Genomic DNA, 69,325 nt, shown 5'->3' on the forward strand with positions numbered 1-69,325 from the left:
CTTTAATAGCCTGGGATCAAAACCTGTGTGACCAGAGGATGGAGGGAAGGGTAGGGGGGCAGGGGGTGTTGCAGCTGTATTGAAAGAAGTGCAGTTGAACAGGTCCTGTCTAGATGTGGCTGAGGAGTACACAGACAAAGTTTGTTTGCACAAGGGCATTTTGTTGCAAGTCACTGAGTACTTCAGGGGCTAAAATCCAATTCAGGAAGTAGAAGCCTTTCCCCAGGAAATCTGTATTTCTAGTTCTTTGCAGGTAGCTCCTCCAGAAACCTCCAAGCACAGAGCATTAAGTAATCATCTGTTAAAATTACCTCCCTCCCGTCCATTACCTGCCAGCAATGCTTCATGGCTATCTCTTTGTATCCTGAAATTCAGAAGTCCAAGAATTGCCTGCAGTAACCAAGTGTAAATCTTGTGGCAACCCCTTCCCTATGTCAGGGAGCAGGTGAATACACTCCAGACTGGTGCCTTGAGCCATAAGGACACCATTCCCCCATAAAAGGAAGGGATTGAGACGAGGTCTTTGTCAAATGCCTCAGCAGCCAAGCAATTGCTGATCTTAGAGCGGTGCCTGCTGGCCAGTCATATCAGAAGCACTTGGAAATATTTCCACAGTGGACAAAGCTGCAGTCAAGTTCAGGAAAACATTTCTAGGGAAGAGGTGCATGTCCTGCTCTGCTGTGCTTCTGCCAGAATCTGCCACCCAAGTTCGCACCTGCTGCAAACAAGCTGTCCTAATTTTGTGAATCAGTCTGGTATTTGCTTCTATCAGATCTCCAGCCCCACAGTGTTTCTTGTCTTTACTAATTAAGGTTTTATGATTTTCAAGCCAATCACAACATAATTGATGACTTTATTATTTTTGTATAACTGATGTTATCTTGATAATGCAATTCCCTGTAAAAGTTCAGCTTCTCAACAGTGTCACCTCAACAAGATCCTTAACCTGTTTGCTGTTGGGTGCTGAGAACATAAGGCACTTCACATCACTTAGACCTTTTGAAAATTCTGACATTTTACATACCTTTGCCCTACAGAAACATGCTCAAAACAGCAACAATGCCACTTGCTGTGTGAAACAGCTGCCAAAGCCACTGTTCTTTTACTGTCCTTATGACATGCTGGTCAAAGAAATTATATTGTGGGTGAAACAGCTCTGACCACAAAGGTAGTGTCTTGCATGCTTACAAATAGAAAAATACAAAAAAGCTGAAATTAGAAAGTAATTATGTCCAGAGATATAATGTAGCACTCTTATGCCACTGTCACATATGTATAACAAGGTATTAAACTGGAATTCATCCTCAGCCTGAGGATCTGGAGACAATTTAGATATGAGCAAAAGAAAACAGGTAGTGTATCCTGTGATTCCTGAACTTATATTATGAGGGAAAATAGAGTTCCATCAGAAGATTGGAATTATGTCCCCCCAAGCCCACAGCTCTTCCAGGTAATGGCACACACCTCTCCATACGCACAGAGCTCTACTCCTAAGGCGGGAGTTTAAAATGGCTAAGATTGGTAATGGCAGAGGGTTGCATCCACCTTCATGGGTTTTCCAGGGGCAGAGACAGTACAGCAAACTCTCTCTTGGACCATGTTTTCCCACTGATGGCAGGTGGGGCAGCCTCAGATAGAGATTTCTCATTACTCACATTTGTTTGCTGTTTTGCTGCACTTGAACTGTCAGTGTGACATTTTACATCCTCAACATGAGCAGGGCAGATATAGGTGGGAGGTGGGCAGGCAGACAAAAACAACAAGAAGGCTGCTAAATGCCTTTCTGGAGAACTGGATGTATACCTATATCTGTTTGAGCTCCCCCATGCTGTACATAAACCAAAACATTCAGCTGAATATGTATTTAAGGTAAACACTGGCCAAATGTCTGTGTTGAACTGGCAACTACACAAATTTGAGCTGTCCTACTGTCTCAGAAGATGACAGGACCCTTTCCCCACATTCACTCCAGCTTGGTAAATGGTCAGATGCGATGATGTGAACATTATAACTCAAAAACATTTGAGAGAAAGTGAATTACTTAAAAGTACATCTCCAAAAGCCTGTGGGTTACACAAAGTTAATGCAAAAAATCAAAATAAATGTTGAAGCAGATAATTTTTCTACCCACAACAGGAATCTGCTGAAAATAAAAGTCTATTTTCAGAACTGGGGGAGTAAGGGAAGACTGCAGAAAATACTGAATTCAGCAATCTTTAGTCTTTCTGTGTTTGACTTTGCTGCTGCAATGAACTTCTGTCCTAATTTATTTGGCTTCAGAAACACAGAACTGAAAAACAACCAGATGATAAATAATTATTAATGTGGAGCACATTACTAATGATTACAGTGCTCCAAATCAACATATGCATGTTACCACTGTGACACTGTAGTGATTAGAAAAAGCATATTATGGGTTCTGGTTAATATACTCCAGAGTTGACCAGAGGACCTTCATCTGTAGTCAGTGCTGTTCAGCAAAACTCATGGTTCAGAGCCATGATGGAGCTTGAGAACTGCAGTCTGACTGCATTCCATGGAGTTATTTACTTGGAGATCATCTAATAGTGTCCCAAATTAAGTATTGTTTCCCATGACCTTCTTGCCTGCTAGGTTGGCCACAGGAACCAACCAGGTCCACACCTCTGGAAACCAGTGCAGCTTTTACCAGGACCCTGGCACACTTCAGAGTAGATGTAAAGGGAGATGTGATCTGCAGCATCCCTGAGTCACAACATCTTTTCACAGGGAGCAAGTCCCCCATCCCTGTGGGCTGGCTCTCAGCCTCAAAGTCCCACAGGCAGTTCCTCATAGTTTTCTTATTAAATCCAAGCTTCGGCTCATCCTACCTGCTGGCTTTGCATTACCCTGAGTCCTGATGACATTGGTGAGATCAATTCCCCAAGGGTACAGGCTCCTCTTTCAGATGTCCTAAAGATAATTTAAAATATTGAATGTCTTCACCAATTTCTAATTTCTCTAGGAAAAAAACCAACTCTATTGGCCCTTGAAAACATCTACAACCAACCATCCTACATGGCAAATCACCCTCACACTCCCCAAATGCCCATTGAGTAAGTGGGCAGCAACCTGCCTCCTGCAGCTCTTAATGCAGAACACCTAATCCATAGGTGATTAATCTCAAGGAGCCTTTTTCTCTCCCTCTGAATCAATGGTCTTCCTTGGGAAGCTTCACACTCCACACAGCAGAGGGAAGCTGGGAATAATTTCCTGCACTGCTGTGTCTAAGTTCTGCCCCAGCAGAGCAGTGTCACCCAGACACACAGAGCTTCAGGCTGCCATTGGGGAACTTAAAGCTTCCTGCCTCTTTTTCAAGTGTTGTCTCTCTGAGACAATCCGCTGGCTTAAATGAGAGACACCACCACCAACATCAAGGAGATTGGTATAGTTAAATTAGTTTAGTTTAGCTTAATATTTACTTAAAACTGACAATTTGCAACAGGAAGTAAAACATCTGAAAACGTAATCCTCAACCAGACCTAGAGGAAAACACTGATATCAATGGAAAATGCCAATAACTGTTGTCAGGACTGCAAGACAGCTTATTGCAGTTTAAAGTCAGCATTAAAAAAGATTATTCTGGAATTAATTTATCTTTGTAGCCCTAAAATTGTCTGGTTTGCAGTACTTTGCATAGAATTTCTGCATCTTCTTTGCACTTACCCCCACCAATCACTGATTGTTCTGTTCACTTCCATTCCATCTTCCTGCTCCAACTCCACTCTCTTCTTCCCTCTCTTCCCCAGGAAGCAAAAGAGGATCTAAACTGCTTACTTGAAGTTCACTGATACTCCCCAGTGAAAAGCAATGGTAAACAAATATAACTGGGTATGATAGAAGAGGAAAACATGTTCTAAATTGGAAAAAAACTTGCAACTTATAAAGCTAGGAAATTTTTTTTTTCTAGGTAGAGAGGCACAGCTGATGGAAAAAATTGGTAAGCTTTGTGACCCACAAGCATCTCTTCAGACATCCAACAGGGATAAAGAAGCAGCTGCATTTTTCATATAAAACTTCATAGATTAGAAATTTAAATGTGCCCTTGAGCACACTGATTTCTCCCATGACTGCACTTGTTAAGCCACACTGGCCAACACGATGCCCCACAATTAACCCTATTCTCCACCTTTTAAGGAGGGAAATTCCCTTGAGGTCATGCCTAAGGCAAAGTTCCTCAGAATTTTGCTACATGCTCCTTAGGGTTCCTAGAAATGTTTCATGCCCTTGTACCTGCCCCACAGTTCAAACTGCACCCAGAGATGGTCAAGCACACACGCTCACCTCGCCCTTTTGCTTTGGGTGTCCCTAACTACACTGATGCTGCTTGAAGAGGATTGCAAACCTGTGTTCCAGCAGCAGGATGCCACACACGGTGTGTGCCACCTCCTTGCGGTCTGGCAGGCATAATCAGTCCCTGGTTTTAAGGCACAGATACAAGTCAGCTCACAGGCCAACCACACTACCTGCTGGTGCTCCTGCTGCCCCGAGCTTTAGCTGCAGTCCTGCTGCTGGAAGCCAATCCTCCCATCTCTGCTTGTGCAGCTCCATATGAAGCTATCTCTTAGGCACTGATGAAGGCTGTCTCAACTCACAGGACTGCTTTCACACTGCAATCTGTAAGAGATTGTTCCCAACAGTTGTGCAGCCAATGCTAATGTATGGAAGATGCAACTTTTCAACCAGCACAGAGAGATCCAGCACAGTGTGTTTGCAAACTGAAAGCTGGGCGTGTCAGCACAACACAAAGCTGCCTGCCCAACTATGGGTTTTGTGACCAAAATTCACACTTTCAGCTCTGCAGCAGATTTTGAGCTCTGATCTCATTTATTCTGGGATTAATTAGGAGCAACATCTCCTGTAGGCACTGCTTTCATAGGCTAAAGCTAGTATAAAGCAAGGAGAGTCAGGACCAAGGAATCAATCAGACTGTGAGTACAACTACTTAGCAGCAGCTTCTACTCACTGTGAGTTTGCTTATTAACAGAAACAGGTCTTACCATCTTACCACCAGCATCAGGGATGTCAGAGGGCAGGCTCACTTCCTGGAATACAACCAGCATTTCCTGGGTTCAAGTTGCTCACAGGCCAAAAAAAGCTGCATTTTGAGTGACCTTCTACTCTCTGCTATTGAAAACTGTCTGGTTTTCCATTCACTGCAAAGTAAGATCGGACACAAGCTTTTCACAAAAAACAAAGTTTATTCTTCTTTAGTTATTGAGGGAACATTTGAAGAGAAGGACACAGGGAATGGCACTGTAAATACTGTCACCAAAACCAGCAGGAAGTGAGGTGAATTTATTCTCCCAAATGTCTGACTTCACATCCTTATAGGAAAAAAAAAACCCAAAATCTACCCCTCATAAAATCCAAAGAAACAACAATACCAATTAAAAAAAAAAAAAAAAAGCTTCACCGTTGCTTTGAAAACTGTGGTGTGCAGTTCTACTGGAAGTTCCTCATGCACAGAAGAACCTGTGCAAGGTAAAAGGGTGACAGCTGGCAGTGAGAGACTGTCAAGCTTGTAGTTCTTGCTTTTATGTCAGCCTCCCATGTAAATGGGTTTTTCTACTTCTGATCAACCTCCAAAATTCCACAAACTATTCTGAAGACTTCCAGCAACTGAGGTTAATTAACCACAGCTGCTTACTATTTTTGAAGGCTGTTGCCTCTTGCTTTGGAAACAATGTCAGTTATATCAGGAGTCAAAGAATTTTCAAAACCACACAATATGAGACCTTTCTGTGTTGTTTAGTATGAAATTGCACGGGATTAATGGAGACCATGACACAAAGTGGTATAGTTTCTGGGAGTAGTTTCAGCCAGTTTCACTAATAATTTTTTACTATTATTTCTCACATTAATAACAGAAAAGACTTTGCCTAAGCAGGAAAACAAGCTACAGGTTTACTTTTAACATGATAACCACAACAAAGGATATCTTTGTGTGGAGACTTGTTAAAAAATTATTAACAAGCAGACAGCATTATCCTGATAAATTTATTGAAAGTGGAACAGAGAAGGACACTTGGGTCAGGAATACTGACCCCCCCAAAGCACAGCACCAAACAAACAAATAAAAAACCTGGATAAAATACATCACTTTGGTTAAGATTATTTTGGGGATCAGTTAGTAACTTCTAAGGTTAAATAAAAAATGTATGTACATTTACAAAAAGACATGACAAAGTTTTTTACATCTTGAATATTTTTTTAAATAAATTACAAATATTTACAGAGAGAAGTAGATGAAAAGGTTCTACCAAAAGTGACTTTTGAATGTTTGCACAGTGTACAGTATACAAGCTGTACACTCATGCAGCTGCAAATGGAAGAAAAAATTGTGGGAGTGGAAAGGGCAAAAGTCAAAACAAGGGGAAAGCTGAATGTTACCAGTGTCTTCTGATCTTTGGTTACCAGTGTCAAACCTTCATGATTCTTCACACATGCCATGTTCAAAATGAACTGAACTGGCTTTCAACTTTCATAAACAGTCAGCATGTAAACATAATGAAAAGCACTCCATAGCTTGATGTTCTGAAAGCATTAATGCATGGTGGTTTTCTTTTTGATTCTTTTTAAATTTCATTATATACACTACCTCAGTTTTCAAGTTTTTGTTCTAGTCTCAGGCAACTTAAAAAAATACTATTATTTCCTAGGAATGAGTAGAAATGAGATGACATTCTTCAAAAAATATGAAGAGCAAAGGCTTAAAAAGTCCTAAAAGTTCAAAAAATATAAAAAGCTTTAGAAAAAGACCAAACCTGCTGTTAATAACAGCTTTGTTACAGTGCAAAAACAAGCTGAAATGTGGTTTTATCCCAGAATGAACCACTGTCAGGAGATGATCCATTTGCCAGGCATCTGGCAAATCTAGGACATAGCTTTGTCTAGAACCAAGACTAGAAAATGCAGACTTCCACCATGTGGGCCTGCTGAAGGATGAAGTTTTTTTTCTGACTGTAAAAAGGTACTGATAAAAAAGTGAAAGCTGATCAGTTTTTTATTTGTTCACATTCATGCACATATATAAAACTTTGTAAATCTCTAAATATTAATGACAAAGAGGCTTTAGTGTGTTAGTAAAAAAAAACCCCATATACAAAAAAACCATATACAAAACAATTAAAAAGATTTTGTACATGATTTGGCCTATTTGTCTTCACATAGTAACACTAGAAAAGGAGGCTGTTTTTCCTGAGGAAAGAAAAATAGGCACTGGAAACAGTTCAGCCTGTCTTCAAGGGGCTTCTTGATGAAGGTCTGACAACTTCATTGCTTGTGGAAGGGAAAAGGTAGCACCTCCTTCATCACTGAATTCTACTGCTTCTCTTCCATGTTTGTTTGGGCAACAAAGCAATTATTTCCTTATGCTTTAAGATCTGAAACAAAAGAATAACAAAAGCATACAGGTAAATTACTATGTCTTTTCTTCTAGAAATTGAACTCGGTACATTAGAATACTGCAGGCTTTAGATACTAATGAGGGTTGTGAAGATGCACCAAGACACTGTCCCATGACTTGTTAACAATCCAGTCAGGGCAGGTACATGACCAATGGTAGCTGATAGCCTCTAAACATTTTACCCAAATTTTCTGTTTATGATTAAGCACATTCCTCTGCAACTGGATCACATTTAGAACATTTATTACTTACTGCCAGCCACCAGCTAAGCAGCTGGTAACCTGTGAAGTTGTTCTGACTTCGTGACTTTGGATCACATAATCAGGCAATTAAGACACCACTTCTATTCAAATGTTTTATGTCCATGATCTCAATATCAGCTGTGCATCACACATGCTTGTGTTGCTGCTGCTATTTCTTCCACACAATAATGCCAGGTGCTTTTGGAGTTTCCTCTCTTGAGGATTGAAAATACAGCTCTTATTTGACAAGGAGACTGAAGGCCAAGGGAAATTACAGCGCAGGAAATTCAAAACTACATGCCCAGCCTAACTCACCACATGAAACATGCATCAGCCTCTAACCAGGCTGGTTTCCAAAAAAGTACCCACCAGCCCACTTACATCACTGTTTCCACCTTGTTACACACATAGCAACTCTGGGGAGCCACCTGGATGTGCCAGGACACATCCTTTGGTCTTTGCTCCCATTTTGACAGCACTACCTGTCCCTTCCACTAATCTCCAGCTCAGCATCACTCCAGGATAAGATGTCAGGAGACAGTGTAGGAGGACAGAGGATGTTGACATATGGTACACAACTCTGTAGATGATGACAAAAAGAAAGCTGTCCCTAGTCTGGTTCTCACAAGGTCCCTGGATAGACTTGAAGTATTTTCATGATTTGTGTGTTTAAAATCCAAGCAGATTTACTGCTTTACCTTAGTGATGATACTGAAGAACACAACCAAAAAGCCAGTTGTGTGTGTGTGTGCGCTATTTCCTTGTGCAGTGAGAGTCTGAATATGAAATAGGGTTCTGTCACTTTACAACTTCAAGGATAAGCATCAGGTTTCATACGCGCTCCCTACCCTCAGAACACACAAAATGCTCTGTTCTCACGTGGTTTGCAAACAGAACCGAAGCAAGCACAGCTGCATCTGGTGCCTCAGCATGACATAACAGAGCAGTTCCAGATGCTAAACCTTTAAGGGTGACTCAGGAGCACAGTTGTTTAGCCCAGCAAAGCAGCATGTCACATGGACCAGGAATAATATACTGAGATGCTTCATTTGGCTTTCAGTATTACTCACTGTCAACTAACAGGATCTTAGTTATTACAACACACCACACCTTCCTCTGCAGCTATGCAGACTGCTCCAAGTCCATTTCCTGGTTTCATGACAAGTTCATCAGCAGTTTTGTCTGCATCACAGAGTCAGGTTTTTCACACTCAGTCCTAACTCTCTCCCAGCCTCCCATTCATCCATGTTTTCTTACATTCAGAGATTTTTTCACCCCTCTTTTCAACATTGTCTTCAGCAAATATCAGAATTTATAGATGTGATCGCTTGGCTGGCAATTCAACAGAAGTATCTAACTTGGGAGAACAAAAAACCCTGCAGCAGTAAGGTGCCACTTGCATTCACACTGCTGTGCATTTTGAGAATGTTTAAATGGATTACCTGCACCAGCAGACTCCAAAGTGGATGTGCACAGGGCAATCCATTGTGGTGCAGGAAAAAAGCATTTTTGCACCAGTAATAAAATTTTAAAAATATAAGTACTATTTATTTCATCATTATAATTCTTAAACTTTTATTTTGTGCATGTTTTATAATGTATGTCATACTTTAGTATGGTAATAATTGTATATAACTTATAAATACACATAAATTGGGTGTGCATGTTCAAAAAATTTTACTGATTTGGTAGACAACCACAAAAGGATTGGTGACCACTCACCTACAATACAAAAATCAGAAATTAGTATAAGAGGGCCACGGTTACACCACTCAAGTAAGCACTGTACAACAGACAAAATGACATTTTTCTTTTTTTTTTCAAGAAAGGAAAATTATTCTCAGTGTCAGTCAGCATACTCTCCCAAGACAGAGAGCTTCAACCCCACATACCTCCTTTAGTGCAGCTGGAGGAGTTGTCTGGGTGCCCCCCATTTTCACCTTCTGCATCCTGGGGTACTTCTGCAAGGACAAAGGCAATACTCAGACAATCCTGGACCTCACAGCACTCTGCCTATCTGCCCCAGTTGGAACAAGAACAATATGATTTGGATTTGGACCATTTGTTTGGCAACAATAGTAACCCTGACCAACATGCCTTACTCCCATGGGATCACCATCCAATACCTTCCTTCTCTCCTCCGTTCCTGCCTCTACACTGGCTTCACAATCCCTCACCCACCCTGTAAAGGCCAAGCACAGGAAATGCTCAGTGCCTGTGGTGCCACCTATTAGGTGGCATGAGGCAAAAGTCACACTGAACAAAGACTGCTCCATAGTCCAGGCACTACCTCCTTCATTCATATCATGGCCATCTGCCCGGTTACTGTGTGCATACACAATATAAAAAGGCTCCTGGAGAGGGCCATGAGGATGGTGAAGGGTCTGGAGAGGAAGTCTTATGAGGAGTGGCTGAGGTCACTTGGTCTGTTCAGCCTGGAGCAGACTGAAGAGAAACCTCACCACAGTCTATAACTTCCTCATGTGGGGAAGAGGAGAGACAGGTACAATCTCCTCACTTTCATGACCAGTGGCAGGACTCAAGGAAACAGCATGAAGCTGAGTCAGGGGAAGTTTAGGCCAGATATCAAGAAAGGGTTTCTCAACCAGAGGGTGGCTGGGAACTGGAACAGGCTCCCCAGGGAAGTGGTCACAGCACCCAGCCTGACAGAGTTCAAGAAGTGTTTGAAAAACACTCTCAGGAATATGGTGTGATTTTTGGAGTGTCATTGGCAGGGCAGGAGCTGGAGTCAATCCTGATGTGTCCCTTCCAAGTCACCAGATTCTAGGATTCTATGAAGGGATCACGGCCAGTTCGACTGCTGGGCCAGTAGTACTCACTGCTCCACAGAACAGGCACTTACCTTCCTGATTTACACCATTCTCAACTATCAGCTTGTCTTTCAGGCCCTCCTCATTCCCATCCAATGCTCTGTCTGAAGAGATCAGAGAACAAAAAGAGGTCAGGGAACTGCAGCCCCTCAGGAGCACAGGCCATGGCTTCTGGCCCTCCCCAGCACAGGCCTCACCTTCCCTCTGCACCTTCAGTACTGCTGTGCTATCAGCAAAAGCCCTGCTTGAAATTGCTTTGTTCAGAGGACATCATAGCCTTGCCTGCTATTTCCCACCCCTGGAGCAGTGACTGCCTGTTCCCCAGGTGATGCTGGCTGCACTGCACAGAGGTGCTCTGACTCCCCTGCCTGATGTTCCCATTCTATCCACAACAAAATAAAGCATTTTATTTTCTGCATCTCGTGTCCAAATGGACAACGTTTATCTATGGACCTGATTTCTCTTGCCTGAACTGTGTGTTTCTCTCCTTTCTACTGTAACTCAGGTGTAAAATAAACCTCCTTTTCCTATACCCATGTATATGGAAACAGTTACACCAGTGATAACACAATCCTGCAGTGCACCATAACCACCATCAACTACACAACCCCTGTTTCTTCAGATGAAAGAAAGCTGTTCCATACCCACTACAATATATGCAGGAAGAATAAACAGCAAACTCCAGGGACTTCTGAATTTTTTTGAGTTTCTTTTTCCTTATTGTCATTATTGGTGATTATTTTTCCTTTATAGGAAATACTTCTGCTTTCCCCAACCCCTTATTATCAGCCACTTGTGGAAATGGTGGAAGAGTTAATGAGTGAATGAATCACTAGTGCAAAAGATTGGGGAAAAAAATGACTTTTTTTCTCAAATTGAACAATAATGTTCAATTTCACTAGCCCTTTGGCATTAAAAGAACTTCTAGAAAAAATACAGGTCCCAGAACTTCCTTGAAATTTACAGTGATTGGATTAAGAAAACAAAACTGGGGCTTTGCTTAACTGCCTGATGAATGCAGTCAAAAGACTTTCCTAAAGCATAAAGCAAGAGGAAGATACAGTAGCAGGCTTTGTTCCTTAGAGAACCACATTTCTGGATGAAGTATCTCCCAAATATGAATTTTGCAAGCTGCTAAGCATCCCATCTCTAGATTGGCGTGCTGAGGCTCTTATCTTTCCTCCATGCTTACTTCTTCTCCCCACAGATGGCAAAAGCAGCATCATTCTCATCATATCAAAAAGGAAGGTGAAGCCCCAACAAGGTGTTTGCTCTGTGCTGTTTACCAAACCCAGCCTCCAGGTCTTTCTTGTTTCTCCTCCACTGATCTACCCATCAACATTTACTGTTCCTAAGGCAACAGGTTCTTCTAGGCCAACAGGGGAATGGAAAACTCTGCCACAATAGTCTGCAAAATATGCAACTCAGCCCTAAAGTGACAACTTCACTATAACACCTTTTAAAGATATTCCTGAGAACCACTATGTTATGCCACTTTAAGGACTCACAATTAATTTCAAATGCAGCTTCCCTCCAGCAACCACTTAAGGTCCCCAGACTATGAACAACATTGTTTATATTTGTGCCTACAACTTTACAAAAGTCTTGCCCATGTAGATTTATTGGTAAAGCTGCACAGATCTGCCAAAAAGAGCCAGAGACAGCTGAGAATCAGCATCTATTTTTTTTTGCTTCATCTGTGCTGCACTAACACTGTAACTTTAAACCCTTGCTCGTTGCAGACCTTAAAGAATCTTTAATAGAAACATTATAAAGCAAATTTAAGTGCAGTACCATAATGAGGGTTTCTGGGGGGTTTACTGGAGTTTTTTTCCTACCCATCCTCCTCATTTTCTCACTTTCGGATTCATACATAATCTCGACTTCAGCGGGCTCTGAACCATGGGCTAGAACCACAGCTTTAACAAATGTAAGGTACCAGACTGGACACCCACATGAAGGCACTGTGAGCTCAACACCAGAACAGTCCAAGAGGCCACTGAACCTGCACCTGATGGCAGGAGCTCTGGCCATTCCCCACTGAAACATTGTTTGGGCTGGGAACAGAATATTTCTTAAGAATCTTCCCCTGGTTTCCCTCATCTGCTTGACTGTCTTGGGGGTTAATTTTGTTTGGTTCCTATAACAGACCACAGTCCTTTCAACAAGCTAGAATATGATAGCCAAATTCACTCCTAAGTAAGGGGCACAGACTAAAGGAGTTGTCTCCTTCCCTAGCTGCTCACTGTATAAAGTGATTTCCACACCCCAACACACAAGAAGCCAGAAAACAGCACGATCTTGCTGCAAATTAAGGAAGTAGAAAAAAAACAAAACACTTCAATAAACCACTAAGAAAAAAACAAAACAAAAATTCACAACCAACCAAACAAAAATCCTCCAAATAAAAAAAACCCAAACAACTCAATGCAGATTAGAATTGACAACAGAAGCCCAGGCAAAGATCTGGACAGGAAGAGAGGAATGACAGATTGCTCTACAGTGTGCACTTTTCCAGCCCTCAACCTGAGGCCAGCCCCAGTTCTCTATTGTTAGAAAGGTAATTCACCTCCAAAGACAGCTGCTGACCAGGAAAATCTCAGGCCATTCACTGTCAGTACCTTTGCCAGCCCCACTAACACATTCACTAGGTGCAGGTCCCTATAATCATCCAATATTGGATCTCAAGTGAGATTTTGACTCTGCATGCGCCCACTTTGAAAACCAATTCAAAAGCTCAGACCCTGCAAAAAAGGAAATAGCAAATCAGAATCCCTGCTCCAACCAAGAGCAGCTGTTTAGAAACATTAATACCCCAAGACAGGTTTCTTACCTCTCTCTGAGTTAGATTGTTGTTGACTGTTACAAGGGTTAAGTTGCTCATGCTTTCCTATAAAGAAATTTATTTGTTTTAGAAAGTATGTATTAATGACCTGGAAACAAAATAACTACACTCAAAAAAAACTTACTCCTTTACCTCTCTAATGAAAGACTACAATGACACAACAAAAACTGACAAGCCCAGACCAAGCATCAGTCTGATTTCCACACATTTGTGACACTATCTTACCTGAGCCATTCACTGGACTATTATTCTGAGCAGTCCTTCTTCCAGGTTTAATTATACCTGCACACAAATAGAATATTTGGAGAAATTACAAAGTTTTGCTTCTTTGGAAGCTTGCTGACAGCCTCCATCCATTCCATCCCCCTCTCCAACCCCCGAACCAAAAAATAATACATTTCACTGAAAACATGAAACTGAATACTTGACTTGGAGGAAGAACAAAAAATGAAATAGTGTTTTGAGGGAAAGACAGTCAGTGAGAGATCAACAGAATGGGTCTCCTGCCACAGCAAGTCAGAACACATCTAATCAAATCTAAGGTGGAGCTTAACAATTTCTGATTATATATCTTGTACTTATTCTGCTGTTTGATTATACCTTGTATAAGCAATGCTTATCCTACCAAGGTGTAACAGGTTTATTTTCTTACATGTTCAAGCCCTTATTGTTTCAAGGGAATTAACTGAGTTGTTTTGATTCTAACTGATGATCAGTTTTAAGTGACATTCTTTGTGTGTTAACACCAAGACCAGTTTGTTTAACACCACCAACATGAATAAGGACACAGAAGGCACTTTCAGAAAGCTTGCAGATGACATCAAACCGGGGAGAGCAGGGGACATGCTGGAAAGCAGGCTTGCCACTCAAACTGACTTCAACAACCTGGAGAAACGTGCTGGCAGAAAAGGTGTGCTATTCAAAGGCAAACAAAGACCGAATCTCTTAAGTCAGCCCATGGACCTGCCTGGCTAGGAAACAGCTCTGCAGGAAAAGACCTGACAGCATGAACAAGCTCGACATTACACAGAAAAATGTGCCCTTGCAGTAGAAGGCTTCCAAATGCTGGGCTGTGTTAGCAGAAGCACAGTCAGCCCATCAACACAAATAATTCCTCCTCTCTATTCAATATTTGGGACACCACATGTGGAGTACTTTCTCTAGTTTTAGTCTCCCAATTAATGCAAAAACACCATGTTTCTAAGTTAGTCCAGCAAATGTCCACCAAGATGTCTAGGTTCAGGAGCTGTGCAAGGAGGTGCTGAGAGAACTGGGTTTGTTCAGCCTCAAGAACAAGGATAACAGCATGATGGCTCACTGCAGTCTACAACTAATGACAGAAAACAAAGGAAACCCCTCTCAGAAAAAAATAGGAGGCAATGGCTACCAGTTGCCAAAGGGCAATCCCTAACAGAAATAAGGACAATATCCTTCCCTACAAGAGTGATTCAGCACTTCAACACGTGCTGAAAGAGGCTGGGGAAATTCCCACCCTTGGAACTATTCAAAGTTTGACTGGACAAGGCCTTAAGCAACTTGATCTAGCTTTGAAGTTGATCATCCTTTGAGCAGGAAGTTGGATGAAACTTCCAGAGATATCTTTCCACCTAGTTTATTTTATGATTCTATGCCAACAGAAACTCAATGGACAATAAAGAGGAGAAGGTCCACATGCAATATATATCTATTTATGTCCTGATCAGAATATCATCAATTAGTCCTTCCCAGATGGGAGATGCCTCCAGTACTCTTCACCCTGCAGCTACCTCCAAGTGGTGGCCCCATCTGGAAGTCAACTTGAATCTTCCATGCAAAGCAGCATAGGATGAAGAAATATATTCCTGTTTGGGACTCTCTCCAATACAAGGAGAAAATATGGTGTGCCCCTCTTTTTCAAGTCAGAAGACAACACAGAAATCCAAAAATGTGGCAGAAAAAGATACAGAGTGATAGGCTGTAATTACTATTTCTGATTAAATGGTCAGATTTACAAAAAAGATACTTGAACTCCGTGTAGGGATGGATCAAAAAACAAATTCAGAACTCCATTATGATGGCAACACAAGCTGTCAGGAGGCACAGAAGGTCCCATTTATCAGTTGGCCACACTGAGTTGTCAGATTGGACTCAACATATGATATTCAGATCTGGTACAAGCCTGTCCCACCAGTAAATGGGATCTTGAAGGCAGCTTTATAATGCTCTTAAAAATCAGGCTGTGAAAACACACTCAGGTAAGAACAGGAGAGGCTACACATACTTGGTAAGTAGAAACACACTGTAAATTAAACACCCAGTCTGAAGGAGAACTATGCAAATACTAACTGCAGTGTTTCCTAGGACTCAGAGCCCAGTGTCAGAATGCAAGAAAGTCCAGTACATTATTTCCTTCAAATCTATTCATTTGTGCCTAAGTTGGATTTGTTTCTTCTACTGATTTTACAAAACACTTGCTGGTCAGAAATTTTCACACATTCTACAGAGCCTTAGATGAGTATAATCTGGAAGCACATAAAGCTCAGTTAGGAAGTGCTATACATACCTTTCCAACACAGGAATCCTAGGATTACAATTAGGGTAATAGGTACAATAACGAGGAAAATAAGACTATTTCCATGTTTAACACCTGTTTAAAAAGGAAATCATACTGGTTAGTTAGAAAGTAACTGAATGATACACTAGTTCAGTAGAGCTATAACCCCAAATATATTTTATAGCTATTTTTAAAGGGTAACCTCAATAAATTAATGCACCAGACTCAGTTATTAGCAAAACCCTGAGCCATCTCCAGGACAGTTACATGTTAAGCACCTCATTTCAGTGAAGGCACATTACCCCTTGAAAGGCAATGGCTACTCCTATGAAAGGCAGAGCCAGATTTCAAACAAATGAAATTTCAGCAAATATCTTGTATTGGGTTTCCACTGCAAGGTTTTGATGGTTTCTGTGAGAAGATGCCAGAAGCTGTCCCTATGTCAGATAGCGCTAATGCCAAGCTGGATATGTGCTGCTGGCCAAGGCAGAGCCTATCAGAGACTGTGGCAGTGTCTCTGGGATAACACTTCTAAGAAAAGGGAAAAACTGCTGGACAACAACAGCTAGGGGGAGAGGGGAGTGACAATATGTGAGGGAATCTGCCCAACAGACAGACAACCAAGGTCACTGCAGAAGGACGTGCAGGTGCTGGAGCAGGGATTCCCCTGCAGCCCATGGAGGTCCCCACATCAGAACAGGTGGTGCCCAAAGGAGGCTGTGACCCCTTGGGAAGCCCACACTGCAGCAGCAGGCTCCTGGCAGGACCTGTGACCCCTTGGGAACCCCACACTGAAGCAGGCTCCTGGCAGGACCTGTGACCCCTTGGGAAGCCCACACTGGAGCAGCCTCCTGGCAGGACCTGTGACCCCTTGGAGAGATTAGCCCACGCTGGAGCAGCTTTGCTGGCAGGGCTTGTGAGTCTGTAGGGAAGCCACACTGGAGCAGTTCATGAAGAACTGTGGGAAAGACTCATGTTGGAGAAGTTCATGGAGACTGTCTCCTGTGGGAGGGAGCCCACATTGGCTCATGGGGAGTGTGAGGAGGCCTGCCCCTGAGGAGGAAGGGCAATGTATAATGAGCTGACTCAAGCCCCATTCCCCATCCCCCTGTGCTGCTCAGGGAGACCTGCTCAGGTAATGATATTGGGAGCGAAGTTGAGGCTGGGAAGAAAGGAGAGGTTTCAGGGAGGTGTTTTAGATTTGCTCTTGTTTCTCATTATCCTGTTCTGATTTTGACTGGCAATAAATTAAACTCATTTTCCCAAAGTTGAGTCTGTTTTGCCTATGACAGTAATGGCCAAATGACCTCTCTCTGTCCTTGCCTCAATGAGGCTTTTATCATATTTTCTCCTTCCTGCCCCACAGAGGAGGGGGAGTGACAGATCAGCCTGAAAGGCACCTGGCAGCCAGCCAGGTCAACCTACCATATGCCTCACATCTGACAAGTTTATCCAGTAAAGGAAGAAGTCTGTACTAGTAAACCATGACAACTACTTTTGCACAGAAATGAGAACTTTTGTCATTAGGGATTGCCTTAGGCACCCTACAAACCAGATGGTTCCAAGCATATTCTCAGTCTGTGCCTAAAGAAACCCTAAAAATTCAAGCCTTAAGCTGAGGGCTGTCCCAAAGCAATAAGCAACAGGAGGAACATTCTCTTTTCTATCTTATACCTCTCCATGAAGGAGGAAGGAACTATGCTCATTGACTCACACACATGCTAGATGAGAAAATATTTTATCTTATTTTATTTATTATTTTATCTTATGGCTGCTAGATGACTCACTTGAAATGGCTGAATAGTTTCACTCCAATTCATGTACTGTACTCCAGAGCAGTACAAAGAGGACAAGTTCCTAGCATTAATTACATAAGACCAGAAGGTTCAGAAGAGATCTTCTAAGACCTTCTAATCTTTATTATTACTCAAATCAAGTCACAGCTAAAGGTTTTATTCTGTAGAGATCCCTGCAAAAAGTATCTTTCCAGGGGGATCAACCTGTCATCCTCATACTTTTCACAAATTTTATACACACTTTTAGCCAACAAATCACTTCTGGTGCATTTTACTCTTGAAATTCAACTTCCTGGGAAGTCAGGAGAAACCTTACAAAGGCCATGTTGTTTCCCAAACAAACCCCTCAGACCTATGTTTGCAACATGACACATTTATTACCTTTTTCTTCTGGAAGGCATTGAATCAAAGAGATTTCAGAGCTCCTTTCTGTTTGTGAATATTTAATGATACATGTAGCATTGGAGGTAATATCAACATTCTTCAAAGGGACAGAAAGCTCCTGGTTCCGATATCTGTGTGGATTGTTACTGAGCTCCCAAGTGTAATTCAGAGATGCCTGAAAATTTGCTGTACAGTTTAATACAAGTTCATCATCACTGGTGCTGCAATTTATTTCAGGTTTTGGAAGAGAATCTAGATAGAGAGAAAGCATTCTATATTACTTTAGTTTCTACATTTCTTTTACTAGTTTCTAAAACATTCTAATTACTTTAGTTATTACTTTATAAACTATATAGAATTTCAGCACAGGACAAGGGCTGGAGCAACAAAAGCAGCAGGAGAGTGCATAGACAAAAGTGTGGGGGTATGTGCACATATGCCTGAGAAATGTGTTTCTGAAAGTGACCTGTAAACCTCCTGTTTGTGGTTCTCCCATTCCTAGTCCAAGAGTCCTTGTGGTTCACCATCCACAGGGCTAACAGACACACTGGTCACACATATTTCCCCAAGACTACAAGTGAGGCTGAGTAGATCTGCACAGGATGATGCCACAGGTGTTCAGGCATGCGTAATATGCCTGCAGGAATAGCTTTAATAGATACATCATGCCTGGGATTACCTGGTCAGCTTGCTCAAAAAGTTTCATTGTCTACCTGAAAGTGCAGTGTGCCATCTACACACGTTCTAGAAGTCATGCCAAGGTGAGTAATGATGGGCACACAAATGAGATGCTACCTTTGAAAACTTGTTCAAAGTGGCTAAGCCATTTAAAAATAGAGACAAAGAACAGCCCCCTCTGTTTCTGTTTGCTTCCTTAATAAACAATGCCCTTTCTAGACATTTTAAAGTGAATAATGCTTCACATTCTTTATGCAGTTCTTCCAGTACTTACCTAACACAACAAGTTCGAAGTTTAAGCTGTGTTCTTCCACAGAATTCCAGTACACTAACTCATATGTGCCAGCGTCATCCTTCTCCAAGTTAACTATAGTCAAGGATCCATTCTTCATAAGTACACTCCTACTGCCAAGACGACCATAATATGTTGGTTTGTTTTCATATTCCCATTCAGCCACTTTATGCTTGTTTTTCTTCCAGACAATTTCCATTATTTTTTGGTCTATTTGTACTGGAAAAGTAAAATTTTCTCCCATGATGCCAATTATTTCTTTTTGGTAGCCATGTGCTATAGGGGGGGAAAGGAGAAAAAGTTACTTCAACAATTGTTTTATAAAACACTGCTTGACTAATGCCCTATTCAATATCAGATACATTCAAATTTAGGTTAGAAGTACATCACAAAGTTGCAAACTAAGGTACACAATCAGGTAAGAACTACCCAAACCCAGGCTGACAGCACAATTGTATGACAAGCATGGCAAAGGAATCCAGTTTCCACATTCTGGTCCCAGGCAGAACAATTGCCCCAATGATCTTCCCTATCCTAAGCCCTTCTATCTTCAGTACTTTCCCTCTGTGCACTTGAATTAGGCTTCCTGCCCATGATCTGGTGAAAAACATTAAATGAAGAATTGTCACCACCAAAATCTCTTTGAGGATCTTGTTGCAGAACACCCACACTGAAGTTCCTGCTGATCAAATAAACTGTAATTTTTCCAGTATGAAAATATTCACAGTTAGTAAAAAGCACACTTCTGACGCAAAACTGTTACTGAGTTCAAAGCACCTGCTCTGAAGTCATGGGGGTATTAGGGATTTCCCTTGAAATGTCACTTAAGCAAGTTTATTTCACAGCCAGTATGTGTGAAACAGCATCCCATCCTCTGAGATCTTGCAGAGCTGTCAGCAAGAATGAAGCTGTTCAGAAATCTCCACTGCTCTCAGCTTCGAATCAATTACATTCTGCTAAAATGCCCAGGCATTCAATATAAATAAATAAACCACAACAGAAGAGAGATAAGAGATTTTTCCTTAATTTTCATTGAAAACAGCTACATTTACATAGAGGAAAAAAAACTGCTCACACTGATGTAACAGACAAAATCCTGCTGTGGGGAAAGGACCACAACCTTAAAACCAACAACATCTCTGTGTCTCTGCTTCAGTCTTCAGCAATCACCTCCCGCTTCTAAATAGCTCCAAATGGCTCTAGAACAATTGCAAGATCACTGCCATGCCAGACAGGAACATAGACAAAAACACTCTGGTATTGAGTTCCAGTTACACATTTGCATTTAGGAATCTATTTTGGTCCACAGTAGCTGGTTTTTACTTCTATGTTGAAGGAAGGGCATGGTTAAGCTGCAAATGAGGTCTCACATTAAGGCAGGATTCCCAATCTGCAGCATGTAAAACTTCCCTTTAAACAGCTGCTATACATGGCGAAACAAATATTTCAGATGTCTACTCCTCAAGCCAACTGGTTCCCAGTGACAGCTAGTATTCTGGGTTTTATCTTTTTTTTTAATTCATTCCTAAATTGCATCAGTTTAAGGACACACCAATTCCTATATCCTGGCAGACAGAACATCAGCTAGGCCTTCCTTTCCCACTGGCAAAGGACAGTGCCCATCAGCTCTTCTGCCACCCCATAGAAACACAGACTTTCTCTGACAGCACAATGAACACAAGCAATACAAACACACTTCTGTGTGCTTGGCTAGAGAACTGCATACACATCTCCTCCATGCCTTACTTTCTATGGAATATCCAATTTGTTTGCAATTTACCCACGGAAGCACTCTTCTCACACCACTGGAGTTTGCAAATTCTTCTTGTCTGCACCTACACCTTTTCCAGGCACAAGGATTGTAGAAGTAATCAGGGTAAAGCTATCAACACCCACATCTTGTCAACACTACCTATCTGCTTTCTTTGCATTCTCCCCTGTTCAGGTGGATTTAAACATTTTACTTGAGCATCTCTTTCCACCTATCTCAATTAATGATTTCCAGAAGAAAAAAGAACTCAGGAACTCCAGACTTTGTGTCTGGAGACCACAAGATTGCAAGAGACTGGGTAGGGTGAACACTATTTCGATCTGACAAAGCCTTGTTAGAGACCTTTGTCTCATAAAGACAAATTCCAGGAGTGCGTATTCCTCAAGAAGTCATCCCTCACTGCCTAAGGACCTTTGGTATTTCTGGTATGGAGAAATCATCCCTGCTCTTCCCACTGTGAAATTCTACCTCTAGGTAGCTTTGGCTCACAGACACAAGCAGGCTGTGGTGGCTTGACATCAGCATAAGCCAAACCACAGTGGCTGTTGACAAGAGCCTCCAGAAAGGACAGCAGCTGCTTGCTGGGCCCTGAGAACACAAGCAAGGACAGCCACCACTGCTCAGCCAACTACTTAAAACTTTCTACATCTGGGTGCTGATCTGGGTAAACGCTCCATGTCTTCACTCTCTTTCAGTTAGGCATAAGTGCTAGGCTGGAATTATGAGAGCAAAGTTCTTCCTTCTTCAAGCCCAGGAGTGAAACTGAAGGAAAGCAGAGCTGAAAAAAACCCACGTTTTCTCTGCACGGGTTCTGCATGGCACAGGGGAATGTGCTGTCTTCAGCACACTCTCTTCTTGCTGGCTGGTGGAACAAAGACTTGGCAGCAAGGAGCTGATGAGCTCCTCCCAAGGGCATTCAGGGCTCCCAGCAGCAGGACAAGGAAAAGGTTATTCCTCAAGGATAACAGTAATCTCCTCCCACCTTAGAACTCCAATCTCTGGGTTTATTTCCGTGTTTCACTGTTCTAGTGAAAATGTGAAGTCTCCCACTCAGCGCCGTCAGCTTCCTTTTTTCAAGGAAATCATACAGAAATATTGCATAAGCTCATAACCACACATCTTTGAGCTTCTGGGAAAGTATGTGTCATCATGTTTTCTAAATTCCTGAGAAACCCTTCCCCATCTTTTCTACTTGATTTTATATGGAAACATATTTCCTATTCCACAGTGGTGAGCAAACAGGGAGAAGTGACAACCAAATACTCTCTCAAACACTCTTTGGAAGGCTAGAACTGCCTTTTCTTTAATTTCTTTGCCTTCTCCCTCTCTTCTTGCTGTAGCCTATTATTCTGATATAAAGTTCACACAACAAAATAGTGCTGTGCTAAGGCCTCCAGTAGCCTCTACAGAAACCATCAGACTACCAGCTCCTGTGTCTCCTAAAACCCTCTTCAAATTCCTTCTTATGTCAAGTCTTTGTGTTCCTTCCTTCCACTCAAATCACATGCTCAAAGTGGCACAGACAAAGAGGAGCTAACATTGTGTGGGTAAAGCCTCTTCTGCAAACCCACCATCTCACCTTGTCTACATCATCTTCTGTTCTCACTTCTCCAGCAGCCAGACCCACACACCCCAGTGCTGTACTTGAGTTTTAACACTCTCCAGACTAATTCTGACTCTTTCAGCATTTTAGCAGGCTGCTAAAATGCTGAAAGATTCGGTTCAGACTAATATTCAGTTCAAACTAAGTTGAACTTGATTCTCCATTTACCAGCAATAAATGCTTCATTACCATATTTGTCTACCTGGTTTGACTTGCTTCACTATTTTTCTTGGAGCTGACATAAAGCCTAGTTATTTTGGAAAACATCTGTAAGCTAAGCCCTTTTTATCTTTAATGCTATCATTAATATTTCTGGTCTCAAATACCTATTTGATATGCATATAGGTATAAATTAGGTCCATACAGGCAGCAGATAGGTTCTCCTATTACCCCTATTATCCTATTACTCCTATCCCTCCTATTAAGACACTAACATTCCACCTGCTGAAAATGGGTGGAAAAGCCTTTATAAGCAGTTTATTTGCTTCAAGAGTAGAACTTTCTAAAGAGTAAATTTTTCTTTTAATTGTTGTAACTTCCCAACTAACCCCCTCTCTTCAGCTTTTTTAGAATTTTGAAATCCCCCAGCAACTGTAACCACAGACAATTATGCTCCCTCCTAGCTCTGAAAACCACCAGGGGCAGAAAACCCTGAAATAAATGTTCAGGCCAGAAGGACTATGAGAACATTCACCAACCATAGTCCTCTGAATTCCCCCCCAGGGCACAAACACAACCCACTTCCCAAACTCCAGAAAGAAAGCACTTAGAGCCATGGTGTAAAAGCACAGACAAAAGCTACAGCCAGGGGAGAGAGAGCACAGATGACCATAAACTGTGGCAGCAGCCCAGGCTGTTGCAAGATAAAATCAGATTTGTGCAGGAATGAATGCCAATCCTACATGTAACATCCAAATCAGAGGTGTTCTCCTGCACACTGCAGCACGTTCAGAGATGTGTGTGTTGTTCTCCTGGACAAAAGCAGACCTAAGGGTGGCATCTACCACCAGCCCTGGGTCCCTCCCTACCACAAAATCCATACCTTCAGTCATATCCTCAGCAAGGGCCCAACAACAGGCAGCATTCCCATGTAGAGGCTACCCAGTCATTTTTAAACCATGCATGGGGATGACTTACCAATTCCTCCTTCTCCCTTTTTTTGTCTGCCTGTTCCTGCAGTGAAATAGGCATGCAGAGAGCACAATCTGCTGACAGACCATACTTCACACACATCCCCACTCCAACTAAAGAAATAACAAAAATACCCACAGAAGGACTGTAACTCCCGGATGTGACTCACTGTGGGAACACCAGTGCTCATGCATGGAATGCAGAGGATGTGGTGACATGTGGAAGAACAAGAGTGAGAGCATAGAGAGGGGGCAGGCACTGATCCCTTCTCTGCAGTGACCAGTGACATAAACCAAGAGAATGGCCTGAAGTTGTGCCAGAGGAGGTTTAGGTGGGATATTAGAAAAAGGTTCTTCACCCAGAGGGTGGTTGGGCACTGGAACAGGCCAGGAGGGAGAGGACTGGGAATCACCACTTTCAGCACTGGTAAACTATTACAAAGGATAATTGAGTCCTGCAGATTATTGATTATTTACAGTGTCTGGGCTTTGCTTAGGGACAGAACTGACTTGCATTTATGCCTGCCTTGAACTATGAAAAAAGCAGCTGATTGAGAGCAGTCCAGAGACACTGGACCAGGTTGCCCACAGAATGGATGCCCCATCCCTGGCAGTGTTTAGGGCCAGTCTGGATGGCACTCTGAGCAATCTGGTCCAGTGGAAAGTGTCCCTGCCCATGGCAGAGGGTTGGAACTGGATGATCATTAAGGTCTCCTCCAACCCAAACCATTCCATGATTCCAAGTCCTCTGGTCACTTATTTCCAGCATCCAGACAGCAGCACTTCCTGTGCTGTACATCTTCATGTAGGCTCTGAAATCAATGGCACTGGGAAAATAATCTGTCTTGGTAACTCTTTCCTTTAATCAGGTTCATTTTCAGCCAGATCATCTTTGCAGTTCTACTTATAAAGGATGGCACAAACTGATGCCACAGGCAGGAACTGTTCCCAACCTGCAGGAGCACCAGCTTAAAAAGACTCCAAATTACAACCTCTGTCCCTTACAAACCCTGTATCACCCAGCCCACTGTCACACTACCCTGAACAGGCCCAAAAGCTCCCCTGAGGCTGAAAACAGATAGGAGGACTAGTAAGGAAAAAACAAAAGAAAAAAAAAAACAGAAAAACCCCCAAAATAAACAAAGGTACACCCATTTTTATGAACACCTTTAACACACCCAAGATCAAAGGAGTCAGTGTATGCAATCCAGAGATGATCCTCACTTTCTAAAGTCTAAGACCATTAATTACATTAAGGCAAGAAACTATCTGAAAAAATTTTCACTCTCTTCATCCTGTAGTGTTGAATAGCAATGGCAAAAATATTGTTTCGTTTTGGTTTAAATATGACATAACCTCAGCTCTTGTCAAGAGTTTTTTAGCAGAGAGCAAAGGTTTAGTTTGACTTTTTTCCCCTCTATGTGTGGAATTTATAACTGATTATAATTCCTCTGTTTGTTCAGGAAGATTCAAGGGTAAGGGGACAGAACAACACAAGTAGGTGTCAGCTTCACAGTGCTGATAACTGATTTTTCCATTTATACTATTTAATATTGTGTTTGACATTTCTATTAGCAACACACAAAATAATAACATTCCACAAACAACCTGAATTTGTTAGGAGTCCAGATTTTCCCACAAACGACACCCCTCATGGAGTGCAGAGACACAGAAGAAACACTGAGCAACCCCAGTGTTTTTCTAATTTTTAAAAATTTAGAAAGGAAGATATATTTGTGTGTACAGAGAAAAAAAAGAAAGACAGGAAAATTAACAATAGTAATAAACAAAGCAAGCTCAAACTTGTTGAACTGCCTAATGACATAGACACAAAAATCCACATTGAGGGAAGTTTGCTTTCTATGCTGGTCACTCTCAGAAGAAGTCTGAAAGAAAAATCTTTTTTATCAGCTCTCAGGTTGTTAGTGTGTGCTCAGGACTGGAGATGGCAACTTCTGCTTTTAGGTGACCCATGTTTTCTCAGTTTAACTCAATTTTTATAAAGAAGTTAAATTGAGAAACAAAGCAACCATTAATGCAATCATACAATGAAAATGGCATTCAGGAATACATCTAAATATGCAACAACTAGAAGGCAAGAACAAATACTGCACAAAAAAGAGTTGATTTTCAGAACACTGAAAAAGTTGTGTGGCTTTCAGATGAGCATTACTAGAGATGCAGAATGCTTCTAGATGCTCTAGTCTCTAGTTCACATATCCAGCTTACTTCCCATATGCCCTCTGCTTTTGGGGCAGGATCTTGATGCAGCTAAAGCAAGTTTGGTTGTACCTACAGTGCAACAGAACATCCGCACAAGTGTGGCTTGCACTGTGATGCCCCTCTTGGCGTGATACTACTTATTCACTTCCTCCACAGAAAGGACAAAAAGATCTCTCTGTTCTGTTGTTGTTCTGTTCCTCTGTTCTGTTGTTGGAACGGAGGAAATTCCTCTGGCTGCCTGGAGGACTCGAGCCCCTGCCCAGGGGGCTCAGAGACCTTGGCACAGAGCCCAAGACCCCTGTGCCTTTGATTTAGCCCTTGGAAAAACCAATTACCACCTTTATATGAAGAATTACAAGTCAAGAAAGTTTAAGTAGAATGACAGTCACTTTATCACAGGGTGAAAAATAGATTTTTGGGGTTTTTAGAATGAGGGCTCAGGGTCCCAAGATGGAGGAATTTGGGCATGCCCTGTCTTTCTTTCTTCTTCCTAGCCTTCATGTTCTGGGTGATGTTGGCACTTTTAGATTAGTTTAGAGTAGAAGCTCACTGTCTAACATAGGTGATAGGCATTGGGAAGTTATTGTAAATAGTTTACAAGTCGTTTTTAGTATAAAAAGATAACACTGCCCCCGGGGCAGGCAGAGTGCCTCAACCCTCGGTGGGTTGGAGAAACAATGTTATAGATAAGAAACAGTAAACAACCTTGAGAATGAGAACAGAAAAATCCTGACTCCTTCTTCAATGACCGGGCTGGGAAAAAAGAAGCTTGTACGTATCTCAGGGTCACTCTGACCAGCAGAAGCCCCAAAACCCTGCGGGTTCCTTCACCAAACCGGGCCACAGATACCACATTGACTTTCTTTCCACCCACAGACAACATCCAGGATCCCAGATCTGAACAGAGTTTTGTCTTGAACTTCCAAGAACTGAATGAGCATGTTCTTGGTAGGTCTAATATCAAAGTCCTTCCATAGCCTTGAGACGAGGTTTTTTGCTGTAATTGACAAGTCTGAGGTTTCACCAGATAAAAATCTGACTTAGCCTGGCATTGTGAAAAGCAGGAATCCCTATGTGGTGAGCAGGAATTCTGAAGACACCAAAGCTACACTGCAACTTCTGACTTCCACAAGGGAATGAAGAAGGACATCTTCTCCCCTACTCCAGACATTCAGCAGTGTGACTGGGATAAGTGCAGGGCTTTGAATTTGGATGGAGAAAGGATTCTGGAGGGGAAAGCTGATAAGCTGACAAAGGATGAGGATCTAACAACAGCATTCTGGTGTTTAGAACAGGTGTTTGCAAGGCTAGAAACTTGCAGGCCAAGTTGAACTGCTACTGATTTACGTCATTAACTAGATTCAGGGCCTTGATTTTCACATGGAGAGATGATGGATTATTTTACCTTGTTAAAATGAACATGAAATATTTACACCTAGTCAACACACACATAACAGCAATAATGCAAGCATACAAACAAGAACATGGTGGGAAACCGTGGCTATTTAGTTTAGTGAACAACAGTAAAGTGTTTGCATTCCAGATCTCCCACCCTGATCAACCACTTTAGAATCAAAGTTTTACAGAGAAGGCAACAGAACTAGCTAAGTTTTTCATCAAAGGAGGACATTATGATACCTGCAGCCACAATTACCCTCTCTAGATATCTAAGCACCATCACCTCCTCCTTTCAGTTGTAAGTTCTTTGGAACCTGGAATTTTTTTTCTCTAGGCAAATCTATAGCACACGGTCTGAGTGCTCAGAGTAGCAGCGGCACGCCAATTTACATAATGCAAGGTAACAAAGTGCCTTGACTCACAGAGAAAGTTACCAGAAGGTACTCAGTTAATCATGCCTCAGTCACACTCATTTAGAACTCAGCAAAAGCGCTGCAGATGAGATAAAAAATTGCAGGTAAGGCTTAACATGGGCAGACTCATGCAGCGTGCAGTGTCCCGGCTTCTCCCCTGGCCCTCCCTGCACACCGGGACCCCCAATGCTCTCTTACAGAACAGGGCCTCTCCATATCAATTAAATAAAGCACCTCAGGAATAGCATGAGGAGGAAATCACTGGGAGGTGCTCCGAGCTCTCAGCAACAGAGAAGTTCCTTTTTAAACAGGGGAATACAACAGCTCCTATTGTAGGCACATTCATGAAACTCCCAAAGCAAAAAAAAAAAAAAAAAGAAAGAAAAAAAAAGAAAATGAAAACCAAAACAAAAATCGAAAACCCAAAGTCAGAAGAAATCCCTTAGACTACAGGAATGATAAGGTCTTCATAGATTAAATCATGCTTTTTGGTTCATCTAGCAATAGCAACTCGCTCTGATAACAAGAACATTTGTACATCCATCTTCAAAAATGAACAGATTTTGTTCAAATGAACAAAATTCAATTTCAAAAATGAGCAGATTCTGTTTATCCTCCTCACGTTCACAGCCCAGTGCAAAGGCTATGCGTGTAAGGATTATGCTCCTAAGGCACAGCGGTGGCATTTGGATTAAGAAGCCCTTTGACTAGTATTTCAGCAGCAGTTAGTGGTAACCATTTACTTGTACCACAAAAATCACACATATCCCCACCCCAAGCTTCCCGTTAACTCAAGTTTGAAACAAACGGGGCACAGGAACGTGCCGACAACAGGGCGGGGAGTTCCCGAACGCGCGGATGGCCGATGCACAGGGCGATACACAGCTCTGGTTTTAGGCGCGGGTCGGAAGCCGCCGCCCGGTGGTGCCCGCCGCCCTGGGCAGGGCAGGAGCGGCCGGGGACGCCCGTCCCGCCGGGAGCCACTGTCACAGGGATCGTGGGGGGCTGGCGGCGCCGGGGGCAGCCCCCCGGGCACCACGGGGCTCCCGGCTCTCCCAAATCCCCGCCGCGCCCGGCTCCGGAACACGCCCGCCCGAACGCCCGGGAAGCGGCGGCCGAGGGTGCCCCGCTCCCGCTGCCCCGGGGGCACGGAGACACGGAGACAGGGAGGAAAGAAAGCGAAGGAGTCGGGAAGGGTCCCCACCGCTTACCCAGGAGGAGTGAGAGGCACAGGAGCGAGGTCAGCAGCCACATGAGCGCCCGCACGGTGACTGCCCCGGCAGAACCCGAAGCCGGCAGCGGCCACGCCCGTCCCGCCCCAGCCCGGCCCCGCAGCGCCGACAGCCGCTTCCGCTGGGAGGGCCCGAGGGCTCCGGCTGGCAGCTCCGGGGCCGGGGGGAGCACCGGCCTCACCGCCCGTGCGGCCTGTGCGGGGGCGGGTGCCCCGCGTGGCCTCGCACTGCCCGCGAAGGGCCTCTGTGGCCGTGGGGCCGGCTCCGGGAAGCGCTGGCCACAGAAGTTGTCGTGATGCTCTTGCCTCAGGGAGGTTCAGCTCTGATAATTGAAAACCTGAGAGTAAATCGATTTAGTGTGGATGGGAGCCACGCAGATTAGGTGAGGAACGAATTTCAGCAGGCGGCACGCAGCTCCGCCGCCTCAGCAAATGATCGCGGCATAGATGGGTCAGTTCCAGCCCCTCTGCCATGGGCAGGGACAGCTCCGGCTCCTAACACTCCCGGAAGCCGGGTGTTTGACCGCCCTTGTGCTCCCAAAAATGTCCCCTGCTCTCTTCGAGGGACACCTGGTAACATCTCGTTTTGAGGGGTGGGCTCAAGGCTAAGCCTGGCCATGCTCTCCTGTTCCACACAAGGTGAGGTTGATCTCTGGGGGAGGTGAGTGAAGGAAACAAAATAGAACAGAAACCAACTCTGACTTCTAGGGGTTTTCTTTGACACCAGCTGCTCAGCAGCCCATTCACAAAACTCAAACACACTTAGATTCCCTTTCATGAATGGATGACTGGCCTCTTGACACTACTGAGTGCTTTCGAGAAAGAAATGGAAAACCACAACAGTTTGGAAAACATGAGTACTCAGCAGCTACTGAAAAATTCCTGCTCTGTTAGTGTTTCAGAGGCAGCTGGGAGTCGGCTTCCCTCTCAGGGCAGTGAGTTGCTGTGGGTGGATGCTTCAGCCTCCTTCGCCTCATTCTGCTCCCAGTGCATTACCCTGAGAAGATTCCAGAGCCCCAAAGCATGCTCAGCTCCCAGCAGCTTGTGTCTGTCTGTCCTGGGGAACACCAGCACAGACAGTGCTGGGAGGGAGGCTCTCACCACAGGTTTCTCTCTCAGCACACTCGGCCCCCACACTCACTGACGAGCTGCTGTGTTGGACTGTTCACTGCCCCTTTGAGAGACCTCAGCTTTGCACTCCAGACATCACAATCAGAAAAAGAAATTGGCAGCCATGGGTATCTCCAAGCAGATGTCCTACCAGAGTAAACACTGAAGTAATCCCAGCTCTGAGGGATTTTTCCCACCTTCATCTAGAAGTTACTGTAAGCTCCTTTGACTCACTGCTGAAGGCTGCATCATGAGCTGGAGTGACACTGCATCTTGAGCTGAGCAATGCTGTCTCATTCAGTTCTTACAGAAACAGGATAATACTGATCCTTTCTCCACAGCTGCATTGGAATGCCATGATGTGTAGCTCACTTACAAATGGAGACAGGCCCATCCCATAAATTCCTTCTGCTCAGTGACATGGACACATCTGTCCCTTGGTTACCTTTTCCCTTCTGTTCTTAATCTCTGACAAGTGTCAAAGGGAGCCCCCCTACCCTGTAAAGGCTCCAAGTCACAGTGTTTATGCCAGAAATGTAACATGGCCATCTTCCTGCAGCACTCTCATGGCAGGAGCACATGTTCTCTGCTGCTGACTCATCCTCATCAGGTAAAATGTCCTCCCAAGATGTCAGAGGCTTTGGATTGAACCTTGTTGCTGGGAGGGTGCTTGCACAATACAGCTTTCCTGTAGGTTCCCTAGTCTGAATTCAATTCCCCCTAAAGAAAAAGTGGTGTCTGGTGCTTTTTGAAATGTCTTTGGTCATCTTCCTGATCAGACTGAAGAAATTCTTAATTAGGTTGTTCAACTAAATCTTTGAGGTTAGGAGAGAGAAATTTGAAGCAGACAGTTTCACTTTGAAACAGGTTATATTAGTTCCTTCCTGTGGAAGGCAATACAGAAGGTCACCCACATGCACTTAAGGCAGGCCTGTGTTCTTCCTACTGAGCTGCTCCACATTGTAGAAGATGATTAGGGCTTCACAGGGCAGAGAAACTGAGAGAAAAACTTGAATCTGGAGGCTGTTGCCCTCACCCAGGCTCTTCTACTTGGTGATACATGGTAAGGATGCATTCTCCCTTATGCATACCAGGTGGAAGATCCATAAAGTACTCAAAAAAGGCTCCGGTGGCTGTTTTTCCTCCTTTCCTGACAGAGTATCCAAGCAGACTTGCCCATGTTTTCCCTTCCTCAGTTGCCAAAACATCTTTGATGTTTACTTCCTGCTCTGTCATTGCTGGGACACACTTCTGAAAGCAGGGAGGTCAACTTGCTTTGAGATGAGGACTAATCCTGGTTCCTCTGTCAATCCTGGGAACAATACACAGGAGTCTGCATGCTTAAACCAGAGCCATGGTTTCCACTTCACAGACAAATGACAGAAAATACAGGAGCTCTGAGACCAAGCATTCCACCAGTAGGGGGGATCCAGAACTTAAAGAGCACTGAGCTAAGCTCAGGGTGTATTTCATGCCCTTCTTCAGATGCAAAGGCCACAGGGAGAGGCTTTAAATAGTCATTTGCTTAGCTCACACTTGGCTTCCCCCAAGGTCTGGTGCTGCTTCCCGACTGCATTGTTTCAGTATCAAAAATTAGTTTTCCAGGCTGAGTGAATTTTCCTGTGATCAGATTTCCATTTGACCATTGGGTATTGGCAGTGCTTATATGCCTCTGCCAGCTGTTGCTTTGTGGGTGGGGATTCAGCACTTTCAGCTGAGTTGGGCACTTTCAGCATTTTGAATGTGCAGACAGTACATTTTTTAAATTTTCTTTTTAATTAAAAGAATCTGTGTATAAAATCAAGTTTATTTGCTTTCACTATCCCTGACATTCACAAGCAAATCACACTGTGCTTCATGACTGTGTGCTGTAAGGGACTTTAAAAAGAAGTATAAAGTGATTTGAAAGTCTTTGCAATAGTGCTCCCATTGCCATTATAATCACTCCCATTGGGAAGCAAAATAAGTGGCATTATGTTCCTGAATTAATGTAACTGTAATTACTCTGTAATTAAGTTCACAAGCAATAAACAGAAAACAATTTATACTAAAATAGCTTTACTAATAAGAGCATTTAAAGCACAGAGTAACTTGAGTGGCTTTTGCTGTTTGCATATGAAATTGCCACAGTGTGCTGCTATAATAAAAAAAAAATCCAGGAATTACTAAATCTGAGAATTCAGAAAAAAATACTGCTCAGGAAACAGAATTTTCAATTTCATTAAGACATTTCTTTTTAAAAAAACACCAGTTTTGTGCATTTGCAGAATTGTTAAGCACCAAGATGTTGTTTAAGAGCTCTGCAAATTCACAAAATAAAACCAGATCTGCAAATCTTGGCCAAAGCCATGTTTAACTCTAAGGCTGTCATACTGGTGCCTGCTTTATATTGCATGGAATTTCAAAATTTCCATAGGACTTGGCAATGAAGGAATGGGCCCATTGGAGTGCACAGGCTTTAACTTACAATCTGAGAATTGTAAGATAAAATAAGATTAATCTGATTGTGGGGATGGAAAGATGAAGCGTGGGCTGGAAGCCAGGAGATGGCTATTGGCATTGCAGTTTTCAGTCTTGGAAAATTGATTGGGTTGACAAACTTAGGCACATATTTGTGAGACACTGACAATATCCTCTGACAATAAGCCAGCTTGATCCTGGAGGCAAGTACTTCAGGCTCAGAAGGTATCTCTGTATGTATCTCTAGGAGGATGCAGTTGGGGTGGGATTGAATAGTCCTCCAGGCCAGGCAGCTGAGGCTGCCTAACTTTCAGTGAAAACTGCAGAATTTTATCTCAGAAGATTTGGAAATACAATGAACTTCTGCCTAAAAGAGCCCCAAAGCCTTCAGCTGGAACAAACTGGGGTAAGGAAATCATTGCTATCACCATTAGCTCTAAAGAAAAGTAGTGTCTGATGCTTTTTGAAATGTCTTTGGTCATCTTTCTGGTCAGACTGAAGAAATTTCTTCATTAGGTTGTTCAGCCAAGCCACTGTAGATTAGTACCTGGACAGGGAACTTTGCTCATCGCCCTCCCTGCCATTTAGCACAGCCAGGGCCAAAGCTGCCTTGTCCAGCACGACAGACCAACACAGAGGATACAGGTGTGTCCTTACCTGAAAGCCCATCTCAGCCAGGGATGTGGTACCTCCACATCACCAATGTCATGTTACACGTCTGGGGGTGCACTTATGCTCCTCCATCTGTATACACCAAAGTGGAAAAGTTTTTTATTCGAAGGTCTTTTTGAAGTATTTGCATGCTTATGATGCTGGTGCATTACTGAAGGGTGCCCCCACCCTAAAAGACGTAGTGTGGGCTTGTTATGGTGATATGACCAGCAGTTACATTTTAGCCTGCCTTTCCCACACTTTTCAGGTGTAATCCACTGTTTTGCCTTATTTAGACTGTTACAGGTATCTGACCAAAAGCAGAAATACAGGAAAGACAGCAATGCAGTAGGAAAATACAATGCAAGGCTGATATGAAGTCCTGGCGTGGACTCACTGTGAAGCCTTGTGATAAACCAGCATCCCTAGTCAGAATTTGGCAGAAAGGTCTCAGTAGCAAGGATAAAGCACTGTAACTCTATCGCTTGCTGGGACTGGTTTCACTGCCTGATTTCTGAAGTGAGAAGTTTCCCTTGAGGAAAGGGAGGTAGGGAGGAAAGGAAGGCCAACATCTCCTTTAAACAAAAAGTCAGTGAAGTCTCTGCTTCAAATTTTGACTAATCGTTTAATAAGAGCAGAGGCAATTTCTCAAAATCCAAATTAGGTCATTTTCCCAAAAGTGCACAGGCTGATTGATCATTACAGACTCAAGCTGATCATTAACCACAGCTGGTTTTCCCCTGTACAATCCTTATACTTGTATTGGATGAACAGGAAGATGGTTGAAGATCCGAAGAGAAAACTGCTCATGGTTCTTGCTCTCCTCTTGCTGCCCAGCTCAGCACAAACAGGTAAGAAAAACATGAGTGCCTGGCAAGGGATTGAAGGTTATACAGAGAGGGATGTGAATTCAGTTCTCCCTAAACAAGCTGTATGTCAAGAGGTCCTGGCAATAACCTTGTTAGGTGCCGGGGACAAAAAGTAGTGCAAGAATGGTCCTTTCTTCTCTTATGCTTTGATTCAATCACTCTCAGTGATTGAATTCCATTAACCTGATTTACAAGAATGATCCAGGTTTGCCCTGAAGTGTAAGGAAAAGGGACCACTTGGACTCTGGCAATGGCATCTTTACCACATTGCTTCAAAAGGTCAGCGAGTGTGATCTGCATTAGCTGAGAGAAAAATAAACAAATGCCACAATTCCACTTCTTTCTTTAATTGTACTGTCAATGGACTGCCTTAGTGATCACATCTACAGTCACACATCACCTGCAGCTTCACTGCAGTGCACCTCCTGCCTTACCTTTACTGATGATCCCCCTCATTTTATGCCATTTCTGACACCGTGCTGGCACTGGACCCACTTTTGCTACTTAGACTGGCTCATGACCTATATTTTCTCCAAGCTGATCTCTAAAAATATCTCTTTCTTCCTTGTCAGTGCTCAGGAAGACAGAAATAAACAAGAGTAAGGAATAGTTACATCCTTTTAGGGGAATCTGAATATTGAATCTCGCCCCTTTGTGCTGACCTGTAGGCTGTGTTTTGTCTAGCTGGTGTAAAGTACCTTCTGAGGGAAATTGGGAAGCTGGTTGTTTGATTTAAAAATAGATAAATGAATGATTATTTTATCATATGTCAGATTCAAGGCTGCTTCACCTCCTCCAGTCCAGAAAGGGAAGGTGCATGTATTGTCATTGCAGCAGGATGCTCTACACCAGCCCTTCAAGTGGCACTGCTAGTGACACACACTGCTGAACTTTTGTGCTTGCTTTCCAGCCTACATTTGCTCAGGTGTAGCTCATAGCTGCAGATCAGATGTTTATTTTTTTCTGCCTGGTGAAACTGCTACTTTCATTTTCCTGATGAATTAGAATGAGGGGTGGTTTTGTCCCATTGCACAGACCCAGACTAAATGTGCCACTCCCTCCCTCCTGTGCAGGGAATACAGACAGGCTCTCAGAGCATCACTGTGTGGACTTCCAGAGAGCCAACCTCCTACGGGGCAGCAAACTCAAGGTCCAGTTTCTGCTGTTCACTTCCTCGAGCCCCAGCTGTGGAGAGCTGATTTTAGCTGATGATGGCATCAAGAACCGCAGCTTCAACAGCAGCCTGGACACCAAAATCATCATCCATGGCTTCAGGTGAGAGACAGAAGAGCACTGTGACTAGGTTTTCACTGGTGAATTAAATACTGCCCGAGCTTTCCCAAACACTGGGTGGGCTGGCATGCTTGTGTCACCTTCTTGTCTCCCCAGCAGAGTGGCTGCATGAAAAACAACTCCTAAGAGCAGAGACTGGGATTCTCACCCCCAAACTGGACCCAGGAATTTTATAGGAGGCTGTTGGTGGAAAATGCTGCTGATACCCCACATTACAGCACAACTTGAAGTCCTTTAGTTTGTGACTAGTTGCCTTTTCTTGTGTGTGGTTCACACCCTTTGGACCCTAAAAAAAAGTTAGAAATTATTATAAATTTCTTCTTTCTTTCTTTCTTTCTTTCTTTCTTTCTTTCTTTCTTTCTTTCTTTCTTTCTTTCTTTCTTTCTTTCTTTCTTTCTTTCTTTCTTTCTTTCTTTCTTTCTTTCTTTCTTTCTTTCTTTCTTTCTTTCTTTCTTTCGCCCCTTCCTTCCGCCCCTTCCTTCCCCTTTTTCCTTTCCTTTCCTTTCCTTTCCTTTCCTTTCCTTTCCTTTCCTTTCCTTTCCTTTCCTTTCCTTTCCTTTCCTTTCCTTTCCTTTCCTTTCCTTTCCTTTCCTTTCCTTTCCTTTCCTTTCCTTTCCTTTCCTTTCCTTTCCTTTCTTCTGTCTCTCTGTTTCTTTCCCTCTCTTCCCACATCTTTCTCTTTCTTTCCTTTTTTCAACATTGTTAGTTATGAAGTCTTTTCTTTAAGATTCTTGTCCCTTTAAATTGTCTTCTTGGATTTCATGCCCAATAGCCTGGGTGAGTGAGACATTTAGAACCCCAAGCAGACAGATTATCCTTCTGTTCTTGAAAGTGTTGGGTTTTTCTTTTTAACTGCCATCATTCTGTAGGATTCTGTGCCATTTTTCAGTCAGGTGTTACCATATAATATTATTTGTTTTGAAGTGCAGAAGCCTGAATAGAAAGTGCATAGAAAACCAGGATGAAACCACAGCAGATACTGCAGGGTCTTCTCAGAAAACCAGCTGTTGCCTTCAAGAGAGACAGCACATTCTTCACCAGATGACATTAGGGGAACTGGGCAGAACACAGCCTCCTTGGTTTTCCTGGAATTCTTCGGTATAGATTCTGATTTTTGATTGTCTAGAGATGAGAAAATGTAGCAATGAAAACCAGGTGATCTGGGCAAGGACTTCCTGCCAGTGGCAGCAGAGAAGGATCCAGGTGTTCCCAGTCACCTCACTTACTCCAGGTGGGCTCTCTGGTAGCTGAATGAACCACAGACACAGTGAGATCTCAGCCTGTGCCCTGCAAATGTTATCTCATTCATTAAAACATCTGGGTTCCCTCCAAAATCAGAGCATTCTGGAAAGTGTTATTACACCACCACAAAAAAACCAAAACAAAATCGAGATGTGGGTGTCTAGCACCAAAAATAACTTCCAGCTACTGTCTGGCAGCCTCCTCTGAGACATGTGAAGCCTCAGCACCAGAGAACAACACAGTGGCACAGGCCCTGCCTGGGGAACAGCTAACATCCTTGTCTCTGGTGACTCCTCAGGGCTTTGGGTACCAAACCTTCCTGGATTGAAGGGCTTGTCCAGGCCATACTGCACACCAGCCAGGTGAATGTGATCGCAGTGGACTGGGTCTATGGGTCTACAGGAGACTATCCCTCTGCAGTGGAGAATGTCACACAGCTGGCCCTCGCCATCTCACAGTTCATCAGCAAGCTCCTGGTAAGCCACTGTGCATTTCCAGTGCAGGGGAATGGCCAGGGAGCTGCTCCCAACCTGCTCTACCCAGGAGTTGGACAAGTGGATTTTTTATTCCAGATTTTTCCTTTACCCTTCTTTCAATCCAGGCTTGAGCATGCCACCATTTTTCTTCTTCCCTTCGAGTTTTGACATTTTCTGGAAAAAACCCCAGTTGTCAGCTGCCTCTCTAGTTCAGAACAAACCTATAGTCTGCCTTGGGTCTTCTCAGATCCATATTCACTGGACAGTCTTCTTCTGCTGCTGAGAAATTTTGTCCAGGAAGCTAGAGGGAGTGAGATTTGAGGCTATAATATATTTGCTCTGGGCTTCAGATAGACTTCCCAGTATGTAGAAGTACCTAGATGTGCCCCATTCTGTTCGTGCCAAGCACAGCTGAACAAGACTTCTGCAATCAGGGGGATGAATCCTTGTGTTAACCAGCTACATGTAAACTCTCCATTAAGTGTTTGCTGTGCTGACCAATCTGTTTAGAGCTGGGTTTGCATCTGTGGACCTGAAGAAAGGCCCTGAAAAACAGAAAGTGCAACCCATCATTTCCTTGAGTATTTGGTTTCCCACTGTACACCTTGGAACACAAGCCATATGAAGAGCGACTGAGGGAGCTGGGGTTGTTCAGCCTGGAGAAAAGGAGACTAAGGGGTGACCTCATCACTCTCTACAACTTCCTGAAGGGTGGCTGTAGTGAGCTGGGGGTCGGCCTCTTTCTCCGGGCGACAACGGATAGAACAAGAGGACACAGTCTCAAGTTGCGTCAAGCTAGATGTAAGTTAGAAGTAAGAAGGAAATACTTCACAGAAAGAGTGGTCAGGAACTGGAATCATTTACCCAGTGAGGTGGTAGAGGCATCATCCCTTGAAGAATTTAAAAAAAGACTGGATGTGGCACTTGCTGCCATGATCTAGTTGAACAGTTAGAACATCGGCTGGACTAGATGATCTTATAGGTCTCTTCCAGTCTTGAAAATTCTGTGATTCTGTGTGATTCTGTGATTAGGAGAGTTATAGAGTTGCTGTGTGGGCTGGCACAGGGTATTTCACCTTTCTGCTCCAGAAAGAGTAATTTGTATTATTGTCACCCTGCAGGCCCTGGGAGTCTCAGGGACATCTATCCACATCATTGGGGTGAGCCTGGGAGCCCACGTCGGGGGCCTAGTGGGGCACTTCCACGGCGGCCGCCTGGGACGGATAACAGGTATCACATTCTGAGTCTGGGGTCCTCACCTGTCCTTCAGGAGAGAGAATGAAAGAGCAATAAAGGGGAGTAATTCAGAATGGTATTTTCATTTAATAAGGCTTATGGGCTTCTCCCTAGGTTCTGACAGCGCCTTTCCAGCATCAGTCTGCTCCATGCTGCCAAAAGAACACAAGCATTTGCAGAAAGGTGCTTCCACCTCTGCTACACTCATCAAATTGGTGCCAGCTTAGCATTGGTACGAGCCCTCATTACCAGTGAAAGCCCACAACACCCAGAAGCTTTGCTTCCAAATTATAGCATGCACATGAGGTTCTTAGAATTAAAGCCCGCAATGCAGTTTTGGGGGGAGCAGCAGGAGTGAGCTGCTCTGCAAGAAAACATGAGCTGAGAGCCAAGGGGACAGTAAGGTGGGCAGTGGCCTCACAGACAAGGGATGCAGTCCTACTGTGTCTGGGCAGGAGAGCAGAGCGGGTGCAGTGACAGGAACCAGGGTCATGCACAGTCTAGTTTGTAGTGATAAGGCAAGCCCAAGACCAAGCTGGGAAGTCAAGTCAGGACCAAGGCTGACCAACAAGGCAAAGGCTAGGGCATGGCATCCCTACCACACAGCTCAGGCATGGAACAAATGCAAGAAGAGCCTGAGCCAACATTGGGAGTACCCAGATGAGGCTCCTTGCTGCTCTCCCCCACGAGCTGGCTGTTTTCACAGTAGGCTGGGCTAATGCCACCCAAACAGAGTGTGTACCAAACAGAGCTGACCTTAAACACAGCCAGAGGTGTGAGGAAGAGACTCCACTGGAGGAATTGCAGAGCAAAATGGTTATAGGCTGATCCTGTCACTTAGAGGTTTTGGTGCACTGAGGACTTGTTCAGCCTTTAGGTGTGAAGCATGAATAAAGTCACAGAATCATTTAGGTAAGAAGAAACTTTGGAAGGTCTCTCTAGTCCACACACTACCACCACCACCCCTTCTCAAAGTGGGGCTGCATTGTATGTCATATCAGATTGTCAAGGGTTTTACTAAATTCTGGGAATGACCAAAAGAGATTCATTTTGATAGGAGGGGAATGCCACTGTGAAGGAACAGACAAAGTCTCCAGCAGTGTGGCCTAAACTCCTGCTGCCTCAGCCCATGCTGGTCTGTCTCACAGAGGTATCCTCAGGAAGGGTCTCACTCCACTCTTGGCTGGGCAGTCCAGAGAAATGTTGGTCCTGTTTTCTCAGATACCTATGCTGCATGAAATATGGGCATTTCTTTACAGGAAATGAATTTCATGTTGAGCCCTTGTTAAAGCTGTGAATCAAAGTTAACATTAGGAGAAATTTAGAGTTGCCTCTGTCCTGCACTAGAATTTTATGATCAGTGATGTCTTCAGATGAGCAGAAGCAGACACAATTCCATGAAACCACAGTAATTAACTTCAGAGTCAAGCACTCTTCCCCTATATGTTGTACACATGTAATAGAAGCTTTGCAGATTTATTTATTCCATTTTTAACTCTGCTTGAATACAATCCCTTTTCCACATTCTTGTTTATCCTGTGATTTCATAGGCACACTGGGCATTGCAGATTCCAGTTCAGATTTAGGATCCTGAAGACAGGTTGGCTTAGACCCAAGATATGCCTGATCTCAAGTCCTGCCTCCTCACAAATTCCTCACACAGGAATTTGACCCCAGAGCAACAATTTGCTGGAGTGTATGTTCATATAAGGTTTCTGCCTCCTCACTAAGAATTTTATGCCATGCTAAATTACAATTTTCAGTATCTTTTAAAGCTTTTAACTACAACTTGGTCTGTAGAAGTGGGTGGGGAACCTCTCAGCTTTTTGTGCATTTCAAGATTAAAGAGCATTAAAGTCTTATTTTTAGCTTTTATTTACAGAAATAACAGAAAAGAAGATTTTTTTCCTTCTTTTTCTCCTTCCCTCTCCCCTCACAAATGCAGACATGCCCATTTGTATATTGTTGATACTGCCTTCTCCATGGAGAATTAATGAGACTGAGTCCAAAGCTGTGAACCCAGCCACCTCCAAGGTTAATGGCACAAGGAGCAGACCTGCTTCCTAAACTATTGTTGCCTGGGGAATGACAAAAAGTCTTGTGAGGTTACTTTTCTATAAAATGAGAACAGGATAAACCTCAGGAAAAAGAAACCAAACAAACAAAATCTGCTTCTTGGTATTGCCAAGGATACTTTTCTGTGTTCCTTTGAGTCCACAGAAGTTACTCTAGGAGCAAGTTTTAGGCAAAAATGTAGATGATTGCTAAAGACTCAGTTTTATTTGTGGGGAAAGGGTTCAGAAGCCTCTTTGGTTTAAAATTGTTAGGAAGTATGAAACTTGTGTAATTCCTGAGTTGGTTAATGCCTGGGGCGCTGAATTCACTGCTGATCTGCAGTGACATTTCTCAGGCTGTAGTCATAATACACATGGCAGCACAATTTGGGAAGGCATTGAAAAGTTTGATTCTCTTTCACCAAAACTCCAAGAGCCACCATGCACCCACTCTGTTAGTGCTATTTAAGGCTCAGTCATGGCTTTACAGCATAAAACTTTTAGATAAAACACTGCCAAAGGGTGTGGAACAGTGGGAACAATACAAGGAAGCTGTAGTGGAGGTTGCTTCTAGCAGAAACTATTCTGGAGCTTAATCGCTGAGAACTGGGAATAATTTATTATATCTGCCTAGCACTATTTTTCAAGTTTTAGATAAAATAACTGGTCCAGAAATAAGAAAGAGAGGGGCTGAAGAGTACTTGTTGAGGTGTTTGATTTTATTCCAGCCCTGGATCCTGCAGGCCCCAAGTACACCAGAGCCAGCCCCGAGGAACGCCTGGATCCTGGGGATGCCCTCTTCGTGGAAGCCATTCACACTGATGCTGACTGTAAGCTGGCTTCTCTCGTCCTCAGCCTGGCCTCCTGTTCCTCCTGACAGCATTATTGCTAAGGAGTCTGTAGGCCATTGTCCCTCTTTTTGCCAAACTGCTATGAGTTCAAGTTCACTCTTGAGGAAGATTCTTGTTAAGAAAGGTTTTGATGATGAATTCGTACCCCGGAGCACTTCAAACAACAGACAGGCAGAGTTTGCTACAGCAGAGTGAGTTTATGCAGAACCACCTCAGCATGACTTTTACTGCCTGAAGAGAATTTGTAGGTCTAGCCTCACTTTGTTTTTCCTGCCTGATGTAAGAAAGGTGCCACCCAGGGTGCTGTTGGAAAGTAACGGAGTCAAATCAAAAGCTGACACAACAACAGAGAAACTTCTCTAAAGCACTGAGGATCTGCATAGGCAGAACATGTGCTAAAGAATAAGGTGGTGCCTTTGAGTGACACCTTTTGCCTGAAGACCATGAAAACCTCTACCAACACAACTCTCAATTATCCTTCACAGTCCCACATTAAGGCTGGGGTCAGTTTAGTTCTTCTTTCCATAGAATCAAGACCTAGAATTGCTGAGCTGGTGGTTAAGACAGTTTCCGGTCATTCTGATGGCAGGGGCTGAAGCATTTTCTGCTCCATGCATCAAACCTGCACATGTAGAAGCAGGATATCTGGCCTTTATGTCTCCAGCATTAGGGCTGGCTTCAGTACCACTAAGTTAGTTATTGGGACCTGTCATCAACATGTAGGGTAAAGCCTACAGAAGAGCCAAGGCTGAGAATGAAGTGGCATTTCACCTCCTTTCAGATTTTGGGATCCGGATTCCTGTCGGCCACATCGATTACTTTGTCAATGGAGGCAAAGATCAGCCAGGATGCCCCCGGTTCATCTCTGCAGGTAAGAACCCCCTCTGGCCAAGCAGAGAGCTTTCATGGTCATTTAGCAGACTCTGAAAATGCTGTTTGGCAAGCAGCTCTTGCTACAGCCAGGGCAGTCAGCAAAGCGAGACAAACATATTCACAGCCCACACCTCTTCTCAGCAGTACAAGAAGCAGGTGACCTTAAAATCATATACAGATCAAGTGTCTTGGCAGCACCACTGTCAGGAGATGTGATTTTGGTGATGCTTCTCTGTGACACAAAACCCTAGCTTCAGTAGAGATGACACTTTGCTAGAAAGGCTCTTAGGTAGCACTAACAAAAGCTGCTTTTTGCTTTCATGCTGGAAGTTGTGTCTACTTAGAGAGACAGTTTGTATAATTACTGTCCTTTTCTTCTAGAGAAGAGGACTTTCCACAGTAAACAGTGTGAACTCATTAACATTCAAATATGTTCTGTATGAGTCAGCTGCATTGAGGGTCAGCTTTCCTGAGACGCCTATGTTACCTCATTTCCCATAGCTACTCTTCTAACTTCCTGTAGAACTTTTCTTGCAGTGGGATCTGGGCTTGTAGCCACAGAAATGCCCTGCAAAATGTTATTAATGGGAAGGTCATCACTGCAGTAACAGTGTTCCTTCACTCCCAACTCCTTGGGAATGAGCAAAAAGCCTGAAGTTGACAGGAAAACTCATGGCTGCTTTTCTCTGGTTGATGTTTTCCCTGCAGGCTACAACTTCCTGATCTGCGATCACATGCGGGCTGTGCATCTCTACATCAGTGCCCTGAGCCACCCCTGTCCCATCGTGGGCTTCCCCTGTGCAAGTCATCAAGATTTTCTAAATGGTCATTGCCTGGACTGTGCAAAACCCTTCCTGTCCTCCTGTCCCAGAATAGGTACAGTATCAGCATGAGACCTGCCCAGAGCAGATGGCAATACTATCCTGATGGTGTCAGTGCAGAGCACAGGATGTAGTCCAGATTTCTCTGAGCAGGATTTGCTTTGGATCTGTTCGGGAAGAGTGACAAGCTGTTTCGTTTTCAGGCTTCTGTAGATACAATATGAAAACTCATATATTAACCACGGTAGAACAGCAAAATCTTGAACATTTCTGATCGTTAAAAATTTCCTAGATATGTGTTGAAAGAGAGTTTCCAGAATTGCCATCCAGAATCAGTAGGCAATCAGCTCAAAAAAAAAAAATAAAATCTTGTTTTGTTTAGCGAAGCAGCTGGAAATTTTAGTTCAAGCCTGAAGTCCCAGCCTTCTACACCACTCAGTGTTGCTGAGCCACCTCCTTTTCATAAATTTCTGCCATGGTCACCCCAAAGATGAACTCTTTGGACTGGTAGAAGGTAGCAGGTGCCTCTTTTAGGCTTCTGAAGCTGGGCTGTGGCATCCAAGTGTCCTCTGCTGCTATTTGCAGTATGGTACCAGAGGAACATAAAGAGAGGCCTTTTTTCGTATAGGTTCTCTCAGATCAGCAAAATGGCTCTCTCACCAAACCATTTTGCCAGCTATTCAATGATGCAAGCCACAAGTTATGGTGGTTTCCTCATTTGACCAAAGAATTCCATTTCCCTTGTGTTTGCACTGTCATTTACATCTGCACCAAGTTTCCTGACTTGGTAGTCCTTGGTCTTGCTCATTTTGCACAAATGCCTCTGACAGCACACTTTGTTGGCAGAGGAATGAAAAGAAAGCCACCAAGAGGTTCTCTGGGGATGGTTACCTGGGGTAGCCAGTGGAGGTTTTCTGAGGGAATGTTAACCTGTCAGACACCACAAACGTGTACTTGCTCTGATTTGCACTGGTCTAAGAAAGGGACCTGTTCTCCAAGACAGGGGAGTCAGGCAGGGTGAAAAGGAGGTGACTGATACATATTATATTTCTGTTATATTTCTTACTTATATTTCTGTTCTGTCATTCATGGCTTTCCCTGCACTGACTTTATTTCCCCCTGCAGGTCTGCTGGAGCAGGCAGGTGTCAACATGAGCAGGCTGCCCCAGGAAGTGAAAGTTTTTTTAATGACCAGTCCTTCAGCCCCATTCTGTGGTAAGTAGCATGAGAGAAAAAGGAGCCAGAGGATTTTGGCCAATGGAGCAGATCCTCTGAGGATAGGTAGTTACAGCACACTGCCCCATCATAGTCAGCTGCTGTGGGCAATGGGGCCTGAGACACCACTGAAGAGAAACAACCCTGCACATCTCCTCCATAAACAGATTTGTCAGTGTGGGCACAGCCCTGAACTAACACAGCCATGTGTGTTTCAGGGCTGAAGTACAAGGCATTGAAAATGCCTGTCTGTTCACACTGGGCTATACAGACATGCCCCCTGTGCCTCACACAGCACAGAGACTTGATTCTTTCTTATGTCTGTTCAATCTTTTCTGCTGGTGGGGCTAGGGAATGAGTGCTAGAGCCCTTCTTCTGTCATGGGCAGGTCCTACAGATAGTACGTGTTCTCACATTCACATTCTTTTCTTCTTGCTCAGTCCACCACAGCCTGGTTGAGTTCCAGCTGCAGAAGAAAAGAAACAGAGTCACCATCATTGAGATCAGTTTCAGCAGCAACAGCACCAAGGACACAGCAAAGATCACCATGTGAGTGACAGTGCTTGCTTCTGGCCTGTTTTTTCCCATCTCCATGAGTAAGGATGTTTTATCCTAGTCCAGGAAAAGCACAACAACAGTGTATTTCCCTAAGTGATGAACCACAACCTTGTTTCTTGAGTCCCACCCCATTTTCCTGAAATGCCTTGAAGAATCAGGCATGTGCTACCATTACTCAGTAACCCTGACTGGGTCCATGTCTTCTCCAAGTGCACAAAGCAGTAGGAACAGCCTGGGAGCCTCAGATTTGGATCCTTTTGTGTGGCTACACTGGTTCCTTTTCCACACCATACCCTGACCTGGCTCCACTTCAATCACTGTCAGACAGTTATTAGCCCTGCTCTGGCAGACAGGGGTGGCTTACAGCAGGGCCCCAATCCACCAGAGGTTCCAGAGGGATGGACGTGGTGGCTTAGACATTTCTCTTGATGCCCAAGAGGGCAGCAGTTGCAAAGAGGAGTCAAGTGCACCTCAGCACAGTCAGAAATGTGTCAGGACTTGTTGCCTCTGCAGTAAGGGAGCAATGCTCTCACTCCCATTGCAGGCAAAAGCAAGGGGCAGGGGACCAAGATCCCTGGTGTGGACAGAAAGATGCCTCTTGAAAGCACCACCCTCCACCAGACTGAGTCTGAATTAAAAGATCAGACTCCACAGCTTCCACAGCTCTTGCCACCAGGGGATCTCCCCACCACAACAAAATCCCCAGAGTCTTCTTCACTTCTTCCTACTCCTGGCCCATTGCTCTGGACTGGGAACCACAATGCAGCTAACACATGCTGCTGGCTGCCTCAGGAAGCAGGACAGCAGCCTGATAAAGAGTCCCAGCCGGCTCTCCCAGCATCACAGGGGTTCCTGTGCTGGCTCCCACACAGTCCTTACTGCTAAGCCAAAATATTGTGACCTAACTGTGGAGCTAACTGTGTTGCTGATTCAGTGGGCACCAGGAGGCAGGGGGAGAAATGGGGAAGGGGAAGCCACATTCCAGGGTACTTTCCAGAGTGACGCAGATGCTTGGTCACAGATTTCCAGCCAGGCACCAGAATTTGGGTTTGTACTCCAGCCTGGTGGAGCTCAGTCTGTTCTCCTGGTTCCAAACTCCTCCTGGTTTGGAAGCCAAATCTGCCTTTTGCACAGATGCAGGAGGGAAGAAATAGTGGTGCCCAGGTCAGAGCAGGAGCCGTGCGGCGCTCCCACTGGCAGCTGTCGGACACCAGCTTTGGTGGGAGTCCAGCAGGAGGCATGTGAGCACTGGAGGGAAAGGAAGTGAGCCAGGCAGGCAATCCCGAGGCTTTGCTGTACCCTCCGGTTTAATGAGACAGTGGAGTTAGAGCAGGGTAACCGAGCCAGAGATACCCTGCGGGGGGGAGCAGCAGCTGTGTTTCTCTTAAATGCCTTTCTTAGAAACACAAGGCTAAACTGAAAAATTTGCTTACAGCTATAAACCTACAGATTTGAGAGTATAAAATTGAAGATACCCATTTTATTTCCCACTTGTAGCAAAGGGCAAATTTCCCTGCTGTAGGCAAAGTTCAGCCTTCCAGTGCAGTCAAGTTCAGAGTATCAAATGGGCATCTAAACATAGATCCTCACATCACAGTTGAGACACTGATCGATCAGTGACTTATCTCAGATGATCTGTCATGTATATCATGCTGCAGTTTCCCAGAAGTGCAGAGGGACTTACTTGGGAGTGTTCAGCTAAAGGACTCACATGGTTGTGTCTTGCCTCAAACTGCCCTTCTTGTCTCCTCTTCCAAATATCCACTCCAATCTTACTTCTCCCCACATGTTGCTCAGAATGTCCCAAGAGACATGTCCCCAGGCTTCAGTAGCTGACATGGATGGGCCTGATGAGTGAGGAGTTTGTTTCACAGGACACTTCCCAGCTGCACCGCTGTGTGCTTACACATCACATGACATCATCCCCCATATCCAAGAAAACATACCTCTGAAGCCAGCCAAGTCTCATATATCCATCCAAATGTTGTGCAGGATTGGACCAAGTGTCAGTCCCAGCAGTGGCTCTTCCAACATGGTTAACTGTACAGCATTCCTCTGTCCATGGACAACGTGCCATAGAGAGACGGGCCTCCATTTGCTGTCCATTATTCACTTTTATAACCACAATTTTGCCATGTTTCTTATTTTTAGCAGCTTCAAGCCAGACACAGACACACAAAACCCAGCAACTACTGCTGCAGTCTAAGGGAGGGACTGGGTGTGCTGCTGTGGGTTGGCTGCTGTGAGTGCTGCTGTAAGCCTGTGCCTGAGAGTTACTTTGGTTAACAGAATTGTAGGCTCTTCCTGACCCTTTTGTCACCTCTCTCCTTTCCCTGCCATCATGTTTCTGATCAGACAGTCACCCAGGTGGTTCTGGGACCGTGCCAAGCCAGCTGCACACGTCATTCTTCATGAGCACAAGGAAATCAATGATCTCCATGCTCTAGGAGGTGCCAAATAGATCAAGTGCAAGCACTCCCGGATGGACTCCATAGAAGGGACTTAGAATACCTGGGCAGCACAGATCTCTGGCACACAACTCTCTGGGCTCTGGTCACTGGCTCATTACCAAACCTCTGTCACTTCTCAGTTCACATTGCCTGGGTAAGAGCATAGGGATGGACATAGGTCTATCTATCCAAGCATCCCACCTTCAACATGATCAAAAACAATTAGCTACAGAAGAGTATAAAAAATATCTCTTAGCAAGCATGTAGCAATACTTCCCCAAAGAGTTTCCCTGTGTCTAGTTACATCTCAGGGACTTTCAGAGCCAAAGATGAGATCATTATCCTTACTAGCTTCTCTATTCCACAAACCTGTCCAGTCTCCCTCCCTTGACTTGTACAGCCATATGAACTTCCTGGCATTCACAACATCCCAAAGCAAGGATTATAACAGCTGGAAAGGAGTGGTACTCTGTGCAGTGGGCATTCTTTTTGAGCCTGACACCTCTTAGCTTTCTTTGAGGACCCCAGCTTGTGTACTGATCCCCACTGATCCCTATCCATGCCATTCACCGTTTCATAGATGTTGACTTGTCTACTGCTTACCTCTCTGTGGCAAGCTGAGCAGTGTCTCAATCAATATGCAACAGTAAGAAGAGTTGGTGATGGAAGGAAGGCTATTTATACAGCAATATTCCTGAATGCAGAGATAAAACATGGAGAGACAGCCTGTAAAACACTCATGCAGTGTCTTATTTTGACAGATGAGTCTTGTCACTCCATTTTGTTATGTGAGGGCTTCACAATAACACTGCAGATTCCTCCAGTGTTTCCATGGATGTGCACTGTATCTGCAGGCTGGCTGAACACATCCCTCACATCTCTCATCCTGCCTTGCAGACCCAAGGACCAGGAGACAGGCAAACGGCTGCTGGCACACCGAGTTCCCCTCTGCCAGATAAACACTGTGACCCTCAAGTATATCCCCAGGAATCATTTTTGGAGCAAGGATGAGCCATCCATTGTTGGCAAGTTCTGTGTAGCACCACTGCCTCTCAATAGCAGGTAAGCCTCAGGAATCTCATACAGGGATGCACTGAGCTTATGGATGCAGCCTGTGGTTTGTTTTGCATTTTTTCTTCCTGTTTAGGGAAACACTTGAAGAGGTTTTTGCATCACCTCTGTGTCCCCATGTAACTAATTTTGTACTTGTGAAAGAGAAAAGCTGCAAAGGTAGTTGTCTGGGAGTTTTTTAAAATTATTCCCCCAGGATAAAAGTGTTGTGCCATGGAAGGAATAGGGCTGCAACTCACATCACCTTGAAGATACTTAAGTCACAAACCATGGCAAAAGCTTGTACTAACTAGAATTTATTCTTTTGTCCTTGTTTGCCCTCTCCATCTTCCCCTGTCTAAAATGGGCCCCCATGTAAAACATGACAGGTAAACATTTTTCAGTGTGAGACAACAGAAGAACAATAGTATATTTCTATGTCTTATACAGCAAGGTTTATAAAGCTCTAAGGCTATAGACAACCATTTTGGCATTTTCTAGGTCAGACATGGTAGAGTATATGCCTTCAGCCATAGTTACCTTTCCCAGAGTAAAAGCAGCCAAGTCCTTCTCATCCTGAGAGAGATAATTGTCTTCTCCGTAATGCAACATTCTTGACAGGAGTTTTGCAGATCCAAAGTTCTTGCAGGCAGGACAAAACAGCTGGGTTTATTTTATACACATTGAATTGTCCATCCACATTGTTGCTGAAATGCTGGCTCAAGGCTGCGGCAAGCTAGTGGATACTTCAAAGTAGGTTCAAATTCTGTTTTGATGGACAGTAAGGAGGCTGAAGTTCTACTATCTATCTATCTATCTATCTATCTATCTATCTATCTATCTATCTATCTATCTATCTATCTATCTATCTCCAGTAGGCTCAGACAGGGGAAGAAAAAAGGCAATGCTATATAAATACCAAGTACTCCCTTGAGTATAAGGACTATTCCTTACCTTTGCACTCCAGAGTTGGGATGGGTGTTTTTATCCCTTATGAATGGGACAGCAAGGGACATTGCCTGAAAGAGGTGCTAACCTGCACCCCTGGAAGCACTGGACTTGGCTTTGGTACAGACAGAAATCTGTAGAGTTGCACAGGCTCACAACTGTGCTCCTGTCACTATGCTGGGAGCACTCAGAGCAGCAGTGGTGCTGCTCAGGTCAAGGGAAAGTTGAAGGACACAAGTCCATGCACACCCTTCCTGCCAGTTCATCCCAGCCAGAGAATAGCACCCCATTCCCTATCCTTGGCAAAGCAGTTCAGAGTCCAGCACTTTTCTTGCTTCTGTGTTAGGATAGCAACCTGCACCTGCCAATGCCCAGCCTGACCTTTCTGTGCTCTTCCCACAGCAGGACAATGTCATGTCTGCCCTGGAGCCTCACCCTCCCCAGCAAAACAGACACCTCCTATGACCTGCCTGCTGCTTGTGCCTAGCTCTGCCTTCAGGACACACAGAACCAGAAAAGAGTCCTAAACCTATTGCTGCTCTCTTCTCCCAGATGATACTTTCACCATAAAACTTGATGGGTTTTTTACTCCCTGCATTAGAGACAAGATGTCAAGGAAAAGAAGTGCATGGCAGATTGACAAGTACAAGGTTAACTTGTTACAGCAAAATCTTCCAGTTAAAAGACTGGATTGATGCTTTTGTCTCACAGGTTCTGTATCCAGCTCTCAAAGTGAGACAGGAAAGTCATTTAATCTCAAGGCTTGAATCTGTATGAAAGAAGGAGTGGATAATATAATTCTTTTTATAGTGGGAGTATTAGTATAATTCATTAGTGGTTTATATATAAACTGTTCAGTAATCTTCATATTAAAGGTGAGAGCTGTTATTTTTCCTCAGCAAGAGGAAACTGTGGTCAAGGTTGGCACACGAAGGAGTCATTCTTAGCCAGAGCTCCAATGGGAAACTCACTAGTCCCATCCACAAGCTGCTTTCAGAGGGAGACCCTATTGATTTCACATCACATAAATCTCTCTGAAGCTCACATGAAGTGAAGCAGGCACCAGGAGCAGCACAGAGCTCTCACATCCCATTTTGCACTGCTTTCACCATCTGCCCAGAATAGAAGGTAGTAGGAGAATGGGGCACTGTAGCAATAGGGCCACCTACCACAAATGAATCCCAGGAGCTCAGCACAGCCATTCAGACCTGAAAAAGTAGTCGAAGTCTGGAAATAAGTGGTGAAAGATTACAGTGAGATGCATGGCCACAGAAACAACACACCCACACCTTTTCCACACCACAATACATATGCAAATTAAGGAGGTGACAAGTCTTTCATCATTTCTGACCACAAATCACATCTTCTGTTGACCATTTTCTCTGGTTCCCTGTACTGGCTTCACTGAGAGACAGAAAAGTGCACCAGGAATTCCATGATCAGGAATGAGAGACATGCTAAAAGCATTGAAGAATTGTCTCAAGTCATTTGCCATGAGCTGTCACTCCTGCTCCACTAGACTGTGTCACAGGATTAGCTCCTGCTTTCAGTTCACATCCAAGATTTTGGGCCCTGCCTTATGACTGTTTGGAAGGACAGCTAACAAACACCATTTCCACCACACACTTGGAAGGGGGATAGAGCTGGACTCTGACAACCTGAGAGAGATCCAGGTTAGTTGGCACCATGATTGAAGAGTTTTCTGGGATCTTCTTGTTGAAGACTGGACTATAAGCTCAGCAGACACCTGTGAAGGGCAGTGTGTAATTCAGCCCAGCCTGGTCCACTGCTTCAGGCAGGTGCATAAAGCACCTCGACAGATGGACCCAGTTCCACTGCACATTTCAGCTCCTTTGCAGAAGAGATCCTGACAGCTCCCATGTCAATCTGCTGCAGACATTTCTGAGCTGTGAACAGCAGTGGGGTCAGGCTGAAGCACCAATGTATTGACAGAGCATGGTAGCAACCATGAGCAGGGTGATTCCCAGGCCTGGGGCAGCCCCATTCTCCTGCCCTGGTGTGGCAGCAAAGGCGGGCAGTGCAAGGAGCTGAGTACAGATCCCACATACCCACCATTCCAGAGGCCCTTGGCAAGAGTGCCAGATCCCAAGGGCACAGGTTTTGCCCAGCTGAGACTTGTGAGACAGAGGCTGGGTCACAGCCCCTGTGTGAGCAGGGCAGGGCAGGGCAGGTGGGGCTGCCTCCACCAGCCCAGGGCTTGCACAGAGCCAGCCCCACAGGCAGAATGGCTGTGCCCCAGCATGGCTGTGCCAAGAGGCACTGAAGGACACCCTTCCCTGTGCTGAGGGAAGGACCAACATTCCTTGCTCTTTCCCTGAATACCTGCTCTGGAGAGGCTCTCCACTGCTCAACTTGATTGCACCAACTCAACTTGATCACACAAGGCTCTGTGAGACAGAGGATTCTTGCACAGGTACCTCTAATTCTCTGACTGAGAAAATGGCTGGGGAAGCTCAGGAGACAAATGCTGTTGCAGCTGAGCTTGGAAGAGGCCTTCCATCTCTACACTATTTTCATTAAGGCATTGTCCTTCCTACCAATGGCTGCACTCCTCACAGATGTTTTGTATCCATTACTTTCTTCATTTGATGTTTGTGCACTCTGAGGTCACACCCACCTTGAGCACATTAAAAAAGGGTTCTTTCCTGCACCTGTTCCCAATCTCAATTCCTCCTCTTTCTTATTTCAAGAATCAATGCAAACAACAAACCAGAAGTCTTTTTTCACCAGCTTCTTTGAGAAGTTGTGCTTGTCATAAATGAGAAATCCTAACTCCTGGAAAAGTAATTTCTGGTCTTACTAGAGTGGATGCTCAGCGAGATGCATATCATCAAACTCTCCATTGCAAGCCTTTTACCAAAGCTGTCAGGCCCATTTCCCCTTGCCCCATCCACTCTGTGCCTTGAGATCACCTCAAGTGATCTCCCTCTTCAAATCCTCCCTCCCTCCCTCCAGCTGTTTTCTCCCTCTTCAAATCCTCAAACACCAGTAGTTTCATCTCTGACTTTAATGGGAATCATTGAATCAAAAGGAGCACAGATTCTGCAAGCAGGCTGGTATTGCTTGCAGGATTTTGGTGCACTTTGGTGACAGAGCTGCTGACAACCTCAGAGAGGCAGGACTAGAAAACAGACCGTGGAAGCACGCTGGGGAAGGCAGCTCTGGTGAACAGCCATGGGGTGGGAGGTGCTGGAGTGTCACACTGCAGTCCTAAGCAGGTGCTTCATGTGCTCCTGAGTGTAGATATCTGCTGGCAGACGTCTCTGCATGCTAAAGAGTGTCTCTGGTCAAAAACCTGTGTGAGCATCTGCTCCCTTGGAGGGGCTCCGGGATGAAAGCAGCCTGTTGTTCCCTAGAGTTCGGGGGTCTGAGTGGGAGCCAGAGGGGCTCGTCCTTTGCAGAGAGGGTGAGAGCTCTGGAGATGGTTTTCAGAGGCTGCAGAAGGAATGCAGTGGAGGAGGGAGGAAAAGGGGAACAGGGAACAGAGGGGGGAGGGGGAGAGAGGGAGAGAGAGAAAGAGAGCACACCATTACTACCATACTTTCAAACTTTTCCAAGACACAAACCTCATGGAGCCCACCATTACCTGTTCTTCTCCCCTCCTCTCCTAAATGACAGTGCAAAAGTGCAAAACTATGTAATTCCTCAACAACTGATAAATCAGGAAACAGGGTTATGCACTCCTTCTGAGATGGCAAAAACAAACCCTTCCACAAAGCTTCTGTGATATTGGTTAAACAAAGCCCACAGCTACTTTGCTTTTGCTCTCAAAGCATGTACAAAACGTTAACTACTAACTTAGATACCAAGTTGCAGACCATCAAGCATCCATTCACCCATCTCACCCACCAAATAGAAAGGCAGCCCCAAGATGTAATTGTAAAAAAAAAGGTAACAACAGCTACACATCCTGCAAGCACCTGATAGCAACAAACTAGAAAAAATGTAGTATGAACAGGAGAAAAAGCAGGTGGCTCTTGGTTGTTTAAACTTGCTGGCAAGGAATAAAGCTTAGCTTCCTCTGGAGCACTGAGCTATACTATACTGTTAAAGCAAGCAGTGAACAGAACTTTTGAACCCGCCTCCTTTGAACAGGCAGCATCCTCCTTAGAGAATGAATGTGCTCATCAGTGGATATCACTGTCCACCTTACTCATAAGCAGACTAGAAACGCTTTCAAGGAACTAGCTGACATGAATAGTAGGCCAATATATCTTCCATGAATGTTTTCTTGTGCATGACCTTTGTAGCACTTTGGGCATTCAAGAATTGCCCTCCTGAACTGCAGTGTTGCAAGGTGGCTGCTGTAGTGACAGAAAAGGAAAAAGAACATCATCCACAGAAGCATTTCAGCAGGGGGAATTTAGAGAGCTGCAAGGTGATTACCCACATTGGGAGTTGTGGGAAAGGAGATGAGAGCACAGACGAGGGGAAAGCCCCAGGAGAGCTCTGACCTCAGGGATGAAGAATGACACTGCAGGGGATTTCCCTGTTTATTACAGATGTATAAAAAAGTTAGGGAAGTGCTTTACCTGAGCCTTGGCAGACCTGCTCAGATTATTTACTGAGCTGTGAAAAGTTTTTAGACAGAGTGAAAACCTGCAGCCCCCCTGTATCACTAGTTTTTGTGGTGAGGCACTCAAGTCACTGTGGAATATTGTCCAGATGTGACAACTGCTGCTGTGCCACTGGGATGTGATAGGATGTGCTGGGATGTGATGTGGTTAGGACACACAAGTGCCAAGTAAGGTAACAGGGAAGTTCTCATTCCACCACTGTGAGCACACTAAACAGAGTTTTGGATTCCTTGTCTAATTACCTTAAAAATTCAAATACCACACTGTCTATTGTCTCCTGACTGACGGACATGGAAGATCATCTTCCTCTCCCACCTCAAATACAAGCCAAACCTGGCTTTTACTGCAGGTCTCTGCTGCCAATAGCAGCACTCTTGTCTCTGTCACAAGATCTAGAAAAACAAGAGCTTCCAGCTCACAACAGGACTGTGTGAAAGAAAGAATAGCCTTTTGCTGTGTAGCAAAGTTTTGCCCAACACACACACACACACGCACACCCTTGTGTGTATGTTCACAGTATTGCCTCATTGCCAAAAATGGGTGGAAATTTTAAAAAAAGCTACAGTGTTACTTGCCTCCTTCCTTTTTTTATTGCATTTGAAATTCTGGTTTTATTGAGCTTGATCAACCAGGAGAATTCTACCAGTGATCTGAGAATGGATATCCTCCGAGAAGGCAAAATAGAATCAAAGCACAGGCAAAGTGACTTTGCTGTGTTCACAACACTACTTGCATTCACTTGTGATCACAGTTTTCACAGACACTCTGACAGCAAGGATGAAGGATGCCTCATAAGTGATTCAGTGTTCCTGCCTCCCCAAGTAAGGATTGAAAAAGCTGCAATTTCGTATCCCCAGCAAAACCAGGGGCTTCACATTCCTAGAACAAATGTGGATTTTTTTTTCCTCTCTCTGCCTCCTAAAAAAGGAAACAACAACGAACTACACAAAACCAAACAACCCCAACAACAAAACCCTAATCAAAGCTCTTGCTAACTCTTTATCTGATCCAGCCACAAACAAATACACTTGTTCTTTCCCTGGTCACTTTCTTCCTATCCCAGGTAATATGAAGAATACTGCAGACTTGTCAGGGCTCATGCCAGGAGCCAATGCTCCCTGTCACAGCAGACGAAGAAGTAGACCCAAGCAGGCACAGAGAAGAGCAGGGTGCAATGTTGCTGTGTTCAAGGCTGCCTGATGGAAGGCAGCCACCCCAGCTGCAGCCCAGCCCTGCAACTTCCTTCCTGCTGTGCAGACCCAACTGAGATACATGCAGGGGTCACTTCTAGGACAGAAATCCCAGTCCCAAGCTTGGGGCCTGGCAGCTGGATTACTGTGGGCGGCAGCAGGAATGCACATTTTGGGGTCTGCAGCTGGTGTGTAGCAGCTGGCATGCAGTGGCTGGCTTAAAGTAGCTCAGGCTGGAATTTCTCTCTTGGCCACTTGGATTTGAATTTCAAGCACAAGCCACTCTCCCATCTATTTCTGTTTGCCTGCATTGTTCTTCTGCCCCAACAGCCATCAGGCAGGAGAATGCTTTTCCCTTGTAGAGTAAGGAGCTGGTATTTTGGAAGAGAGCATCTCATTCCCACTCACTCTAAAGCAGAGTTTGGGGCATCTTAAAACAATGCTTAGCCTGTCAGTCCACCTAGGGTGACTGGAGGAAAGACCTATACCACCCAGGGCAGACTTTTCAACATCTTACTGATCTAGCAGAGATCAGAATCTCAGCAGAAACAAGGAGGAAAAATCTAATGCTGGGATGAACTGTGGTGGGCAGGGAGAGGAAGGACTCTGAGCTTTGTCCCCTTGCCCGGACTGAATACTTGCAGGGTTTATAGCAATTCCTTGCTACCAATCTGCTATAAACCCTGGAGCTGTTTCTAGTCCTGTTGGCATCACCTAGGATGTGGGCTTTCTCACCTGCAGAGCTCTTGCTCAGCTCAATATATACTGGAGTATCTCCTGCTATAGCTCTACCTCATTGTCTCTGTGACCACTGGTATAAGCCTGACACCATTTCAGTGTTTCTGCCTCTCTTCAGGGATGGGGAGAGAACTGGGCAGGGAAGAGCTTTCTATGGCCAGGTTACTGACCCTTCTACCCCACAGCACAGCTGGTGCCTGGAGTCAAGCCTCTGCCCTGCTGCTTTTCCTTAGCAAAACCACCTAGCTTGAGCCCACCTTCTGGGATTCTTTGGGGCAGCGGGCCAAAAACCACTGCAGAGGTGCAAACCCACGGCAAAGGGGGTCCAGCGCTCTGTCCAGGCAGATGCACCACGGGAAAGACTTGCTCTGCAAGTGGGTACTTACGCGAGGGTCCCACACAGGGTGAGGTGTGCCCGTGCCTGGAGTGCCCTCACTTCATATACTCCCCTTCGCTCACATAGTCCATAAAAGACCCCGGCAACTCAGCAAAATCTTCCAAGACAAGACTGGTGGAGTCCTCACCCAGCAGATCACTGTCGGGCCGGGACGCCCGGGGGCGCGGAGCCGGCGGCGGCGGCTGCGGCGGCGCCTCAGAGACGCCGGCCTGGCCAGGGCCCGGCAGAAGCTCCTCACAGTCCTCCGACTCCCCCTCCGAGGAGGCCGGCCCAAGGACGTGGTAGAGGCTGGGCAGGCGGATGTCGAAGCGAAGGCCAAACTTGGCGAAGAGCTTCTCGTTGAGGGAGTAGAGCTTCTCCGAGATGTCATAGCCCAGATGGGAGGAGAAGAGGCGGGCGATGTAGCGGTCCTTCCTCAGGAGGAGATACAGCTTCTTCCTCGGCCAGGTGATGTAGCTGCAGTCGGTCTCGGCTGTCAGCGTCACCTGTGGGGCAGGGAGTGAGTGGAGTAAGTCCCACTGCCTGGGCGGGGTCACCCACCTTGGAGCCATGGGCTTCACTCACACAGGGAGTGCCCTCAGCCCCTTTGAATCCTACTCCCCTTGGAGATGGTGGGGCTGGAGAGCCAGATTTTCCTGATTGAATGACTGAATAAATCCTTATCTGATGCTGTCTCCTCTCCTAAGAAGGCAAAGACCCCATTTTCCTATGCAATTAGTAGCACATCCTCATTTAACCCAGCCACATGGATGGCTATGATTCACCCTCTTGCTTTCAGATGATGCTCCCTATCGACATCTGAGGGATGGAGCTGAAATGAACAGGGCAGCACAGACATCTCTATCCCTCAGAAATGCTACAGAGGGGGCTATTTTTGCATGCCCAGCCAGCCTGAGTTGCCAGCAAGGAGCCCTGGGGGAGGCTGCTGACCCAATGTGCTGCTGGATTGCAGAGCCCCACAGGCCCTGCTCCAAGAAGGCCCTGAGTGCTGGAAGAGGCACCTGAAAGGCTTCCCTGGTCATCCTGTGCCTGAGGGACATCCTGTCTCAGCAGTTCTGCTAGACTCTGTAGGGCCGAAATGGCCCTGAAGGACATTGCAGCACAGCTCAGTGAGAAAGGAAATGAAAGGTTTTATTGTGTTCATGTATATGTAGAAAACTCACAAAGATTTATTGGATTGATTTTAGAGAACATTTCATTTTCCTTCTGGTTTTGCCAATGTAAAGAGAGACCTTTTCCCCCCTAAGTGTAGGACAAGAATAATTTCAGTCAAAAACATTTTGTAGTATGTAAGTGTGTATTATAACAAATAATAATAAAGACAAGAAATGCAGGAAGGGTCAAGCTGCCCTGGGCCAAAGAAGAACATCCGAGTGTAATAGAGACACTGGCATGTGAACAAGTGCCGTAACCAAAATATTCCGGGGGCTCCCTTTCACTCTGTGCCCAGGGGTCTCCTTGGTCAGCCGCCATGGCAGAGGGCCACTGGGAAGCTGAACATGGCTTGGCTGCGTGTGTGTGTCCTTGGGTTTGATATTTGATGCCATTGCCCTGCAAACAGCTGTCTGATGAAAGAAATATAGGAGATAAAACCTGAGAACTTTCCCAGGCCAGGCAAGCAAAAGGAAGGGTCACACAGAAATTTAAATGACCGGAATCTCATTTTCCTAACCAACCTCTGGTGCAGGGATCAAAAGTGATCCCTTCTTGTGAGGGATTGAGATGCAATAAGCAAACCTGCCACCAAACCAGGACAGCAAGACAGATTTGTCCTGAGTCCCCCCTGACACAAGTGCTCCGGCATCAGCAAGAGCCTGTAATTCAGCCTTCTGGGGGAAAGTGCCAGCCCTGAAACCAAACTCCTTCAGGCACTGGGACCCAACAGTCCTGTGGGAAGCAATCAGCCAAAGCAGAAGCTCAAGGAAGGCAGCTATTCTCGTAGTCTAAGTCATGCTTCTGCCATTTTTCAGTGGGCTCAGAATTGAATTTGTTCAATCCAGAGAGCAATGGGGCAAGAAAAACTTCAGGCAAGAAAAACCTTCCACACCTTCCTCCAGCAAAGACCCAGAGCCCAACATGCACTTTTTAAACCAAATTATTGTGTTGCTAAGACAAGGTTGAGAGAAGTTACAGAGTTTTATTAGCTACTTGTGTGAGAGGGACTAGTGTGTTAAACAGCTGCCAAAAGCAGCACATCACCATGATTAGCATGGCCACTGAGAGTAAGGTCCTTCCAGGTACATGGACTGGTCAAGTGACACCTGGTGACTGCTGGTCTCACACAGCTGCTACTTCTTCATGCTCCTCTGTAAGCACACTGGGGTTTAGGCATTTCCAGCATATGGCCTTCCCTACCTAGGGCTCTACCTCCCCATCCTGATGCCAGGCATGGCTGACCTCACTGGCCAGCCCTGTCCTGCAAAGCAGATGTGCCAGAGCGTGGTGCTGGCAGGGCTGGTGCAGCCTGGCCCCAGCCTGCTCCCAGGCTGTCTCATGCACCACAGGTGAAGAGCCTCAGGAGGTCTGGGAACATTCATCTCCACAGAAATCAGCTCAGAAAATGATGTGGATGTCTTTGCAGGTTGCATGCCTGCAGTCAGCCATTGCAGTCAGCCATTTCCCTGCCCGTAGCCCATCACTCTCTCTGCTGGATTCTTGGGCAAATACAGCCCAGGAGCTAGCAGCAGTCTGCTGCCAGATTGAAGACCTGTGCAAAACATGAGATACACCAGCCCTAGCACAGCCATGCTGTTGTTGCCTTTTCTACTTCATTACCTTGCTCCAACATCCCTATTTCTGCTCACTATCTGTAGCCCTGTGCCACAGTCACATAGCCAGCTATCTCCTACAACCATAATCACTGGTGATGGCACTGTTTTCAGGAGCAATCACCATGAACCTTTCACACATGAGCCAAATTCAGACCCTAGGAAAACAGATTTGGAGAGCTGCCCTGGTTTAACCAAGTTTGCTTGGGGCTACCTACCCTCATGAGAAAGCATCATTCCCTCATGACCCTCCCATGCTCCCAAGGGATTAGCAAGATCCCTCCTCATATGCCCTAATTGACATAATGAGGATTGACATCCTGACAGGTATCAGGCCATCCTGAGATGTGCATTAAAGACAGGGAGATGTAGGCTTAAGTAATCTTTTCCAGAAAAAAAGCCAAGATAGACTGTGGGGTGTTGACAGCAAGGCCAAAATCCTTTCAGTTACTGCAAATGAGAATTGGTCTGGCCTCTCAGCAGGGGATCTTTCTGCTCAGAAAGAACCATATTCGGGTGTGAATCATCCTTTGTGCTTCTCCACCCAAAACACATGACCATCAGAAACTTCTGTGAGGGACAGGATGTTTGTGGATTTACATCACTGCTGCATGTGGCCGGGGCTGCCATCCTGATGCTAGGACTGGAGAACACTGTAAGGGAAGAGAGCCAGCAGTCTGGCACCTCCATTCCCTGATAAACAGGAAGGAGCACCGTGCTCCACCCTCCTTGCTATCAGCAGATAGTAGGAGCATGCCCTGAGGTCTTCAGAACAAGGTAGTAAAAAAGGTTAAATCACAATCCTATGCTGGCTAAACCACCAGGAAGGGGAGGAAAGTATTCCTGGTCAGCTTTGAATGGCACAATGGGGCCTCTCTACCTCCTTCTCAGACGTGCAGCAAAGCACCAAGGAGTGAAGCTGAGCTGTGGTTACCTGGAAAGTTCCTTCCTCAGAGGGTCGCAGCGACTCCCATTCTGGAGAGTCCAGGAACTGGTATGGAAAGACATAGTGAAGGAATTGTCCGTCCTGGCACACTCGGATCCTGCAGAGGACAGGTGAGGCAGACAGGCTTAGGCCACAAAACAGATGTCACATAAATCTGATAGCTCAAACAGTGTGTCCCACCAGAGAGGAAAGAAATACTTGTCTCACAGATGTCTCATACCCTCTTGGGACAGCTGCAGGTGCTTTAGTGATGAGCTATCCCTCCTTTCTCTGTGGGATTTGCTGCCACTTCCCCATATTCCATCTGTGTTCTGTTCCTTGCTACAAAGACAGCCCTCACAGGTGCAATGCTAACCCAGGACTTCTCAGCCCACAGGACTGCTGCTTTCTAGGTACTTCTAAGCCAGCCTGTGGCTCTTGGTACTTGTACCTTCCTCCTGTCTCCAGGATTGCATGAGGGCATTCCCAGTCTTGTACTGGGAAGTCACTGCATTCAGGATCCCCCAAAATCCCACTGCCCATGGTTCCTCACAGATCACCCCGAGAGCTCATAGTTTGCTGCACACTAATGCTCACTTTCTCTTGGCCTTCTGAGTATCCCTTTGCCTACTTTTGCTACAATTTCCTGCCAGGGTCAAGGTCAAATGTGCACTGAGCTCTGCTGTGGGAAAAGAGAAGGACCTGCATGGGCCTGAAGCAAGGACAATGCCAGGGCACTCTGGAGTTCTATTCATAGCTCTGCATCACCAGACTTGGGGCCTCTTGCTTTCCTGTCACTGTGTACCCCTGCTGTATGATGCACAAAGGCAATTCTTGCCTTCAGGAGTTAAAAGACTGTTCACCTCTGGCTTCTAATCACCTGGCAGTGCTGCCTGCAAGGGTCATGGATTGTAAAGCACATTTCCCAATCCAGGCATATTCTGCATTTCCAAGACCCCACTTGCTCAGTCTAAGAAAGAGCACCATAACAGCAATTCTCTGCAGGGTCAGCAAGGACCTCACAAGGCAATAGAGCGGGTACTAGGAAAAGTAAATCCATTCCCACCTCCATGGAGCATCCTTTACCAGCCAAGATGCATACTTCCCACTGCAAAGATAGCCCAACAACTACCCACCATCACCATCTTACATTGTCTGTTGCAGCACTCTCATGCCCACAGATGTAGCATCACATTATCCAGTGCAGGTCAAGACAGCACAGACTCTTCCCCAGAAATATTATTTACTGATTCAGTAAACCTCAGAGCCAGCTGCTCACCAGACATGTTTGGTAAGGTGAAGCACTACTGGAAACACACATATCAAATTTACCTCCAGTGCTTTGCCATTCATTATCCTGGTGGACCCAGGGTGCTCTTAACACATCTTAGAAAAGGGATCAACACCAAAAAAAGGAAGGTCAGCCATTCTTCTTTGCAGACTCCCTCACCAGAGAGGATTGGTCACTGCAGTAAAACAGGAGCCCCAGGTGATGCTTTGCATTCCCAAAGGAAAATCCTTGTGGGACACACCTCCTGCAGCTCAGCACTGCTACTATTTAGAGATCATCTTCCTTTCCCATTCTTATGTAACATTAGTGCCAAGTTTTTGGCAGCAGACTGGAAGCCAACACTATTGCTATTTGTATGCATCTGGATTTTGCAAATTGTTAAGTGGATATGCTGCTAAAGGCAGCAGATCTCAGGTGAACAAATGCCAGTACTTGATCACTCAATCAAATCTCCAGTGTCACTCTCTAGAGGTCCCTGAGGTTCTCCTTGGTGGTCCAGAAGAAGGAGTATCATAAATGCTTGACAGCACAGGGAAAGAAAGACACCTGATTAGGCAGGATCCACCACAGGAAAATACTCTCTCTTTTGAGGAAATGGTGCTCAAAGTGAAAAATGTCAAAGCCCTGAGTGTTGGGGTGTTGGGAACAGGAACTTCTCCCTGAACACTGCTGGCCAGGGAGAGCAGGTGAACTGAGGCCTCAGCACACTCAGCACACAGCTCTTCATATCACAAAGGTGTGCCTGGTACCCCCAGGTCCAGACACACTGCTCTCCTGCCTTGAGAAACACATTCTCAGAGCCAGTCTGCTCCCATCAGAATTAAGATCACTTCAAAATGACAGACAAAGGGGTAAGAATTCATCAAAAGTATCACAGGTAAGGTTGAGCTCCACTTCATTGCCCACAGCTTGAGTCTGCAAACCATTCCCTGAAATACCCTTAAGTTAGAAAAACAAAACAAAACTAACACCCCAAAAAGCAAATTTCCCCCTTCCCCAAAAAACTGATGCATATCTGAGATCCTTATCAGAGGAAGGAAACAATCCTCACCCCAGTTTCTACAGAGGGTGATAATACAACAAAAAGCCACAGCAGTTTGCTGTCAGACTTTGCTCAAAGATGGGGGAGCCTTTACCTGCCAGACAGCAGCAGCGAGAGGCGGTCAATGGGCGTCTTGCCCTCCACTGCATAATTCTGGTCTCTGACTAGCGACTGCACCTGCTCCTCACAGCACTTCACAATTTCTTTGTAGACTTCCAGGGGCACCTGCAAGGGCAGGTACATGGTCTTGTAGAGGAGGTCAAACTCTTCTGGGATGGTGTTTCTGCGGAGCCGGTACGCCAGGTGAGCCAGCTGAAGCAAGCAGGCGAGGACCAGCAGCATGTTCCAGATGAAGATGTCCAGCCCACAAGCACTCAGCCAGCCCCACAGAGCGTAGCAGAAGTAGCCTGGGGCCAGGAGGCCAAAGATATAGAGGGACCCAAAGATGCCACTTCCCCCCATGTAACCCAGGAGGACAATGCAGCTGGCCAGCTGGTAGGCTGCTTCCTCTGTAATCTCCTTCCAAGCATCACACACCGGAGGCTGGAGAACAGCCTGGTCCCAGGAGGGGCTGTTTGCGCTCATCCTGCCCCACTCCCCACCCTCCCCAGCTGTCCTGCGCTCAAAATGAATTGTCATACACAAAGGGTGCTGCAGAGGTTGGAAAGCAGAGCTGCTGGGTAGCTGTTCCTCCTCCTCTTCCTTTTGTGCACCGTCTGGTCCCACAGCAGCGTTTCAAAGTAACATGCTAAAAAAGAGCTGTCGAATGTTTTTGCACCCGAAAAATTCCAAAAGCGTTCGCTTCTCCTCTTTGTGGCTCACAAAGCGTCGGCTGGCCCCCTTCTTAGCCACAACAGTGAGAAAAGAAGCTGGCAAATGTGAGGCCTAAAGAGCTCAGTCAGAAAAAGAGTCGAGGCCATTAGCTAGAAAACTCACTGACGGGACAGAGATCTCCTTGCACTGCCTGTCTCGCCTGCGCTGCAGCAAATGGAATAGCGACCGTGAGAGAGCAGCAGAGGGAGCTGGTGATGAGTGTGGAATGTGTATCTCTTGGCAGTGGAACGGAGAGAGACCCCAAATGGATAACCATGTTTGGAATTGAAATCCAAGGAGCAAAAGCAGCGAGGAGAACAGAGAGCAAGCATGCACCCGCTACTTAACATAACTCAGGCGGCCAGATAAGCCCAGCACAGCACGAGGAGGGGAAAGGAGAAGGGAAAACAACCAGCTTATCGTGGCGAGCTCCAGTCACACATCAGACTCTCCACTGCTCTGCACTCCTGCAAGAGAGTGACTTTCACCCAGCACAAAAAAGGAAAAAGGTCACCCCCTTTTCCCACTGTGGTTTGTAACCGTGGCAGGGACTTGGCAAAAGAAGAGAGGCTGGCTCTCAATTAATACTCTCCATTACAGCCTCCCCTTACTCCAGCGAGCTTCCTCTCATGGGGTGTTTTAGATCAACGGGCATAAGGAAAAGCTTTGCACAGCCAGAGAACTGTGAATGCAAGGGATAAAACTAGAGCAAACAAACCTCTGGCACCCAGTTTCATCTATCATGAAGATGACACTATCCAGCCTGCCAAAAGCTTTGTGAGCGTGTAACACTTGGAAGCACATTTTGTGGGGAAATCCTAGTTGAGGGATTACAGGCTCTGTTGGGAAACACCCTTGAGAAACATCATCTCACATTCTCATTTTTCTAATAGCTACTTAGAACCTGCCCTAGACCTTCATTTAGCCCAATGAGGACAGCCAACACTTCCCACTCAGGTAACCCAGGACAGAGGCGCAAGAGGGAGCCTTTGAGGTCAATCCTCCATGGTCAGCTACACAAAACATGCGTAAATGCAATTCCTCCCCTGCTTCAAGTAACACATTATCAGTCACACAGGCAGGATCTGCCCCACTGCCAGGATGCAATTACATTTCAGGCACTGACGCAACCCACGTGGTCTCCCATCCCAGTGTGAAGTCAGCCTGCACAGGTCAGTGGGGTAGAGATAGGGTTTCAAGGGTGGTCGTGTTTCAGGCCGAGCTTGCAGCTGCCCTGCCTAACATGCCATTCCCATTGGCACCATTCAGTTAAAGACACACTGATTGCCTCTCCTAACTAACAGTGCTCTGGAATAACGCTGTCTCCCAGGCAAGGCTGCAGTAATGCTTTATGACAACCTTCAAGAATCCATCGTGGTTTTGGACAGCACAATCTTATTTCTGCAATGATGAGGCCATGTGCAATACAGAGCTGCATGGTTCCTAAGAGCCATCCTGGCAGGCTGACACGTGGGAAGGAAAGAAGACAAATTAAACTTTGCACAGGGTGAGCACAGTCCATTCAGAAAGGTGCTTTCTGTTAAGGACAAAGTGAAAAAAATAGTGAACCTGGTCTTCAGAGGCCCCTTAACTAAATGAAGAAATAAATCCTAGCTACTGAAGCAGAACAACACCCATCTGCAAGAGTTATGGGGAAATGAAGAACTTTCTCTCAACCTTCTCTCCAAAGCAGGACAGATGATCTTATAGCTAAAGCACCACAATAAAAAAATCTTGGGATACAGGCTCTGTTTTTCATACCATTGCCATATACTCGCTATATGATCCTGACAACAACTTGTGTACCTTTAGGCCTCTGCAAAAAATCTGTAAGGAGCCTTCTCTCCAAGATAGGCTGACATCTGATAAAATGGGGAGTTGGGATATCAAGATTGTGAACACTTAGAAGAAAGATACTTTGCATAAGATCTGTGAGACAAAACTGAACTGCTACGAGAAGAAATGTAGAACTACATTAGAGGAAGCACCTCACATCCTGAGAAGCACCATTGCATTTTCTCCTACCTTTTCATACTACCAAAACCCTTTTGCAGGCGCATCAAAGAAAGTGGAAAAAAAGGAAGTTAGTAATTTCATTCTTCTGTTAGGTAAATTCCTGAGTAAAAAATAACTGTGTTAATGACTCATTAGGACAAGAAAGGCCTTCATCTGACATCTTCTAGGACATAAATAGTGGTGTTGCAGTGATGCTGAAGCCAGCACCGTGGGTGAGGATGACCTGTTGTGATTTCTCTGTGAAAGGCAGACAGGAAGCTTTCAACCCATGGCAATAGCAGCACAAAGCTCTCATTAGAAACGACACAACTTTTCTGCTGGGTCTCAATGTGACATTGTAGAGAGAATGATACAGTACTTTAAAAGGTAGATCTCAGAGCACACACTAGAGATTAACTTAGTGTTTTCAGACTCAGATTTCTAAAAGGAAGATTTGTAAAGTGATTGAACCGCAAAGACTAAATCTTCCTTTCTCCCTCGACAGTACCATGGCCATACAGATCATCTTCACAGCACTTTCAGTTTTCTACTCAGCAAAAGTAAAAAACCCTCTTATTACCAAAGAGACATTTTATTTTCATGCCTTGCTCTGGATTAAATGCCCTTCAGCCAGGGATACTGGTTCATCCAAGACAAGTGTTCAAAAGCCAATACTGATTCAATAGGAAAGGGATTGAATCAAATAACAAAGCTGAAAACAATTTGGAATGAAGATGGCAAGTTCATAGAAAACACCTGAGCAACATTAACACCCTTCCCTGGAAGTACACACGTAAGCATTACTACAAAATGTGTTTGTGAAAAACAGACACGTCAAGCTTTTCAGCACTGAAACAGGCAGTGTGGAAACAGGTACTTCACTATTTCCCCACTTAAAATGGACTCAACCAGTAGCACTTAATATTTAGCTGCATGTGATGATGCAACACAGGTACAGCCTGCACTATGTTTGGCAAATAAATCCTCTGTCCTTGAGAGCCACACAACACAGAGATTATCAGTCCCAAATCTCACAGCAGCTGCATGACTGGTTATTTTGCCCATCCTTTAGGAAGTCAACAGGTTCACTACTGATCCCATAAGCTGAAAACTAGCTCAATCACCTGTGTTGAGGACACTAAGACCTTGGTAGCTTGAAGTCAGAGAGGGCATAATCAAACACCTCTTGATTTATTATACAGTGCATTGCTGGAATTAGTCTGCAGAACTGTTACTTACACATGAATAAACACTGTAGCTCCAAAATATACACATTTGATTTACAACTGCTGGGAAAGGTCTCAAGCCTACTCCAGACTAGCTCTCAGTGAATTACAAAGGTTCAAAGATGGCATGCACTGTATCTAGTTGTGCTACCCTAAACTTGACTATAGTTTAGTCAAGTTTCCTGCTACTGCTGTGTGTGCTACACCCTCAAGGTACCCACCACCCTGTGCAGGGCCGTGTCTGTCACCAACACTGTCAGTAACTATTAACACAGGAACTCCCACTCCCTGAATGAAGCCCTGAACTCACTCCACAGGAAAACCATAGTAAGAAATGAAGCCACTCAGCAAGGAATTTGATTTGACTACAAGGTTCTTCCATTGTTGCTTCAAGTGTAGAGTTGTCCAGTATCCTTTCTGTACCTGTTGCACACAGGTACATCAGCATGCCACTCATTTCCAAAAACTTTCTGAAGTACTTGCCTAGCTTTTACCCTCATGGAGGTCTACACACCCAAATTTTTAAGTGAATAGAATTTGTGTAAAATAGTGCAGGAATGTGTTTTTTTTCTTTTCTTGACCTGATATAAGCAGCTCTCCACTTTCACTTGGCCACTTCCTGCCCTGCTCTATTCTGTGGCACCATTTTCACAGTTTACCCAGACCATGCTACCACAAAGCTGGTGCTCATCCACCTTTTAGCATTCTCCTCAGTTCATACTCTGACACACAATGGTTCAACAAGGAATGACCTTATTCAGGTTCCTACCTCAAGACAATAATAAACACCAAAAAGAGCACCAGGTCCTGCTCCTCAAACAGCTACAGTGCCACAGGCAGCCTTGAATGTTTTCTGCCAGAGCCACACCTGCATCCCTACTCTGAGGCTAAAAGCCAGCGTGCACACAACTCTTGCCTCAAGACAGGACCTTCAGAAAACATTCCCAGAGCAAGAGTCTAAACTCTCCTCATGCAACTTGTGAGTCTCAGCAGGGGCAGCACCAAGTGTTACATACTAAATGTTCACAGCCAAAAACCACTGCTACCTCAGGATACATGGGGCCCAGCAGGTAGAGAAACAATCATGACTGGACTCATCCCTGCAGCAGACCAAAGCCAGTAGAAAAATCAAGACAAAGCACAGATTTTGTCTCTTCAGTTTCTGAAGAGAAAACTCATCAGGAGAAAAAGTAATTAGCGATACCATATTCAGTAAAGTCAACTCACCACAGGAGGAGTAACATTAGGGTTGCACAATTACATACGATGAAGCCAGAAAAGCCCCACCTGTAACAACCCAGAAATTGCACCTGATGTTTCTCTAACAAGGTTGTAAGAAGGAATCAAAAGCAACAACTACCATCTCATACAACACCATAATCTCATTCAAGTGAAAGAAGCCAGAAAACATAAGTCCATGCATGCATAGCACAAGACCAACCCAACAAAAACTGAGCATAAGAAAAAGCTCTACTTTCAGGCAAGTAACCTGTACATACAAGTCACTTGCAGTGACAGGGAGCAGTCCTCTGCTCCCTTTCTGTTGAAGAACTACGAGCTCAAGCGAGTTTGAGATGGGAAGTACCTAATTTTTCATTACAAAGAATGAAGCTTGGGTAATGATATTCAAACATCGCAGAAGAATTAAAACATGGGGAAATCAAATACAGTTTTGACTCTAAGGAAGTTCATTTCATAAGTCTGTGGTCACCTTTGCACAAACATAGTTACAGCTACTGTCACAAACAGCACTGCAAACTTCAGCACAATTGCTGAAAACTGCAAGTGTGCAATGCTACTAGCATGATTTCACAATTTGCATCAGTGGGAAAACCCAGCAAAGCCCTCTCTTGGTTCAACCAAACCACCACAGTAACCATTACGAAGAAAGAGTTCCTATGTTAATGATTAAGCAGGCTTTTCTCATGCTCTCATTCCTGCAGCATGCTCTTTTCAGTAAGGAGGGCGCTGTCATTTCTTCACTTAAAAAGAAACAGAAGTCAGGAACATACGTCATTTTCAGGCTTTTATTGAGAGGAAAAAATATATTTTCTATAGCAGTGGTCAAGAGCAAACAGTGGAAAAGCTACAGATGTGATGCATACTCTATCATTAAAGACTCTTCATAAATAGATTTTTTGTTTATATTTGTTCTTTCAATTAACTTGCAGAAATAATTTATTTTGCAGCTTTCCAGAACACAGTCACACCAAAGACATCATCTAGAAGAGAAAGGAAACACAGCTTCACAAAACATGGATTTCCACTAGATATTGAGCAACAGTTCAACAATCAACAAAAAAACCCCAGCCCAAACCCACAAAAACCAACTCCCACGTGTCCTAGCACCAGAAATCTAAACTGAGGTTTGGATCTCTTAGCAGACAACAGAGGCAGCACCATTCTCTACTGCTGAAGGGTGACTCACAGAGGCTGTGTGCTGCCAAGGGCTTCACCACCCTCACAGGACAGCAATGCTGGCTGTAGTGTCAATGAGAATTGCTCTGCCTTCTCTCTCATAAGGGCAACACCATCACAAACACTACTCTGGGCCTTCCAGGGGCACCAGCTGAAGGCAGGGCACTTCAGAGGCAGAGGTGCTGAAGGCTGTACTCACCCCACTCAGTCCTGCTCATCTCACTCATATCTTGAAGCCCAGAGCTCTCATACACTCTTTGTGAGCTTCAATTAGGTGCCCACAGTTTTCTTCTCCCTTCTCAATAATGCTGCAAAACAAAAAGATTTCCAGGGTTCAGCAATAAAATGTTCACTTACTTTTAGTAAAGAAACAGAACTAACAAACTGTTGGGGACAATTAAAAATCCCTATTAGGATCCAGAGATTTTTTTTTTCCTATCCTGTCCAGGGTAGTGCTGTTTTGGACAATATAAAACTATCCCAAAAAGTTACCCAAGTCTGGAGCTGTGCACCTAAAACTCTGACAGCAGGCAGAACAGAACTTCCTGTTAACAGGCCTGGGTCTATTCTGGGCATGTCTGGATGGGGATTGGTTATACAACACAAGGCTGTCACACCATCAAGTAGCTGAGCTGGCCAGATTCAAATTGTTCAGTAGGGAAGCAACAAAATTTCCCCAGTAAGAGAACAATACAGAACAGGTTAACCAGTAAATGATAATTTAATCAAACTTCAGTTGCAATTTAAGGACCCTGAAGCAAAAAGCAAAACAAAACACAACACCTGTCCAGCTATTGTCGAAAAAATTATTCAGAATATATGGTAACTTTTGATGCAACTCATCTATCCAAGTAAGAGCCTCTCATTGTTGGTATATCATGTATACCACAAAAGCAGTTCAGACTTTCTTTTGACTGAATGACAGAGCTGTTTAGTTTTCTTCTTGGGTTTTATTACAAAGAGCATGGACA

The 69,325-nt window shown here is 44.8% G+C and overlaps 4 protein-coding genes across 6 annotated transcripts in view; 1 reads left to right on the forward strand and 3 right to left on the reverse strand.

Moving 5' to 3' along the window:
* Positions 1-6,004: 6,004 nt before the first annotated feature.
* On the reverse strand, positions 6,005-28,853 carry LOC132070050 (uncharacterized). Its single transcript, XM_059466623.1, has 9 exons — positions 28,777-28,853; positions 19,010-19,303; positions 18,055-18,309; positions 15,887-15,970; positions 13,570-13,626; positions 13,333-13,389; positions 10,532-10,603; positions 9,561-9,629; positions 6,005-7,403 (listed from the first exon to the last, which is right to left on the reverse strand). Exons 1-9 carry the CDS (start codon positions 28,817-28,819, stop codon positions 7,390-7,392), a joined length of 945 nt encoding a protein of 314 aa, XP_059322606.1. The 5' UTR covers positions 28,820-28,853; the 3' UTR covers positions 6,005-7,389.
* A 4,941-nt stretch (positions 28,854-33,794) lies between these two features.
* Positions 33,795-50,034, forward strand: PLA1A (phospholipase A1 member A). Of its 2 annotated transcripts, none has more exons than XM_059466333.1 (11): positions 33,795-33,868; positions 34,960-35,161; positions 36,720-36,897; positions 38,019-38,127; positions 40,916-41,017; positions 41,820-41,909; positions 42,620-42,787; positions 43,858-43,947; positions 44,388-44,496; positions 47,853-48,017; positions 49,356-50,034. In XM_059466333.1, the coding sequence occupies exons 1-11, from the start codon at positions 33,796-33,798 to the stop codon at positions 49,438-49,440; spliced, it is 1,371 nt and encodes a 456-aa protein (XP_059322316.1). In that variant the 5' UTR covers position 33,795; the 3' UTR covers positions 49,441-50,034. The 2 variants fall into 2 exon arrangements, with proteins under 2 accessions (XP_059322316.1, XP_059322317.1); XM_059466334.1 differs by having other exon boundaries at positions 49,359-50,034.
* A 1,929-nt stretch (positions 50,035-51,963) lies between these two features.
* On the reverse strand, positions 51,964-62,872 carry POPDC2 (popeye domain containing 2). Of its 2 annotated transcripts, none has more exons than XM_059465904.1 (4): positions 61,997-62,872; positions 59,579-59,687; positions 56,004-56,361; positions 51,964-52,409 (listed from the first exon to the last, which is right to left on the reverse strand). In XM_059465904.1, the coding sequence occupies exons 1-4, from the start codon at positions 62,539-62,541 to the stop codon at positions 52,327-52,329; spliced, it is 1,095 nt and encodes a 364-aa protein (XP_059321887.1). In that variant the 5' UTR covers positions 62,542-62,872; the 3' UTR covers positions 51,964-52,326. The 2 variants fall into 2 exon arrangements, with proteins under 2 accessions (XP_059321887.1, XP_059321886.1); XM_059465903.1 differs by having other exon boundaries at positions 55,866-56,361.
* A 5,077-nt stretch (positions 62,873-67,949) lies between these two features.
* The window catches only part of LOC132069826 (cytochrome c oxidase copper chaperone), a 2,407-nt gene continuing 1,031 nt past the window's right edge, over positions 67,950-69,325 (reverse strand). Inside the window, exons 2-3 of the mRNA XM_059466282.1 lie at positions 68,554-68,662; positions 67,950-68,158 (exon numbers count right to left, since the gene is read on the reverse strand). Coding sequence (XP_059322265.1) covers positions 68,578-68,662 — 85 coding nt within the window. The 3' untranslated portion in view covers positions 67,950-68,158; positions 68,554-68,577. The remainder of the gene's footprint in view (positions 68,159-68,553; positions 68,663-69,325) is intronic.

Source organism: Ammospiza nelsoni, chromosome 2 (genome assembly GCF_027579445.1).
Source record: "Ammospiza nelsoni isolate bAmmNel1 chromosome 2, bAmmNel1.pri, whole genome shotgun sequence".
NCBI lineage: Eukaryota > Metazoa > Chordata > Aves > Passeriformes > Passerellidae > Ammospiza > Ammospiza nelsoni.

Coding starts and splice junctions, on each gene's coding strand:
- LOC132070050 (XM_059466623.1), bottom strand. CDS start 28,819: ATGTGGCTGCTGACCTCGCTCCTGTGCCTCTCACTCCTCCTGG. Junction 15,971..18,054: donor ATGCCTTCCAGAAGAAAAAG/GTAATAAATGTG, acceptor CTTTTTAAACAG/GTGTTAAACATGGAAATAGT. Junction 13,627..15,886: donor AGGATTCCTGTGTTGGAAAG/GTATGTATAGCA, acceptor ATTTGTGTGCAG/GTATAATTAAACCTGGAAGA.
- POPDC2 (XM_059465903.1), bottom strand. CDS start 62,541: ATGACAATTCATTTTGAGCGCAGGACAGCTGGGGAGGGTGGGGAGTGG. Junction 59,688..61,996: donor TCGCTGCTGCTGTCTGGCAG/GTAAAGGCTCCC, acceptor TGTCCTCTGCAG/GATCCGAGTGTGCCAGGACG. Junction 56,362..59,578: donor CTGAGGAAGGAACTTTCCAG/GTAACCACAGCT, acceptor CCTGCCCCACAG/GTGACGCTGACAGCCGAGAC.
- PLA1A (XM_059466333.1), top strand. CDS start 33,796: ATGGTTGAAGATCCGAAGAGAAAACTGCTCATGGTTCTTGCTCTCCTC. Junction 35,162..36,719: donor ATCATCATCCATGGCTTCAG/GTGAGAGACAGA, acceptor GTGACTCCTCAG/GGCTTTGGGTACCAAACCTT. Junction 38,128..40,915: donor CCGCCTGGGACGGATAACAG/GTATCACATTCT, acceptor ATTTTATTCCAG/CCCTGGATCCTGCAGGCCCC.